Below are 72089 nucleotides of genomic sequence, written 5' to 3' on the forward strand. Positions count from 1 at the left end.
TCTGTATTGATCACCAAGTTCCTTCAACCAATCAATCAGCAATAATTTATTAAGTGCCTACTATGTGTCAGGCACTATGCTGAGTACAAAGAATGAAAAAAATCCCTACTGGTGAAGAGCTTCCATTCTAGAGGGGAGACAGGGACACACAAAACATAGGCAGCATAAATATAAGATGAATAAATATAAGGTGGGGTAGAGGGACGGCGCTAGCTGTGGGGCAGAAGGGGACCAGGAAAGGCTTCACGTGGAAGGTAGTGCCTGAGCAGCATCTGAAAGGAAAAGAGGAATTCTCATGAGACAAAGGTAAGGAGGGAGCGCATTCCAAGCATGTTGACAACCAGTGAAAAAGGGAGATGGAGTGGCAGGGGTGAGGAAGAGAGAGAAGGCCAGTGTGGCTAGATCAGAGAATAAGAAAGGCAACTAACATCCAATGTGGTCAAAAAGATAGGTTGGGGCCAGGCTGCAAATGCTTTAAAAGCTAAACAAAGAAATGCCAACGTTTTATTTCAGAGGCAATAGGGCAGCAGCAGAGTCGATGGAGTAGGTGAGTCACATGATCAGATCTACACTTAAGGAAAATTACTTTGGAAAGAGACCCATGAGAAGCTTTCCAATAACCTAGGAGAGAGGTGATGAGACCTTGAATTGAGGCGGTAGGTGCATGAGAAAAGACAAGGATGCCATTATTATCCATTCAAGAAATCTGAAGGCCGAAAGGCCAAGATTTCAAAATTGCTTGTCTGTGTGGTGTGAGAGAGAAACGAGCCAAGAAGAATTCTGAGTTTATGAACCTGGAAAATTAGAAGGCTGGTGCTGCCTTCAACAAAAATGAGTTCAGTTTTGGACATGTTGAATTTGAAATTTCTGTGTGGCAACCTGTTTAAAATGTCCCTTGGCAACTGGTGATGTAGGACTGAAGTTCTGGAGAGACACTGAGGATAGATGGATTTAAGATGGATAGTGGTAGGGACAGCTAGGTGGCACAGTGGATAGAGCACCGGCCCCGAAGTCAGGAGGACCTGAGCTCAAATCTGGCCTCAGACCAAACACTTGACACTTACTAGCTGTGTGACCCTGGGCAAGTCACTTAACCCCAATTGCCTAAAAGCAAAAAAAACCAAACAAAAACAAAAACAAAAAAATATGAATAGTGGTAGAAATAGAGATGCATAGCTACTATATAAGCATAAAGATAGATAGAAATGGATATTGGTATAAATGGATATGAATATAGAAAAAGTACAAATGTAGATACCTTTATAGATGTGGGTATATGTAAAGATATGGATATGAATATAGAAATAGATATAGATCTGTAAGTCATCTGCAAAGAGACTCAAATGGGAGTAAGAAGATGTGACCAAGAGAGCATGTAAAGAGGGACAACATAACCCAGTGGTGGGGAACCTGCGGCCTTGAGGCCACATGTGAACTTTTAGGTCCTCGGGTTCCGTCTTTTGACTGAATCCAAGTCCAAGTGCAAATCCTTTACAATTTCTGGTGGCAATGACTTCCTAAATTCCTGTCATTAACCTCTCTGTTTCCATGAATCAATTTGCTTGGTAGTTTTTTGGTAAACACTTCTCTATCAAGATATTCTTGTCTTGTGAGTGACATCAACCTCTACGGCTCCATGGAAAAGTCCATGAGCAATTCCTTCCTCTCTACTGAGTCTTTTCACAGTGATATCCAGATATCATTTCTACTTAATAAGTGTCAAATCCTCAATATCTGCCAAGGAATGGTAGAGACTGAAGGCTTAGACCTGGCGTTCAGAGGCCAAATTGAACCAATGGGTGAAAGTGAAAACCTTGATCTTATTCAGATGTAACATATTGGTCATGAGAGCTCACCCACATGGGGCCTTTTGATTCTGCTCTGGATCTCAGTCATCTTCTAGGCTTTAGGCGGCAGTAAAACACTTCAGTTATATTTAATAGATCCAATACCATGTGTCTGTTTTCAGCCTTTGCTATTGCCTGTTGAGGCAATGTCTTTTTGTTCCAAAAGTATTTTTGTATGTTTTGTACCTGCCCTGAGAATGTCAATCAATCTTTTTCCTTTTTAGTAGAGGAGTCTTAATCTTTCCATAGCCACATTGAGGGTGCTATAGGACTGTCTCATTAGTATTTAGGGATTTTCGTTAGAATGCTTTCCCAATCTGTTAGGGTCAATTGGATAGCTTTGAACGTATGTACCGTCAGGTATTTTGCCATTGCTGATTGCTGTAAACCTACTCTTCCCATTCATCTTTGATTTTAGGATATCAGTACCTCTCTTAATATACTCAACCATAGCCTTTTCCTTGACACCTTAATGCTCGATATGTCTGAATAAGATCAAGATTTTCACTTTCACCCATTGGTTCAATTTGGCTTCTGGATGCCAGGTCTAAGCCTTCAGTCTCTACAATTCCTTGGCACATATTGAGGATTTGACACTTATTAAGTAGAAATGATATCTTGATATCACCGTGAAAAGACTCAGTAGAGACGAAGGAATTGCTCATGGACTTTTCCATGGAGCCGTAGAGCTTGACGTCAGCCACACGCACCAAGTGACTTTGGTGCCACCAATGCTTGAATTTGGGAGCCCTTAGTTCTAAACAAGACAGCATATTAGATTTGAGGCAAGATAAAATCGTAAGCATTATCATCATTTCCATCATTATTAGAGTTGGGGGAATAATGGTGTTGTGGAAAGTAGAAAAAGCACTGGATTTTAAGAGGATCTGGGTTTGAATTCTGCTCCTTACTCTTTGTGTGGCCTTGGACAAGTTGCATCCCTTTTCTCTGCCTCACTTTCTTCATTTAAAATAAGGGGATTGGACTAGACGTGTGCAGTATTTGCCCGCTCTGGTCTCTATGATCCCAGGAAAGAAGCCCTAGAAGAAGAGAAGGCAATGGAAGGGAGATGGAGTGATGGGCCCCTAGAGAGAAAGAGTCATCGAAAGAGCTTCTTGGTGGAGAGCAGTGACTTCCCTGTAAGAAGCCCGCTGGGTGGGAGCTCTTCAGAATTCAGAGATAATAACAATAACAACAACAACAATAGCTAGCATTTATATGGGACCTACTATGTGCCAGGCACCGTGCTAAGTGCTTTACAGATTTATCTCATTCGATCCTTAAAATAACCCTGGGAGGTAGGTGCTATTATTATCCCCATTTTATGGTTGAAGAAACTGAGGCAACCAGAGGTTTAGTGACTTGTCCAAGGTCTTCTCTTCCTCACCCGTGTCATTCCATCTCCCATTTCTAAGCTTTTTGACTGATTGTTGACGTACTTGGAATGTGCTCCTTCCTTACCTTCGTCTCATGAGAGTTCCATGTGTGACTCTAGGCCTAGCACTCTATCGACTGTACCATGAAAAGAATGCTGATTATCCTCCAGGATTGTAGAGGCCCAGGTCACCATTATCTCAAGCAAAAGAGTAAAAGCTTATTATTACCAACTTCCTAGTCACAAGCCAATGCAATCTCATCTAGTAAGCTTCGATGAAGCACCTACTGTGTGCTTGGATGACAAGACAAAACAAAAATAAAGCTGAGATCCTTGGGATGGAGCCAGTGTTATGTGGCATTAGAGTGACTCATCACATCCTAGGCAATCTCTGCCCTTTGGTCCCTGAAATCCCACCATTCAAGCTCTATCCTGGGTTCTTAGATCCAGGGAAGAGACCTCAGAGATCATCTAGTCTCATTTTACAAGTGAGGAAACTGAGGCACAGAGCATGAAATGTCTTTCCCAAAATCTCCCAGGATCTCTCTCATTTCAGAATCTTCCTCTCCAGACTCTTCTTTTAAGTATAAAACCCTCCTGGAAGAAGGAAACAACATGAATCCTTCATACCTCTACGGGGAAGTGTAGCGGACATCTTCCCCCGGCACAGCGGAGACCAGCACAGCCAGACAGCAAAGGCTGGAAGGAAAGAGAGGTGTCCACCCACCCCACCGGAGAGCATTATTAAACATTTTTAAATGCACGGACTGAAACAAAAGGCATAAAAGTAGTATAAATAGGGCAATTTTATCATCTCATTAAATTTAGGCTGTTTATTTTTTAAACTATATGCAAAAGAAACTCAGTTTCTTGGTACTGTGATACAATGATTTTCTTTGTTTAAATGTCTGTTTATAAATTTGTCATTAAATAAGAATTTTTTAAAAGAAAAAGAAAGAAGAGAATGGGAGGAAGGAAAGGAGAGATAGAGGGAGAGAGAGAGGGAGGGAGGGAGAAAGAGAGAGAGAGAGAGAGAGAGAGAGAGAGAGAGAGAGAGAGAGAGAGAGAGAGAGAGAGAAGGAAGAAGGGGAGAGGATGCTGAGGGGAAAGGAAGGGCCCCAGGATAAATGATGTGACATCATAGTTTAGCTGGAGGGCTGGCCCTAACACCTCAACAAATTTGTAGTGGTCTTTAAATCCTCTCTTGGTATTTTTGGCTCTGGTTAAAGTGTGTGAGACTCCTGTGGGGATTATTCACTACAAGGCTTATTAAAATAAAACAAACTCTCCTTTGGGGCCGTGCACTGGAGGAGGGGTAGTGATGGAGGTGGTGCTCTCCCCCCCACTTCCAAAAGCTTTCAAGACTGTTCTAGGACTCCAGGCCAGGGGTCCAATAGCCCTACTCAGCCCCCTATTGCTCTCTCCTTCCTGAAAAGGTCCTGCAATGTATGCCTCTTGCCCTAGGGTGGCCCTAGACTCCTGCCCCATGACCATGCCTTGCTCCCCATGGCCCATGCCCCCTGCTCATGTCCCATCACACCTACTCTACATACTTCCTTGTGTTCCGTATTTTATGTACCAAGACCCCTATTCTAAGCCAGCAGCTAGACTTGGAGAGAAATCCCCTTTGGGGCTGGCTCTCTTTTCCAGCAGGTTGGGAGAAACCTTTCTGTCCTCCTGTTTCCAGTAGATGGTGCTGGGGAGCTGCTGGTGGTCCAGAGAGTGAGGCAGATGAAAAGCAAAGCACCTCTCAGGCTCCCAGAGCACTCACCCACTCACACCCACACACAGCCACCAACACACACACACTCTCTCATCCTTGCAGACAGACACATCCAGGCTTCATCTACACACACACACACACACACACTCACCTACACATACACACATCCTTTTCTGTGCACACATTCACTCCCACCCCTCTCTGAACTTATCACAGCCTGCTATACCCACAAATACCAACTCACCGAGATTAAAATATTTCACCAAATCTCATAGTAGGAAGGGGCCTCAGGAGGCCACTGGGCCAAGGTAGACCCATTCAAGTGATGCCTTTGTTACCTCCCTGACAAGTGGCCAATTACCTGCTTGGAGACCCCCAGCTATGGGGAGCTCAGTACCTGTGAAGGCAGTCCATTATACTTTGAATAGCTCTAATTATTAGGAAGATTTTTTTTTCCCTTTAGGTTGAGCTGAAATTTTGCTTTCAATAACTTCCACCCCCTGTTCCCTGTGTTGCCCTGTGGGGCTGAGCAGAACACATATAATCCCTATTCCACATGACAACCTTTCAGATACTTGAAGTCAGTTATCAAGTCAATTGAATTTGACAGGCTTGCATTAGGCAGCTGCTACCGAAAAAAGCACCTCGCTGAGTTCTGGGGAGACAGAGACAAAAACTTAGCGGTCTGTGCCCTCAGGGAGCTTACGTTCTCCTGCGGGAACAAATATGAGCCCAGATAGATAAATACAAGGTAATTTGAGGAAGGAGGAAGCATCAGAGAGAGGAAGGAAGCTCCTGAGCTGAGCCCAGAGGAAGCTCAGGATTCAAAGCATCATTGACCAGGAAGGAACACAGCATTGCAGAGGGAAATGGAATGTTTAATCTGGGGGCCGGCTAGTAATGTAGTTTGGCTAAAGCAGAAAGCGAAGGTAATCATGAAATAAAGAAGTCTGCAAAGGAAAGAAAGGACTAGATTGGGAGGGCCATAAATACCGGGCTCTATTTTATGCTAGAGGCAATAGGAAGGCAAGGAAGATTTTTGAGTAGGGGAGCCTGTGCCTTAGAAAGAATGATTTAGTATACCAGAAGTCTAAATTGTAAAGGGAAACAGAGAGAGAGAGAGAGAGAGAGAGAGAGAGAGAGAGAGAGAGAGAGAGAGAGAGAGAGAGAGAGAGAGGGAGAGAGAGAAGAACAAGAAGAGAGGAGGAGGAGAGAAGAGAAGACAGAAAGAGGAAAGAAGAAGAGAGAGGGGAGAAAGAGAAGAGAGAAAAGAGGAAAGGAAGAGGAGTGAGAAAAGAGGAGAGAAGAAGAGGATAGGAGAGAGACAGAGAGACAGAGAGAAGCATAGAGACCAATGCAATAGTTTAAGTGAGAGACTTCTGAGGACCTAAACGGGGGTGATGGTTTTGGGAGGGGGGAAAAGGAGATGAATGTTAGAAATAAGACGGAGGTACAATCAAGCAGACTTAGCAACTTATTGGATACCAAATGAGGGAGAAGAACAGTCTAGGATGACTTAAAAGTTAGAACTCAAGTGACTTGGAGGATGGCAAAGCCCACCCTGGAGATGAGGAATTTGGGGGGAGGGGCAGGCTTAATTGGAAGGGGGAGAAGGGGGGAGGGGGAAGGGGCGGGAGGAGAAGGGAGAGGAGGCTGACTTCCTTTAGGAGAGAACTCTCATACATATGTATGGATCCCCTAAGTCTTCTCTTCTCCAGGTGAAACATCCCAGGCTAAACATTTGCACACAGTGGAACGCTCATACATATTGATGCACACCCACACAAACCCTCCCACCCTTGCAGATTCACAAACTCTTCTTAAAAGTCATCTCCTTGACTTCAAGGAAGTGACTCTGGGGGAAGAAATAAAAGCCAAAAGACCTGCAATCACCTTGACTGCAGCTGTGCAGACAAAACAATTAGACCAGCCACCAATCCATGCCCGAGACCGGGAAGACAAAGTCCAAAAAGACCTGGAAAATGTGGCAAGTGAGCCGCAGTCTGTGGAAACCAGTGTTTACATCCCTAGAGATGAGGAGAACAAGCAGCAGGTCACACAGACAATCGCTGACAATCACGTGCATGTTTTTTGCTTCATTTTTGTGTTCTTCTTTTTCATCTTTCTTGTGCTCTTGCTTAGATAACTGTACCTGTCAAAGGAAATTAAACTGGAATTGAAAAAGGAAGGGTTTTGTTTTTCAGTCATGTCCAACTCTTCGTGACCCCTTTTGGGGTTTACTCAGCAAAGATACTGGAGTGGTTTGCCTTTTCCTTTCCCCAGCTTGTTTTACAGATGAGGAAACTGAGGCAAACAGGGTTCCGTGACTTGCTGAGGGTCACACAGCTACTTAGTGTCTGAGGCTGGATTTGAACTGACATCTTCCTTGACTCCAGACCCTGTGCTCTGCTGCCTGGAAAAGGGAAGGGCTTCAAGTTAAAAGACTTGAGTCTGAATCTTGCCTCTCTCATTACTACTACTTGTGGACAAATCTGGACCTCAATTTACCCATCTGTCATATGAGAGGGTTGGGCTAGCTGCCTTCTAAGATCCCTTCCAGTTACAAATCTATGATTTGGGTCAGCAGAGGGAATTTCTGATATGGAAATTCCCTCCACATTCAGTTCATAGCCTCTCTATCAATGAGGAGATGGGTTTTAGGAATTCCTTGAGGTTAAATGACTTGTCCAGGGTTTGATCGAATGGAAGGATCAGAGATAGGACTTGAACCAAGATCTTCCTGACTTTGAGTTTAGGGCCATGACCACTGCACCACACTGTCTCCATAGAGGAGATAGAATGGAAAAAGTAACCAATGTTATGTGCATATTTACATATAGATAGAAAGTTAAGGCAAGTTGACAAGCATTTATTAAGCACCTCCTGTGTGCAACACCCTGTGCTAAGAGCTGGGGATACAAAGAAAGACAAAAAACAGTCCCTGCTCCCAAGGAGCTCCGGTCTAATGGAGAAGAAAACATGCAAACAGCTATAGATGATCAAGCTGTATATAGACTGAATTAGAGAGAAGGCATTAAATAGATAGATAGATTAATAGATAAGATAGAGATGTTAAACCAACAGACAGATGGACAGGTCAACAGAGGGATGGATGGTTGGATAGATATAGATGATAGATATTAGATAGATATGATAGAGATAGAAATAGACGTTAGAGATAAAAGAAAGAAACAAAGAAAGGAAAAAAGAAAGGAAGGAAGGAAGGAAGGAAGGAAAAAAGAAAGAGAGAAAGAAAGAAAGAAAGAAAGAAAGAAAGAAAGAAAGAAAGAAAGAAAGAAAGAAAGAAAGAAAGAAAGAAAGAAAGAAAGAAAGAAAGAAAGAAAGAAAGAAAGATACAAACAGAAGACACAGAGAACAGAAAGAGGCAGAGATTCTGAAAATTGTAGATTGATCCTCCCAGGATGTTTCTGATCGCTTCTATAGTCACAGGAAAGAAGGTAACTTTTAAAAAAAAAGAAAGAAATCTAAATAAATTTAAGAGTCTGTCCAGTACACTGTGCCTGCTGTCACAAAAGTATAGTAAACTGTTCAGTAAGGAAAATGTATGTTGATTTCATATACCTCCTATTCACTCTACCCAAATCTCTCTCTCTCTCTCTCCCCTTCTCTCTCCCCCATCTTTCTCTCTCTCTCTCTCTCCTTGTCTCTCTGTCACTGTCTCTCTGTTTCTGTCTCTGTCTCTGTCTGTCTCTGTCTCACACACACACACACACACACACACACACACACACAAACAAACACACAGCCCTGTTATTGTACCTTTAATTCCACCAATAACTCTCAAAATAATGGAATCTCAAAATACTGGGAAGGACTACCTTCTAATGGAATCTCAAAATATTAGAGATGGGAGGGGACTTTAGAAATTATCTAGTCTAACCCCCACCTCCCCATGGGTTAACTAGGTGGCACACTGGTTAGAACACTGGACTTGGAGTAAGGAAGACTCCCTTTTGTGAGTTCTAATCTGGCCTCAGACATTTACTAGCTGTGCGACCCAGGGCAACTCACTTCAGCTCTTGCTTGCCTCAGTTTCTGAGAGAAAATGACTTGTCCTGGGTCACACAGCTAGCAAATGTCTGAGACAGAGTTTCAACTTGGGTCTTCCTGAGTCCCATGCTGTACCCACTGAGTAACCTAGCATATATGGTACAACTTCAAGGTCACTAGAAGGTAGAAGGATGCAGGAGATGTGTTTTGCCCAGTTGTCTGAAGGATGGCTCCCAATGGCAGAGCAAAGAGGAATCATATTAGGTCATCCACTAAAGCCATCTCCCTACAAAATCCCCAGTGGAGTCTAACTTTATAAAAATGAACATTTGGATTTAGCCATAGACTGAGCAGACAATGCCCACTAGGGATGATTTCAAAAATCTCAAAATGTTCCACTGTTTCTACCCTCACTTTCAGGCTAATGGACTGAAATCACCAAGAAAGCAGAAAAGCCCTTTACAACAGAGGTTCTTAACCTCTTCTGGGTCATAGACCTCCACAGCAATAGTCTGGTGAAGCCCATAGACCCCTTTTCAGAATCTTGTTTTTAAATTTATAAAACAAAACACAAAGGATTACAAAGGAAGTCAATTGTATTGAAATACAGGGATCAAAATAGAAAAAGAAAACACAAATCCATAGACCCCAGGCTAAGAATCCCTGGATTAACTGGACCCTATGGGACCTTCCAACTCTGAGATTGTGAGATTCTAAAAGGTCATTTAAACTCTTTGACCCTTAGTTTCTTCATCTTAAAAATGGGAATAATTCCTCCTTGCCTTCCTTGGTGAATGGCTATGAAAATCAAATGGCCTTGGGAACATAAAAGTGTTTTGTTACCTGAAAAAGACCATACAAATGTCTTCTGTTTAACAATTATAGTCAGTTCTCTATTTCTTTTTGTTTTCAATTGGGGATTTATCAATGGCTTCCTTCTTGTAGCAGAGTATGTATCCTTCAGTTTAAGTCATCAATGATGACTAAACCATTTTTTATAAAGAATCACAATAATTGATCAATGAGCAAGCATTTATTGAGTGAACAGTATGAGTGGCCCAGCCTTGGAGTATCTACAGGCAGTCCCTGCCTGGTTTTAATCCACCACATGGAAACTTGGAGGGAGCTTCTTACAGGTGAGATCAACCACAATGCAGTGCTCAGGAAGCACTAGTGCCCTTCCTTCCAGGGTCTTACAGTCTAGTTGGCCTTGTAGTAGATCTAGTTGCTGCACCACCCCCACAACACTCCATCTGTGGCTTTGTGCTGGCTGGCTCTTATTCCTGCCTCCTCTTAAAATCCCTTTTTTCCTTCCAACTCAAGCATCCTTTCTACATGGAGCTTTTCTTGATCCTCCAGGTACTAGTATCCTCCTTCCTAAAACCACCATTTGTATATATTGTATATATTTGTATATATACCATTTGTATATATTGTATATATCCTCTCTCTCAATCCCTCTCTCCGTGTATATGTGTGTGTGTGTATATATATACACACACACACATATACATACATACGTATATAATCTCCAACAGAGGACAAGGACTGCTTCATTTTTACCTTTGGATTATTGGCGCTTAAGTCAGTGCCTGGTATACAGTAGGGGTTTAATAAATGCTTGTTGACTTACTGATTGGTGAGATGAAACAAAAACACATAAGGTGTTACCCAGAAAAACAAGAAGGTTTAAACATTTTTTAAATTTAATTTTAATGAACAAGTATTTCTTTTCTCTCCCTCCTACCTCCTGCCTCCAATTGGGAAAAGAAAAGAAAAAAATAAATAACCTGTAACCTAAAACATAGTCAAGCAAAACAAAAGATCTTACAGTGAGGTCTTACTGGCCTTCTACATTGGCCATGTCCAAAAATGTATGTCTTATTCTATATCTTGGGTCTATTACCCTTCTGTCAGAAGGTGGATAGCATGCTTCATCATGCCTTCTCTGGAAGTGTGGTTAGCCATTGTACTGATCAGCATTCCTAAGTCTTTCAAAGTTACTTGTCTTTACAACATTGTTATCATATAAATTGTTCTCCTAGTTCTGATCACTTTACTCTGCATCAATTCATACGAGTCCTCCCAGGTTTCTCTGAAATCTTCCCTTTTGTCATTTTTAGGCCACAATAGTATTCCATTACGTTCATATGCCATGATTTGTTCAGCCATTCCCCAGTAGATCAGTTCTTTGCTACCACAAAAAGTCACTATAAACATTTATGTTTATTTATATGGGACACATAAGAATGAACAAAATAAGACAATAATACAAGAGACATGGGAAGGCAGTATATGCCAAGGCATCAGTAGTTCAGCTCATGTTTCTATAGTGCTTTGTTATTTGTAAAGCACTTTCCTCACAACCTGGTTGGCATATTATTGGCCTCATTTTATATATAACCACCAGGAGGCGCTGCTGACCACTTGCCTGAACCTGCCCAATATTCAGTCACTCATTCATTTCCAGCAGGTACGCACTCCTATCAGTGCCACAGGGAATTCTGTAATAATGCCATTATGGTTGCTTCTCTTCCATAGTTCTGTCCCTTTGTGGGTGGCAATATTGGTCTATGAGTCTAAGAGCTTAGTGTATGCGTGTGTGTGTGTGTGTGTGTGTGTGTGTGTGTCTGTGTGTGTGTCTGTGTATCCATCCTCGTCCCACTAGACAACTCTGCCCTTCTTCTCAGCCCAGCTTTTCAATGGTGTTTATTCACAAAAGCATGTCACCAGCTCTCCACCCATCCTCCTCATTCTCCTCCCACTAGAACCTTGAATTCTGCCTCAGGAAAAACACTGTGCCCAGACAGGTAAGCTTTCTTTCACCTTGTCTTGCCCAGAATCAGGCTTCCACGTTGCTTGATAGCCATTCACAGATCACACCAATACAAAATTCCCCCTCTTCCCAGTCCTCCTCATTATATGCTGTCTTCCTCCAAAAGAATGTAAGTTCCTAGAGAGAGGACACTGCCCTTCTTTCTGCTTATCTTATGTGCCTGTTGCCTGGCACCTAGTAAGTACTTAATAAATACTTGTTACCTTGATGGTTGCCATGTGCCATGGAAAAAAGGCTAACATGAGTGGAGGAAAATATAAAAATAAAGGTACCCTCAAGAAGGGCATTTTTAAAAATACATTTCTGTTGATGTCTTTTGTTTTAACAGTACCTACATTTCCCACTTCTCCCAAAGAGCAATCCCTTATATTTTTAAAAAGAGAAATGAGGAAAAAAAAATTCAGTAAAACCAAACAACACGTTAAAAGATTCTGCTAATTGTCTGCACCTGTGGACCCTCACTTCTGCAAACGAATGGAGATCTCCTCATCTCTCTTACTTGGAGGCAAGCCTCCTCTTTAAAATTTCACAACAATTCATTTCTACTGTTTTGTTGTTATTTTTCTTTCTACCTCTACTGTTGAAATCATCATGTATATTTGGAGGACTTCATTTTCTAGTGGACTCCAAGTCCCATGTTCTTTCCACAATATCGTGTTGCTTACTTGCTCACATAACCAAGATTTTTTTAAATTTGCTGATGAGACATTGGAACATTGGAGCACTATGTGTGGAGTCCAAAGACTTGAGTTTTGCCAATGACAACTTGTGTTGCCTTGGGAAAGCCATTTCCCTTTGCTGGAGCCTCAGTTTCCTCATTTGTAAGATCAATTAACAAGCATGTGATAGGGGTCCTCTACATGTCCTCTATGGTCCTTCCCATTCTGAATTCTAAAATCCTAAAGCTACCGTCAATCTCTTGGTTCACTGAGGACAGTTGTATCTGACAGGAAACACATAACCAAAGGAGGAAAACAGCCAGTAACTGGAGGAAGTGGACAACCAAGGTAGCTATTGTTGATTTCCTAGAAGATAAAAAGCTGGGCTGGAATTTGAGCACCCAGTCTTCCCCAAGGTTACAGCTGCCAGTTGCTTCAACCACAACAGAGACAAAGACCTCTAATAACACTGAGCACTTATAATCTCTAAGGCAATTTACCAACATTAAATAATTAATCTTCACAATGCACCTGGCAAATAGGTACATCTGTAGCCTAATCCCCACGGCCCAGCCAGGGAACCACAAAGAGAGCTGGGAGAGGCAAAGGTTTGAATGAGAACTCCGTGATGGAAAATTCAATCAGCCCACAGTTTGTCTTCAAGATACCGAATTGGTTTGAGTAATTTGAAGACTGAATTACTTGGCAGAAACATAATGCCATGTTTACTACCATGCCTGCTAATACTTGTCATGCCTTACATTTGCATGCCACTTTACAACGCAATGACCAGCTTCACGTAATTGTCTTATTTGGTCCTAACACCCCATGCCCCCACCCCCAGGCAGGTGGAACGGGGATTATTGTGCCCCATTTGCAGATGTGAAAGAAAGGTCGTGCAGCACACAAGTGACCCACCCAGTCAAGACTTCAGCTCAGACCTGTTAACACTAAGCCCTGCGTTCTTTCTATTAGGCCACACTGCTCATTCTGTTTATCGGTTCATTAATTCAACAAGCAAGATCTGGAGACTAGTAATACTCTTCAGGAGGGGGAAATTTTTATCTAATTCTCTTTGTCTCCTTGTCTAACTTACCAATGTAAGGGACCCTAGAAACCATCTAGTCCAAACCCCATATTTTAGAAATGAAGAAAAATGAAGGACCCAGGAGAGGTAAGTACTTAGGGTTATAGAATCATAGATCTAGATTTTTTAAGGCACCTCAGGGTGAATCTAGCTCATGCCCCTCATATTACAGATGAGGAAACTGAGGCCCAAGAAGATGAAGTGACTTTTTCCAAGGGCACACAGGAGGCTAGTACCAGAAGAGGGATCAATAAATGTGAAAGCATTTTGTATTTGTAGTGAAGAAAATGAGATAATTAATAGAGACAAATGAGCTTTGAAAGTTTTTTTAAAAAGGGCTATGTAAATGTCAGGGATTGCTGCTGATTTTGTATTGCTTGCTTTTACACGTCAATCTTTTCTATCCCATCCTTCAACATATGGTCTTACTGAGCAATGTGCAAGGGCCTTTCCTTCCTAATGTGGTCAGTGGGGCTCTGTGCTTGGAGTCAGGAAGGCCCAGGTTCAAATTCCACCTTAGGTGTTTTTTAACTGTATTACTTTGATCAAGGCAATTAGCTTCTATGAGTCTTGATTTTTTTTTATCTGTAAACTGGAGGTATCTATAGCACCCACCTCATAGGAGGGTGAAGTGCTTTGCAAACCTTCAAGTATTTTGTGCATGTAAACTATTCTTAAAACACTTCAGAGGAGAAGGAAGATAGAGCAAGAGAGAGAGAGAGAGAGAGAGAGAGAGAGACAGGAGACAAAGAGACAGAGAGAAAGGGGAGACAGAGACAGAGACAGAAAGAGCAGAGACAGAGACACAGAGAGACAAAAGAGAGAGAGAGAGAGAGAGAGAGAGAGAGAGAGAGAGAGAGAGAGAGAGAGAGAGATCATAAAAATATAGGCAATACCCTACCTAATACTGGCAAGTAGTTGTATAAAAACCTGATATTTGATGAAACTGCTAGAGATCGGATATTTGTATAGGAACATTACAATATCCTAAACAGAACCAGTCAGACAATGCTATAGTACAGTGACTTTTTGTGAAATTATGATGAGACTTGGTTATAATATCACCCCTTTACCCCAAATCATCTTGTTCATATTTGTATATCGTCATGAAAGATTTAGAACTAGGGGGAAATTGAAATTCCATCTAGTAAAGTCCATCATTTTCTAGCTAGGTGAACAAAGTGAGATGGAGAGAGAAATGAGTTGACTTGTCCAAAGGCGTCATCTAAAAATCCCGGGTTATAGAGAGAAATTGTGAAGTGAATGACACATTCTCGACATCTTGACCTTCACAACAGAGCTGTAGACTGGAAATCGAGAGGTGAGATTTGGGGCTCTACCTTTACTGCCTGTTTGACCTTAGTCAAGTCATTTCTCTCTAGGTCTCAGTTTCCTCATATGTAAAATGAGAAGGTTGGACTACTAAAGAATCTCTTGCAACCCTTTCGTCTTTAACATTCTGTGATCGATTCAAGGAGGTTGGACTATGGCATAGTAGAGGGAGTGAGTGCTGTTTTGGTTTCCGAAAGACCTGGATTCAGTTCCCACCTCTAATATTTAGTCACTATGTGACCTTGGGCAATTTATTTAACATCCCTGGGCTTCAGTTTCCTCATCTAGAAGATGAGGGGATTGGAGGTGATGGCCTCTTCCCACTTCCAAATCTGTGTTCCTGGGAGTCTTCTTCTGGCTCCTTTGATTGTCTCCTTTTGAAGAAGACATTTCCTAAGTTATTATTTCCAAACTTTGGCCTCACATTTTTGTTATTTACTAAATGTCAGGATGAAGGAAAGGAAACATTCCTTCTCTCCTCCATCAGGAGATGTTAGTAAATATTTCCATGTTCTGGAAGGCCTGACTTTAAAGCCTTGGTTGTGTTCAAATAATCGAAGCCAGACCAACTCACACCTTTGAGGCTAACCCTGCGAAGCTGGAATAAGTGAGGGCACAGTCTGCAGGGAAAAGAAAGACTTACCGGCACTGGCCCTGTAACTTCCTCGTCCCTCTTTTGCAAAAAACCGAAGATAATGGGAGACCTCTGAGGTTCCCAAGTCCAGAAAAGAAACCCAGCCCCACCTCTGTCCTCCCACTAACTAAACCAGCTGGCTTTCATTAACACCTTTCAAATAAAGGGCCTTGGAATAGCATTTTCCATTTGTGATGTCTTGGTTCTGAGTATTGGACAGTGAGGTACTCACATAAACTTAGTGGGAGTCACTGTTAAAAAGAAACTCCAAATTCCATCCACCAATGGAGCTAGTTAACTAGATGTGTAGATTCACCTTGGATTTGATTCAAGAATAGCAAAGTACTTTTTAAAGAATCCAATATTCCAACAAAGTCACGGCAAGTCAAGGAGCTGTCCACATAGAGGCAATGTGATGTGATGGACTTGGAGTCCTCAGACTGGGGGTTCAAGTTCCCATTTGGCACCTATTAATCAATCAGTCAACATTTATTAAGTGCCTACTATGTGCCAGGCACCCTGCTAAGCACTGGTTTATTAATCAAACAGCTATTAGCTAACTGTAGGCATGTTCTTTTATTTCCCTGAGCTATTTCTTCATCTGTAAATTTGGATTAATAATACTTGAACTACTTTCTCAGGGCTGTTGTGAGCAAAACCTCGAAACACTATGGAATGCAATTCAAGTCAACATATAATTATTAAGCACCTACTGTATGCCAGGCATTGTACTAAGTGGTGGGGATACAAAAGCAAAAATAAAATAATCCCTACCCTCAAGAAGCTTACATTCTTGGGCAAGATGATATGACATGTACAAAAAGAAGGATAATGTAAGGGATATTGAGAAGGAAAAGGAACATGAACAATGAGGGGGTAGTAAGAAAAGGTCTCAGAGATGAGGGGACCCCAGAGATGGGCCTGGAAGGAAGACAAAGGCTCTATCAGGAGAAGATGAGGAGGGGCATTACAGGACTGGAGCAAGGCAGGAAATGACTTGTGGGAATAGACAGAGGCACTAGATGGAGTTCTAAGTTCCAAGATCAGTTAGTCATCTAGCTGGCTGGAATGTGATCGAAAGAAAAGAAATAGTGTGAATAAGACTCAAGTGGTGTGTGGGAACAGATTGTGGAGGGCTTTAAAAACCAGGCGATGGAGTTTGTATTTTATTCACAGGTGAAGGGAAGCCAGGGACATCTTATGAGTTGGGGAGTCACGTAGTCAGGCATGCATTAAGGCACACAGTTCTTTGTTTTTATGAGTGAGATTCCCTTTTTGTCTTCAAATGCGTCCCATGGGCAGGCATGCTTAGGAAAAGGTCTCTGTTAAAGCAACAACAGTAAATGAAGTCCTAGATCTCAGGGCTAGAAGGCACTTTGTAGCTGAGATTCTGCCCCAGATAGAAAGATAGATCCATGGGAGACCCTTCAGACAAATGGTGCCTTTAGAAGACCTCTTTTGTTGTTGTTTTAAATAAAATTTTGACATCTTTTATTTTTATGTCATCTAAATTCTTGCTCATATCCCTCTTTTCCATCCCCTAGCAATCCTTTCTAACAAATTATTTTTAATAAAGAAAGAAAAATCAGCAAAATCAATCAGTACATCCCCAAATAGTCTGACAACATATGCAATTGTCCACATGTGTGAATCCTCCTACCGCTGCCAAGGGTTGGAGGGTGGGATCTTTTAGAAGAATTCCTATTGGATTTACAGTCAGGAAATAGCACAAGTCAACAGGTCATTGGGGACACTCTCCCTCACTCTCTTATTCTCTCTGTCTTTCTTGCTGGAGGAATCCCTGTAATTCTGAGTCACGGGCCACTTAAGCTAAAGCTGTTCTTTGGCCACGGGTCCTCATTCCTCCATGCCTATCCACATCAACTCCATCCATCCTATGTCTCCATCTCCTACTAACTGACCCCTCCATTGTGCCTCTGTAATCCTTGTCCTGTTGCTAACAAATTATCTCCTCCCCCATCCCCGAATTTACTTCAATTTTATCAAGGATTTAATTTTCTATCTGTGTTTTGATTCCCCTTTTAGTTGTAAGCCTCTTGACAACTGGGATTGTTTCATTTTTATCTTTTTCTATCCCCAATGCCTGGCTCAGCTCCTGATACATAGTAGGTGATTTTTAAATGCTCATTGGATTGAACTGAATCTTGGTTACCCTCTTCTGAACACTCTCTGCCCTTCCTAAAACAGTGACCAGAATTGGACATGTGCTATGGATGAGGCACAGCTAGGGCAGAGTACGGCAGACCCAGAACTCTTACCCCTAGAAGCTATCCCTCTCTTAATTCAGCCTAAGATTGTACAAACTGCATTTGAACTGTCACATAAAACCATTTCCTTATGTTAATATTCCGTCATGTTAAAACCCCCAAATCTTTTTCAGCTGAACTTCGACCAAGCCGCGTCCCTCTCACCTTGTACTTGTGAAGGTGATATTCCTAATCTAACAATAAGACTTCACATTTATTCCTATTCATTTTCATTTTATTAGAGCAAACCTGATCTTCTAGTTTGTGAAGATCTTTTTTGAATATTGACTCTGTCAACTAGTTTAACATCCCTCCCAGATTTGTGTTATCTGCAGGTTTGACAATCATGCCAGAGATGCTTTCATCAAAGTCACTGATAAAAATCTTCATAGGGCAGGACTGAGCACAGGTCCCTGGGTACTCTGCTAGAGACCCCCATTCAAGTTGACATCGAACTCTTTGGCTCTAGGCCTGACTCCACTGAATGGTATTGTGTTCTGGTCCATCTTTTGCATAAGAAAAGGGAAAGAAATTTTCCAAAATGCTTCACCAGCACAGAGAGAGGTCGTGTTCACAGTCCCACATCTGACATTTATCTCCCTGACCTTGGGCTTAAGTTGGTTCACAGCAATCCGCAGTTAGAAAATTGGATTACCTCTACCAATGCAGATTGACAATTGCCACATGCCTTACAGCCTTAGAAAATCAGTAGGAGAAAGAAGGTCAAGAGGCAAGGGAACGAGGCTCTGGACACTCAGGCCTGCGGCCAGGCCTCCTGTGGACAGGCCTGGGCAGTTCAGAGGGAGGGCCATCCCCCTCTGCATGGGATAAGCTCAGGTGTTATTCCAAGCAATTGACCCACTCCTGGGCAGACCTCCAGGAACTCCACCACTAAAGCTGGTAAACAGGTCACAGAAAAAGACAAAGAGCTGAGTGAGGAGCAAAAAATACATGTAATTCTTTATTTATAGCTGTGCAGTCATCCCAGATCATGCATACAGGACTGAGCACAGGTCCCTGGGTACTCTGCTAGAGACCCCCATTCAAGCTGACATCAAACTCTGGCTCTAGGACTGACTCCACTGAATGGTGGAGCCTTCTTTCCAGAGACCACTATGGGTGTAGTGGACAGAGACCTAGGCTCAGAGTTAGGATTCAGTTCCTGACTTGGACACAGACTAACCCTGACCCCAGGGAAGTGTAAAATGAGGAGGGGCACTTGAGGGTCCCCAGGGTCCTTTCCAGCTCTAAATCTGTGATCCAGACCATAGTGCTTTTGTACACAGGAAATACTTTTCAAAAAAATGCTTTTTCATTCATTCACATACTAGCATGCATCCCACCCACCCCCACCCCAACTCCATCCCATTCTGTCAAACTATAAGATTTCCCACTTAAAGCTGGAACAAAGATTTTTTAACCTGAAACAAATCCAATTTCTCAGATCTTTTCCTCATTCAACTCTACTGATGACAGGAGGCCTAGGGCGGCATGAAACACTGTGTGTGTGTGTGTGTGTGTGTTTGTGTGTGTGTGTTGGGAGGGAGGAAGAAACTGACAATGACTGTGCAGAGAACAGTCTAACTATGGGTCCTGAGAAGGGCAGTCAGTTCCCGGAGAAGGGAGTCCAGCCCTAGCCCCTGGAGGGTTGGGGGAAGGAGGAGAAAGCTGTTTGGAGGGAAGACTGTTTGGAAGAGGGATATAGCAAGAGACCCTGAGAGTGCTACCCTCGGGCTAGGAAGTTACACTATATAATGACAGTTGGCTAGTGAGATACCAAGAAGGGAGGCACAGTTCCAGCAGTTGCCATGGGAAGGAAGTCCTAAAAGTGCTCCCCCCACCCCACCCAAGCCCCATTTGTCCCATACAATTTGTGTCTCTGCTCACACTTCTCCATAGGATTGGCATTTCCCATCTGCTAAACTGCTGTGGGACTTGTCCATCTTCCCATAGTGGCCCAGGAACCTCGTTGCTATGAAATCTCATCAGCCTACAAGATGCAAGAGGCCCTCACCCTTGAGATGTCTGCCCCTCCAATTGGAGGGCAGAGTCATGAGCTCCAGAACCTCTGTATAAGGTGTCAGCTCCTCATTTTGCGCTACTTCTTCCACTCCCTTCCTTTTCAATTCCCTTCTGTGTGTTGTCTTCCTCCATTAGATGGTAAGCATCTTGAGGGCAGGTACTGTCTTTCTCTTTATTTCTATTTGTCTCCCTAACACTTAGCACAGCGCCTGGCACATGGAAAGCACTTAATAAATATTTATTGAATGACTGAGAAGACTACTTGTTCATTCTGATGGCAGATGCCCTGGGATGGCTCCTCTGCCCCCTGAATGTCACACATTTCCCTAGTTCCACTATTACAACTTCATTCCTTTGGAATCAGCTTTGCCCTCTCCAGCCCCCTTTTTTAAAAATGTAAATCCCCTGAAGGGATCATCTATTCTTTTCTTCTTCTCTGAAAAGAGAAGGGTGGAAACTTTTCAGCTTCATCTTATGTTTAATCTTCCCTTGTGAGAATATAAGGTCCTAGATGGGGCTGTCTTTCTTCCTGCTTATCTTTGTATACCCACAGCTTAGCTCAGTGACTGGGATATTGTATGCATTTAATAAATGCTAGTTGACTTGACTTTTGAGATCTGTGAGGCTGTGGGCACTGTTAGAGTACTGGGGTTCAAGTTGTGTCTCTGTGTGACCATTTTACCCCTCTGGGCCTCAGTTTCCACACTATAAAACAGGATGCTTGGACCAGATGACCTCAAAGATCCCTCCTTCCTTTAATTTGAGGATTCTGTGACCTAGAGAGAAGACTTTCAGACCCATTCTCCATTCCATTCCATTGGTGACAGGACACTTGGCGCCCCATAAGGCCTTGGGAGTCAGGGTCCAAAGGCAAATTCCACTGATCTGACAATTTTGCCCAGAACTGCATGTGTGTGTGTGTGTGTGTGTGTGTGTGTGTGTGTGTGTGTGTCCTTGTCTCATTAAAATACTGTTCTTCTTAGGGGTGCACTGCCAAAACATAGACCCCACTAGTATTTTTCCCAAGTCCCTTTCTTGAACTGACACTCTATCTCTCCTGGCACATCTCTGCCCTCCCTTTCATGTCTGCTTTTGGGATCTGAGGGTTCCTGAGTCTTGCCTTTGCTGGAGACAAGGCCATATCTGGTAACTGCAAACCTACAAGCCCAGAGATGCCAGGGTGGAATGTATGAACCCCAGCTTGGAGCCCTGCAGGCAAGCAACCTGGTATCCTAGACTAGGCAAGGCTTTGGTGTCTTGACTACAGGAAAGAAGGCTGGGCCCTGCTCGGGATCACTGGGCAGCAAACAGGCTGAGCAAGTTCTTAAAGATGGGGCTCCCAAGGTTTTGGCAGGGATTTCTGCGAAAGCTGAGCTCCTAGAGAGTACAAAAGAAGTCAGGATGTGGCAAAGACCCAAGCCAGGAGAAGGAAGGCCTGAACACCAAAGACCTTTCACACACACACACTGCTATCAAGCGCTAGGAAGGTTTTTCTACCCCTTCCTGGGTTTTTTTCCCCAATCATCATTATCCAACCTAGGATGGAATCATTTATTCATTTATTTATTCAATATATATTAATTGACAAGACCCCCCCCACTTAAAAAAAAAAAGGCAGCGGAGAAAGACTTAGTTTTAGAATTATAGAACCTGGGATCAAATCCTGTCTCTGTCAAAGACCTGTGTGACTTTGGACTAGTCACTTTTCCATCAGCCTCAGTTTCCCCCTCTGTAAGATGAAGAGATTGGACTACATCAGGGATTCTTAACGCTTTTTGTATCATGGATCCATTTGGCATTGTGGAGAAGCCTATGTATGTCTCCTCAGAATAACATTTTTAAGTGAATAAAACATAATACACCAGATTACAAAGGAAGTCAATTCCACTGAAATATGGTTATACGCATATGTCCAATTACCTGCCTTTTCAATGGGGAAATGGGGAAAGAGGGGAAAGAATTTGGAACTCAAAATTTGGGGGGAAAAGAATGTTTGAACTGTTTTGCATGTAATTGGGGAAAATATTAAATTAGATTTTTAAAAAATATAGTTATACAAATATGTAGGATTTTGTTTTTGTTGTTGTTGTTTTTCAGTGAGGCAATTGGGGTTAAGTGACTTGCCCAAAGTCACACAGCTAGGAAGCATTATGTGTCTGAGGCCAGATTTGAATTTAGGTCCTCTGACTCCAGGGGTGGTGCTGTATCCACTGCACCACCTAGCTGCCCCTATACAAATACGTTTTAAAGAAGCCCAAAGATCCTAGGTTCAGAATTTGGGAAAATACATGAGTAGGCATGTGTAAGTATCTACACGGATGCTCACAGACAAAGCTGGCCTCTTAGGCAAAAGGGACAGCTGTCTACGTAGTGTGATGTGAGTGGCCTGGGAAGATCCTTCTGTCCCCAAATATCTCCCCAGTGGATGTTTGCAATTCCGTAATTAATGATGTTGGGAGCTAGGTGATGCGCTGGATAGAGCACTGAGTTTGAAATCAGTAAGACTCATCTTCATGAGTTCAAATCCAGCCTTAGATACTTACTAGCTGTGTGACCCTGGGCAAGTAATTTCACCCTATTTGCCTCAGTTTCCTCATCTGTAAAATAAGCTGTAGAAGGAAATGGCCAACCACTCCAGTATCTCTGCCAGGAAAATCCCAAATGGGGTCACGGAGAGTCAGATATGACTAAATGTCAACTAATGACATCACTCCTTGGGTTCAGAATTGCTTTCTTCAGGATTCTCTCTTAAAATACAACCACCAGAGAGGTGAGGGAGTTGAGGTATCACTTGAAAAATATATCTTCCCACATGGTGAATGCATGGAATAGCTGTGCCCACTTATGCTTGTTTGTTACCAAGTTGTGGGAAGGTTGGAAAGGAGAAGAGAAATGGCAACAGTGATGTTCTCCTCCCCCATCTTAAAAAAAGTAAAAAAAGGATAAGAATTATTGAAGCCCTTTTTAAAAACATACAGAAACTATTGTGTTATAAGAAATGATGAACAGGCAGATTTCAGAAAAACCTGGAAAAACTTGTGCGATCTGATGCTGAGTGAAGTGAGCAGAACCAGGAGAATGTTGTACACAGTAACAGCCGCGTTGCACGATGACTAATATTGATAAACTTAACCCTTCCCAGCAATATAAGGATCTAAGACATCTCCAAAGGCCTCATGATGGAAAATGCCATCCACATCCCAAGAAAGAACTACGGAGTTTGAATGCAGATCGAAGCATCCCGTTTGCTATTTTTTTTTTCTTCTGTTGTGTTTTGTTTCCTCTTTCTGGTGGTTCCTCCTATTGGCTCTAATTCTTACAACATCACTAATGTGAAAATATGTTTAATAGAAATGTATATGTATAGCCTTTATCAGATTGTGCACCATTTTGGGGAGGGAAATGGAGAAAAATTTGAAGCTCAGAAGCTTATGGAAGTGATTGTTGATAATTCAAAATAAATTAATTTAAAAAAAATAAAAAAATAAAAACAAAGAAGAAAACAGAAGGGGGTTGAGCAGGAGACACAGACAAGCAGGACAGCTGTGAAACTTTGTTGGGCTTATTATAGAATTCTGAAAAGAGATCAAAGTGATACAAAGTGGAGATGTGTGGTTTCATATGTAATCTCCTTTTCCCTTTCTTTCGTATGGAAATGCTCAGCTTGTCAAGTCCAAAATAACCCCCCAGATGATCTTCATTTACTGTGTGTATGGAGGAGCGGGGAAGGGGAGCTAAGTCTGTGGGAGGGGCTCCAGGAGGGCTCGGCTAGATTTGGTCCGAGGTCTGTTCCACCTTTGCCAAGATTGGGGGGTTGGGGGCAGGGGGGAACATGTTCGCCAGCAACACCTGGGGGGAGGGTGAAAGGAGGGAGGCAGGAAGAAGTCTGTAATGTTTAGGCTGGGTGATATTTCCTACAGTCTCCCCACCCTGTGATTAGGGGACAGACACCTCAGTTAAAGTCAAGGGAGGAAGGGCATGATCTCACCATGATGTCCACTCTCAGCGGTCTCTAGATGTGCAGGCCCTGAGGTCAAGGAACACGACAGAACGCAGGCTTGTCGGTGCCTGGGGCTCCAGTCTGCCCTTCAAAATTTTGCAGCTCATCTCTCTATTTCTCTCTGTGTCTCTCGCTGTCTCTGTGTGTGTCTTTTTCTATCTCTCTGTCTCTCCTCTGTCTCTCTCTGTTTCTCTGTCAGTCTCTGTCTCTCCTCTCTGTCTCTCTGTTTCTCTGTCATTCTCTCTGTGTGTCTCTGTCTGTCTCTCCTCTCTGTCTCTCTGTCTCTCTGTCTCTCTCCTCTGCCTCTGTTTCTCTGTCAGTTTCTGTCTCTGTGTGTCTCTGTCTCTCTATCTCTCTGTCTCTGTTTCTCCCTCCCTCCCTCTCCTCCCTCCACCATGCCCCCAGGTCCTCCCTCAAAGTGTCCTTGCAGCCAGTCAGGGGTCTTATCTCCCTCCGGTACCTTGCACAGGGTTGTCCCCGCTTCTCACCTGAGTGGAAGTGGGAATTCAACTCACAGAAGTAACCACTTCTCTTGCCCCTATAGCCCCCACAGTCATCTATTCATATATGGCTCTTATCTGCGGGGACTGAGGTTAGGCATGGGATGGCCCTGGAGGACTGTCAGTGGAGAGCTGAAGTGAAAGCAAAGGCAGCTGGGAGAGGGGAGTCTAGGGGAAAGTGGGACAACAAGTCCCTTTCGGAGTTCTGCCTCGGGCTATGTATGGGCAAAGGTCAAGCCCAGCCTGGGGAAAATAAATTCCTTGTGTCACTGCTGCCCAGGGTCCACACAGAGGTGGGTCCACATCCTTCTCCAGCTTGTCATTCCATGGCTCCTTCTTGCTGTCAGGTACCTGGCTCCACAAGAAATACTAGCTCTGGGATCACAGGGCCTGGGTTCAAATGCTGACTGCCATTGAATACCTGCATGATTTGTGATAAGTCATTTTACTTTCTCAAGGTTCAGTTTTCTTATCTATAAAAGGGGAGAGAGTTTGGACCAGATAGCTTCTCAGGTCTAAGGGCAGAAAACTATTTCAAGGTGGCCCGGAATTGTTAAGAAGTTTTTCCTTAACATCGACCTCACTTCAACTTCCAATCTATGGTCCTTAGGGTGCAATGGTCAAGTCAATTGTAGTGAATCTTATTTAAAATCAGAGTGAGAGACTTTGCCTTCCGAAGGGATTGGCCGTAAGATTCTTAGGAACAGAAGCTTCCTCTGGGAACTTAGTGGCTATCCTTAAAGGTAAGGACTACAGTCTAACCACTTGGAGGGTGGAGGGGAGGGGGAGAGGCCAACAAATCCACCCATCAATCAATAAGCTTTTATTAAATGCCGCTGTGTACCAGGAGCCAAGCTAGGTGCTGAATAGGTTATCATAGGACTTTCTGAAAACATCTTTAGTGTCACTTTTTAAAATAAATCTGTGCAATAACCCCAAGATAAACCAACAGGCTCCCTTTGTTTCCAACCCAGAATTCGATTCCACTTAAATATCTAATGTAAAAGGCTGTGGAGTGGAAGAGAATTCTGGTTCCCAAAGACCCTTTATGATGCAACAGCTAGGAGCATGGAGTCTGGCCCAGGCAATGGGTGGTTGGGGGGGAGGGGCTGCCAAGATGTTTCCTCTATCCTATGGGCCATCTGGTGATCATTAAAACTGTCAATAAATTAAAAGCAACGACTCGTCAGGAAAATTCCAGCCGAAACCACCAAAAGTTTTTTTTTTCTCTTAAGTGTGGGAAAAACTAACAAAATTGGAATTTTCAGCTTTTATCCAGGCTAGAACATTAAATAGAATAACTTTAACCTCATTTCCATTTTTTAATTATTATTTTTGGTTCTTTTTGGATGAGCCACATGCCAGTGGGGAGACTCTTCTTCTCTCTATCTCCGGTAGAAGCTTCCTCATCCCTTTCACCTTTGCCACTAAGTGCTTCCAGAGAAGACACTGGGGGCTTTCTTCCTCCACCTAGTCTTTCTCATCACCATGGGTGATGACATAGCACAGGTTCTTGTAATCGAGATTGCCACGCACATCTGGAGGGAAAGCTGTAAACATCTGTTTGATCTGGAAAATAAATTCGAGAAACAGGCATCCACAGGGTGGAGAAGGGGGAGGAGAAGAACCCCAAATCCTGTCCAGCTGGCCTCCTGTCGGACAAAGACATGCCTTGTCCAGTCTCACTGGAGCAAGAGGTCTGCTCCGAACCCTTGTCCAAGTCCACTGAACCCTCCCAGCCTTTGCTGAGCTCAGGAAAGCCTCGAGCTCTCCTCCCCATATGGATCCTAACCAGGCCTTTCCTGGAGGGTCACAGACCATCCCAGCATCCAAGCACTGGTGGGAACCGCTGAGGTCACCGAGTCCAGCCTATCCCCAGACCTTCCTTGGACTCAGTCCCTTGCTCAGTTAATCAAGGAAAAATCGCCATTTCCCTTCCCAGCCCACAGTATGTGTGAGGAATGAATGTGCAGAATTCTTCGGAGAATCCATATTTGGGCATCTGAGACAGTGGCATTATTTTCCTCCAGAGTCACCCACCAGTAAGAGTCCCCCAAAGAAAAGTGAGGCTGAGTTCCTACCCTCAAGAAGCTTACAGTCTTGTTTTTCAGACCAAACCTGTGATTTCGTCAGTATAAGCAGCTAGGTGGGTAAATAGATAGAACTCTGGGCCTGGAATCAAGAAGACCTGAGTTCAAATCCAACCTCAGAGGCTTACCCAACTGTGTGACTCCAGGCAAGTAATTTAATCTCTGTTTGCCTCAGTTTCCTCAACTATAAAATGGGGATCATAACAGTACCCAACTCTCACTGGGTCGTTGTGAAGAGCAAATGAGTTAATATTTGTAAAAAGCACTTGGCACAATGCTTAGCACATCGTAGGTGCTGTAAAGATGCTTATTCACTTCCAATCCACCAGCATCTGTTCAGTAACTTAAGAGTCTTAGAGAGTGACCTAGGGTCCCTGAAAAGGAAAATGACTTGCCCAGGGTGACACCAGTAGTATGTATCAGAGACTGGACTTGAACCCAGATCTTCCTGACTCTTAGGTCAGCCCCCTGTCCACTATCTCATGGTTGTCTGTCTACAATCTAGCAGGGAAATGTAATAATAACAATTCATTTACTGAGCATTTTGCAAAGTGCCTGCTTTCCTCACAACCACCCTGCAGGAAAAGATAACAGCAGCATTGGCCTCACTCTACGTGGATACAGAGGGAATCTTTGTTTTTGTCAGTGTAGGGAATTCCTGGGATCAACCAATCAATCTTCAGCAAAACTTACTTTTCTAGGTGAAGGAAAACAGGTCCCCACCCTGAGAGGAAGGGACCTTGCAAGGTCATCACATCCATCCCCCTGCCTCTGGGGAGGATTGTACCTTGTGCATAGAACAATCAAATCCCGAGGACAGAAAAGATGACCTTACCTCCTCCTCGCTGAACCGGTCTGCCTGTGTCATGAGCCTTTCTTTGATGCTGTTAAAATGAAAACAAAGCAAATTACTCCATTTCATGGCAGGAAACCATCAGGCCTTGGAATCGTGGCCGTGATCCTGTCTCTAAGACTCAGTCTCTTCTTCTGCACAACATGGGGAATGAGCCGAATGCTCCCTAAGCTGCCTCCCAGGCCTCGTGCTGAGGGATTGTTCCAAACGTGGTTGCGTGAAGCCATGTTCTGGTCCAGCCGTGGCCAGAGACCCCCCACAGCTTCCTCCCCGGTGAGGACACCGGCCACATTTAGAAACAGCATCAGGGATTTATCTCCCTCCTTCCCATGTTATTTATTACTGAAGTTATTTGCCTTGAAACAGAATATTGTTTTCTCCAGCTAGCCGGCTTCTGCTTCTTATTCCTCTGGGTAATAAGCTACAGATGATCATTCTCCCAGTTGGTGATGGCTCCGTCTTCCCTTCCTGCCTCTCACTGTGCCTCTACTCCCTCACTCTGGAAAACCTGCAGCCGTCATGAATCATGGAGGGTTGGAACTGGTGGGACCTTCGCAGTACAAATGGGGAAACTGAAGTGGAGAGGGAGAAGTGTCTTTCTCCAAGTCACACAGCAAGTTAATATAAGAATCAGAATTAGATCCCACATCTCCATTCTCCTACTGGCTGCTCCTGGGCAGGTCCCTAAGAAACTTCCAAAGAATTCTTCCTCAATTCTCAGCCTTCAGAGATGACCCTGCTTGGAAATAAGACCACTAGGATGATACAGCAGCACCCCCCTTCAAAGCCAGATCTAAAAAGCGAGAAATGATGCCTCAGTGGCATTCCCTCCCCCAGCCCCCTTCAAGGCCCTGAGCTGTGATTAGAACCCAGCACCCAGGCACTATAATATTGGCTTATTTTTCCTCCACTTATTTGTTCTTTCTATCCCTCACAGCCATCAAAAGTCATCCCCCTTCCTCATACCAAAATCCTCTTCCAAAAAGAGCTCCCTGCCTCCCCCATCAGATCCAGCCCCCCAGCCCACCAAAGCTGGTCCATTTCTTGGTTCGTTTTCTCCTAAAGTTTTTAAGGCTCAGGATTAACTAACCTTCTACGGGGCTCCAGGGCAAATGATGCAGTTGTCCAAGCTGCAGGATGTGGGGAAGAATCAGGTAGATTAGTCCCTTCCTAATCCCTGAAATTCCCCTTGGGTTGGAGTCTTAATTCTTTGGGCTCAAGATTGCCCTCTCCAGGCACCTCGCTCAAAATGCAAGCACTACCACAAATCTCTAGCAGATTGGAGACAGAAAGATCATTAGGCTTCAAAGTATTTATTACAGACCTTTTTGAAATAGCAAAGAACTGGGGCAAAGGAGGAACTCATCAATCCGGGAATGGCTGAGCAAACAGGAATGTAATGGAATTTTACTTCACTATAAGAAATGGTGTATGTGACAAATTCAGAGAAGGATGAGAAGACATATGAAATGATGCAGAGGGAAGTGAGTAGAATCAGGAAAACAATATGCACAATGACCATGATAATGTAAATAGAAAGAACAAAAAAAGCACTGAAAGCTGTATAATTATAATGGTCAAGCTTGGGTGGTCCCTAAAAAGAGGGGAGAAAATGTGCCCTCATTTTACAGATGAGGAAACTGAGGCTTATCCACCTAATTATTTCAAAACTTCAAAATGAGATTAGTCACCAAATTTTAGGGTCATGGTTTTAGAACTGGAGGGGAAATTAAAGGCCATTCATTCCTGTCCTCTTATTTTACAGATGAGGAAACTGAGGCCCAACAGACAAATAACTGCACATCCTCCATGTAGAAAGACCTTAAAGGTCATCTAGTCCAAGTCTTCATTTTACAGATGAGGAAACTAAGCCCTAAAAAGGTAGTGAGAGAGAGAGGCAGGAGTGGAACTTAGCTCTTCCCACTGCATGGACAGCTGGTTTTATCAGCATTTTCCCCTGGGACTCCACCATGATTTCCCCTGACTTGCATGTCTCTGGAAAAATGGGCATAGGACTTTCTGCAGCATTTCCTGCCTTCCTCTCCCCTCCCCTCACCAAGGTCTGCCATCTCTTAAGTCCTCAGAGGTGCCTTCCATGCATTTTATGGGAGATGCCACCCCTTGTCCCATTGGGCAGTGAAAGCATCATGGGTTGTGAAGGTCAAGGTCATGGCGGTGCTGATGAGGGGATGATCATCCCCCAGCATATAGACATAAACTTGACAATCTTGGGCTTCATGGGCCTACATTTCTACTGGAAAATTTGAACTGAATGCTCTTACTGGAGGAAGTATGAGCATGGGGGAGGGGTATGGAGAATCCAGTGTCTAATTATAATCTTCTGATGCCCGGCTCACCCTCCCTCCCCTGGCAAGGGCACAAGGAAACCAAGTTAAAGACCTATGTGCATTTTCCATTATTTATTTTATAGGGGAAGGAGAAGTCACAGTTTCCAATGTTGAAAGTTCTGTCCTTTTCACATACTATTTATTTCTGGAAGAAAAACAAAAACTTCCCCCCAAACAAGACAACAACCAGAGCCTTCTGGTGCCTTTACAGAAATTCGTGCCTAGCGTCTTGATGTGGGTCTCTCACTGATGAACAGTCTGGCCAGTATCAACTGGTTCTAATATTGAAACTATTTTGCTGTTCCTTTGATTTGCATACAATCTTTTAAAAGATTATCATTGGAATCTTCGGGGCAAGTGACTTCCCCTGATCCAGCAGCACATGGAACGAGGGCAGAGGAAGAAGGAAGGGGGTGGGGAGATGGGGGCCTCATCATGGGGACCTCAGGAGAACCACATTATTGGGAACATACTAGGAGAGGCTGCTGTCAACTCCCTGAATTCTCTCTCCCTCCACTCCTGGGGGAGGAAGGATGTAGAAGGTACCAGGGGATCTGTTAGAAGTGAGAAAAGAGGGCCAGGGCTGTACATTGGTAAAATATACTGCCCCCTGCCCATCTGGAGACCCATTCCAACCTCCAGCAGATGGCCCACATGAGTCAGAACTTTCCAGACGAGAGGTGAAAATGCAAAAGGAGATGGGACACAAGCCATGCCCACCCCCACCCCCCCGCCGGTTCATATGGAGATGAACAAAATAAATGTTGATTAAAGGTCATCGAGGCTTTTTTTCCCCTCGAATTATTTAATTATTTTAATATGGAACACAATTATCGTTAAAACTTAAAGTTCTAAAATATGACATTAATTGGGCTTCGAAGATCCATCTTGAAGTGGGGAAGAAAAGCATCAGCCCAAGAATCTGTTACAAAACCTTCAAATCTCTAACCCAGGGGAGCCCATGAGTACAAAGGGAAACCTCAAAGACATTTCAGGAATTGATTAAATGGTTTGCTCAGTAATGATCAGCATTACCCTCAGGTCTAATAAGGAAACATCACGGTCTCCAGTGGGGACAGACTAAAGCAACTGTCTACTTTGAACAGAGCAGAGAGAAGGGAGCTCTGACCTTTCAAGAGAGGGGAGTTTGGCTGGGGGGAGGGAACTGTCTTCATTTTCACTGTGAAATACAAGTATCATCTATAGGAAATAGACCAAGAGAGTCTGGATTGAAAGGCGCATTGCTGCTGACTGCAATTCCCACTGGGATTCCCCTGCCTCATTTCTCGCCTTGTAACCTATGTCCATTTCAGAAACTCACTTTAGATCCCCTTCAGGTCATCTAACAGCATTTCTCGAAAATCATCTCTTAAATAATCTCCAGATTTATTCAAAAAGCTCCCAGCCTTGCTACTGTTTGTCAATGCCCTTTCAAGGACCCAGTCAACCACTGAAGAGGGAGGCATTGGACAAAACCCAACCCTGTGTGACCTTGGGCACATCATTTAACCTTGCTGTGGCTCAGTTTCAGCTTAGAGTCCATGAATCCCATGAGCCAAAGCTTCAGAGACCTATACCTTGAACTTCGATCATGTCACACTTTGGGCCCAGTAGCCATTATATAGAATCGGTGGATTTCAGAACTGAAAGGGACCTCAACTACCAATCAATCCATACCTTGGAGGGGAGGGGGCATGCTGGAGCCAGCTTATATCAGCTTATAAGAGCTGATTGTTAAATGTTCAGCGTGAGCATTAACATCTCAGAAATTGGCAAATACTACACACCAGAGATATTATGGAGGTAAAGTCAATTTGGCAACAGATTGAATATGGGGTGGGGGGCGAAGAGACAGTGAAGACTTGAGGGTGACACTTAGGTTGGGAGCCTGAGAGCCTGGGAGGATAATGTTGCCCTCTACAGTACTAGGGAAGGCAGGAAATGGGTAGGGTTTAGGGGGAAAGATAACAAGTTTGGTTTTGGACATAATGAGTTTAAGATGTCTCCTGGATGTCCAGTTTGAGGCATCACCATGGTCTTTCTGCTGTCTTTCTACACAGTGGAGAGAGAGGACACATTTGTCTTAGAGTGGATCCTTTAACAAAACTAAACAGTGAGTAGTTATAATGACCAAACCTGGTCCTAAAGAAGAGATGAGAAAATATCTTTCCCCTGTGTGTCCCAGGGATGATGCCATAATTGTCTACCTGTCTAGGAATAGAGACAAGATGAAGAAATGCTTTCCCTTGTGTCACTCCAAATGTGGGGAGCCATGCAAAATGCTGTTCACTTCATACTTCTTCTTTCCTTAGAGAAGAAGAGGACTACGGATGGAAAATTTTTCATATACTGTGCGGTGTCATCGCTATGGTAATTGGTATTGCTTGTTTGTTTTTCTTTGTTACAAAGGGAGACTTACTAGGTGGGCTGGAATAGGGGGATTATATCTGGAATGACTGTGATTTTTTAAAGTCATCAATAAAATGTTCATTTAGAAAAAAATGAAGGGGTCCTTTTGAAAGGTGAACTTACAAGTCTGCCTTAAGGAAACCTTTTCCTTCAACATCAAAAATCTTGAAAGCATGCAGGATGGTCTCTTCTGGATCTGTGCCTGGAAGGACAAAACAGACAAAGAATGTTTCATGTGGCCAGGAGTCCCTGCAGAGAAGCCAAGGCTAAGGAGAGGTAGGGTCTGCTTCAATAAAATCAGGATGGTCATGGTAAAGGACAGGCTTCTTCACCAAATCCCATAACTTTTCTCTTCCCTCCCTTGAAGTTTAGACTAATTTTTTTTGAAGTGGGTCCTTTATTTTTTTTTCTAAATTAAGGTTTTATTGATGCCTTTTAAAAAAAAAAATCAGTCATTCCCCTACTCCTGCCCACCCAGGAAGCCTTCCTTTTGTAACAAACTAGAACAGCTAATTAAAATCAGTTTTGGAAGGGACCCTAGAGGTTAGCTACCCCTCCCCCCCCCAACCCCTTGGTTTTACCAAGGAGGAAAGCAAAGCCCAGTATGGTTGAATGACCTATCCAAGGTCACACTCAAGCTAATGTCATAGCTGGGACTAGAATGGAAGTCCCCTGCCTTACTGGAGGCATGCATGGAAATAGCAGAAAGCTGGATGACATCAGTGACCAGTCAATAGTTCTTCTTGGCTCATCCTAGCATGAGTATGAAGAATAGTGAAATTCAGCTGCGGAGACAGGCTCCTATCAGGAGGTAAGGTACCTCAATAATTTTGTCCTCAAGATAATAGGGAGTCACTGAATATTTATAAGCAAGAGAGAGAGAGAGAGAGAGAGAGAGAGAGAGAGAGAGAGAGAGAGAGAGAGAGAGAGGGTTCATTAGAAAGATTAAAGCAGCCAGCATGGGGAGGATGGATTATGGTGGTTATCATCCTCCTTCACTTTAATTGCTGCTTATCATAAGCTGAGGGTCATTACAGGCAGCACTTGGGTTTGATAGAAGCCAGATTTGGGGAGGGGGTGGAGAGGGAGTTTGCAATGTGGTCAAATACAGCAAATGAGACTTATTAGTTTTATTATTATTTAAATGAATACACCTTGCTCAGGGCTATTCCTTCCGTTTTCAAAGGGTAATGGACTTGACCGATTATTGCTTAGTGAGGTTTTTGGTGGTTGATACTGTAGTTTTTAAATTTGGGGTTGGGGAGTTTTAAAGGTGCTATTTTCTTGATAGGTGGAGCAGTGGAGAGACCCTGGAGCCAGGAAGATTCATCTCTCTGAGTTCAAATCTGGCCTCAGGCATTTACTAGCTGTGTGACCCTGGGCAAGTCACTTCACCCTATTTGCCTCAGTTTCCTTATCTGTAAAAATGGGCTGGAGAAGGAAATGGCAAACCGCTCCTGTAGCTCTGCCAAGAAAACCCCAAATGGGGTCACGAATTGTCGGACACAACTGAAATGACAGAATGGAACAGCTGTGAGCTAAGTGCTAGGGATATAAAGAGGCAAAAACATCCATCCCTGGTACGAAGGTGCTCCCAGTCTAATAGGGAGACAACATGCAAAGAAATATGTATGCACAGGATAAATTAGAGAGATCAGCATAGGAGAAGGCATGATTCCAGGTCTCTGTCTATGGGCCTATGAATTTCAAGGCCAGGTGCAGGGAAGATTCCCATTCCCAGGGTGAGAATGGGGCCTGTTTGGAGCCAGACTCCACTGCGTGTGGGCAGGAGATGGTTTGTGGGGGTGTGGGGAGGCTTCCTTTCTTTCCTTCCTGCATGCAAACTGCCTCTTCTCCCCTGCACTAGACACGAGGCCCAGCACAGCCAGGCTGCACCAGGCAGCCTTTATTGATTAGCTGGTAAATAGAGCGGCCCTTTTGATGTGCCTGCATCCCTGCTTTCTGGACAAATTGCATTACTCTGTTTCCCTGTAGCTACAGTTCCATGTGGATGGCATTAACATAAATGGAGTTTTGTTAGCTGTTCATCTGGCACCGTAATATCAATGTACAAGGCTCGGTCTTGTCTCCAGAATCCCAGCTCACCCTTTATGACAGAAATCAATTACAGCGCCGCAGATTTCCCAAGGAAGGCACCTTTCAGCATCCTCTTGGAACCGTGGTTGCAAACGAAAATCCCAGTCCGATGGCCAGGTCTGGCTCCCTGCGTTCTGTTCCCTTCCTGACTCTCTGGTCCCACTACAAAGGCTCTTCATCCCAATTAGCTTTGATTGGCTCCGAGCAGCCTTTTGGCTCAGCATCGTTTGCATGACAAAAGCCCAGCCAGAGGGGCCTGACAGGCCCAGCTGTTTCCCCCTTGTCAAATGGAAAAAAGCTGGCCTCCTCCTGGCCAAGAGGAAGCCTGAGGATGGCGGACTGGGGACGTGGCACCCGCTTCCCGAGGCCTAGGGCTCTCGGTGACATGAAGGTGGGACCCGGAGGAGGGGGCTAAGGTCAGAGAATCAAGAGAGGGAAAGAGGAGCAGGGACCCCGGCCTGTGCATCTCCTCCAGCCCCATCATCTTTCAGAAGAGGAAACTGGGGCTCTGGGTGGAGAAGTGACCTAACCAGGGTCACACAGCTGGTAATCACAGCCTCACAGACCCAGAGTTGGAAGGCCTCCTCAGAGGCCATCCAGTCTAATCCCTTCATTTACTGATGGGGAAACTGAGGCCCACAGTGGTGAACGGTGTGTAGGATTGTACAATGATGAATGTAGGTCAAGAAGGGACTTCAGAAGCCACGAAGTCTGACCCTCTCATTTCACACATGAGGAAACTGAGGCCCAGAAACGTGTAAGTGACTTGCCCTAGGTCACACAGGTAATAAGCGTCAGAGGAGGATCTGAATCCAGATCCTTTGACTCCAGGGCCATTTTCCTTTTCACCAGACTGAGCTGCCAGGGTAGTCTTTCCCAGTTGTCTGTCTCAGCCAATTCCTAGGTTTCTTTCCCCTGCACAGTACAATACAGACCGGCCCTGAATTGGTGTCAGTTAAGGCAAACATAGCTCTTAATTCAAAGCTACTAGAGAGATCCCCTTTTATTCCTAAATCAAGCCATCAGATAATCCCAATTCAGTTCGTTCAAAGTCCATCCCCGAATCCCTTGTGTTTCACGTTAACAAGGTTCTGCTGTAACTTTTGGATAATAGTTTTCACTGGGAAACCTGAAAACAAGCACTATGGCTCTAAGCTTATTGGTAGGAGTATATCCCTCCTGGTCACTTCTGAGCTGACCCTTCCAAATGGAGCCAGACCAAGACATGTGCTCCTCCTGGAAGAATTATGAGGCCCATTGGGCCATGGGAAGAAGAGAAAAGTAACTAACTTTGAGGTTGGGAGAAAGGAAGGAGGGGGAGGAAAAGGACAGAGGAAGAAAGAAGAGGAAGGGAAGAGAAGAAAAAGAAAGGAGAAGGAAGGGGAGGAAGGAGGAAAGGGAAGAAGAAGAGAAAGGGAGAAGAGGAGAAAGGGAAGGGAAAGAAGGCAGATATGGGAGGCAGAAAAGAAAGGAATTAAGGTCACTCCTTCCCTTCTTCCCATCCCTCCCTTCTTTCCCCTCTTCTCTTCCCCTCTTCTTCCTTTTTTCCCTCCTATCCTCTTCTCTTCCCTGCTACTTCCCCTTTCCTCCCTACTCCCTTCCTTTTCTCCCAACCTCAAAGTCCTGCTTGTTTTCTCAGAATTCTTCAGATCAGAAGTGGAGGAAAGTGAAATTAGGACATGAGTAATGGTCTGAGAAAGTCCTGAGAGGTGGAGGGATTGTAGGTTTCTATGATGGCACAGAATCTACTTAAGAAAGGTGAGTCATAGGAAGAGGTAGAATGCCAGGCGGCAACTGAAATGCTAACCACCACCTCTCCTACTTTGGCTATGGATGAAGACACACTTTCCCTCAAAAAAAGAAAATCTCCCAGCCTAGTTTTTCATTCCCGCTAGGACATCCCTCAAGGCCAGCCAGCCCTCTTAAGCTCCTTCCTTCTCTTTTCCAAACCCTGAGACCACAAACACTTCCACCCTTGCATGGGAGTTCCGGAGGGCCAAAAGGATGGAGGGGAGGTATTGAGACAACTGAATATCATTAGAAGGCCTGACCATATGGAAAACCTGTGTGACCCTGTCATTGTCATTGATATTATCTGCCTTAGTTTCCTCATCTGTAAAATGGGGGTGATAATAGCCCCTACCTACCAGGATCGTTGTCAGGATAAAATGAGATAATATTTGTAAAGCACTTTGCAAACCTGAAAGTGCCAAATAATGCTAGTTATTATTATTATTCATTATCATTTTAATAAGGAAGGCAACATGTAGGTAGTTTGATAGATACAAGACATACAAGAGAGATGTGAAGTAGATGGAAGTTAGTTCCAGAGAAGAAGGAACTAGCAGCTGGGGAGACAGGGAAAAGCCTTCTGCCAAAGGCAGAGTCTTAAACATAGCCAGAGAAACCAAGAGGTAGAAATGAGGAAAGAGAACATTACAGGTATGGGGGTGGGCGGTGGGGGCAGAGCAGGCAATAGACAGGTTCAGGAAAAGTTGATGGCGGCTAATGTTAGAGGGACCACAAGCAGCCAGAGCTCGAACATGGCTGACTTAACTCCTAGACTCTTTCCAGAAAACCATCTTCCAGGCCACGCCCGGCCTTCTGCCCTGTCCCCCAGACATGCCCTTCCCTCTGCCTGTTTCTGCCTCTACTCAGAAGGATGCTCACCTTTCAGCTTCTCACCAAACATGGTCAAGAAGACGGTGAAGTTGATGGGACCAGGAGCCTCCTTCACCATGGCTTCCAGCTCTTCATTCTTGACATTGAGACGACCTGTGAGCAGAGGTTCAAAGGGAGTTAAGGGACACTCAGTGGGTGATGGGAAGTGAATTGGACATGTAATCAAAAGAGGAAGGCCTGATTTCTGACTGCCATTTGCTACCTGAGTGACCTTGGGTAAGTCATTTGACCTTTCTGAGCCTTAGATTCCCCATTTATAAAATAAGGCTAGTAATACCTATCCATAAGCTAGGCGGGCACCATAGTGCACAGAATGCTGGGCCTGGAGTCAGAAAGACTTACCTTCCCCAGCTCAAATCTGGACTCAGACACTTACTAGCTGGGTGACCCTGGGCAAGTCACTTAACTCTATTTGCCTCCATTTCCTCATCTGTAAAATGAGCTGGAGAAGGCAATGACAAACCGCTCCAGTATCTCTGCCAAGAAAACACCAAATGGGGTCACAGAGAGTCAAACGTGACTGAAAAAAACCAATTAAAATGAACACAAGGAACTTGGTGGCCTCCCTGTCCCTACAACTGAAGAAGCCGGGAAGCCGGATCCCATTAGTCAGCCCAGCTAGATAAGGTAAGGCCTTTGCTAATAGCCAAAAGCACTTCTTCTAATTGGCAGAGACTCTGAATATTAACTATTCACCGATTCCCCAGGGATCCTCCCCAGCTTGAAGCAGGGCCAGCCCCCAAACCAAAGCCCAGAAACCGGGTCAAGATTCCACCCTCCCTCTCTCTCCCTCCCCAGTGTTCAGTCCTTCTTGACCCAGATAGGAACACACCCACAACATACAACAACCTGGTACTCTACCTGAGATCTCAAACCTCACTCACAATTCCATTAAAACAGGCCCCTCGCTCCCAGCATCAAGCTCTGTATAGAGGAGGGGTTTGCTCAAAACTGAAGGAATGAATATTTTTACTACTTACCTCACAAGCTTATTGTGAGTATTAAATAACAACATGTGTGCAGATGTTTGTGACAGTAAACCATTCTATTAAGTGGAGCTATTGTGACCCTCATTCTAACTCTTTATCTCTGAGCATTACCCAGGGCAGCAAAGGTGTCTCTCAGGTCATTCTTATCAATGAAGCCATCCCGGTTCTGATCCATGATGGTGAAGGCCTAATAAAGAGCAAAAGGCCTGTTAGTACCTGGTTCCTTCTCAACCTCCTGCTCCCCTCCCTCCCTCCCAGCCACGAATATGATTTTATCATCACATGAGAACAAGGGCCCAGATTCTGTTCCACATTATTCATCTCTCTTCAGCCTATGGAACTCTTGGGCATTACATACTTTCAACACATCGATTCATGTTGGTGAGAAGCTTAATCAAATCCACTCAAACTTCCCTTTACCAAATTAACACTTGGTGAAACACGGAGCTGGGTCCCAGCCAATGCTGTTGGCTCCAGCCATTCATTTTAACCCATGAGGGATTTTATTTATGAGGCTCAAGGGATGGTATTTCAATGACCCCAGCCCTCTTCACACCCATTTCTATGGACAGACCAGCTAAATGCCCAATTCATTCTTCCCAGAAAGAAGGAAACTCAAGTTGGGAAAGATGTGGGCATAGTACAGCAAAGCACAGCTTGTCAAGACAATTAGTAGACAGAGCTCAGGAAGAACCATTTTGGATCATAGTTTTAGAGAAGATAGGACCCCCAGAGGCCATGTAGTCCAACCGCCTCATTATACAGATGGAGAAACTGAGGGTCAAAAATGAAGTGATTTACCCAAGGTCTTCTGTGGCAGCCCAGATGCAGTGGGATGAAGTAATGGGCCTAATATTCTCTGACTCACCCACTCCTTTTGGACATCAGTATCAAGTCCTTTTGAGAGGGGGAAAGCCCAGTTTTTAAATCATAGGATGATAGCTTTTAGAGATAGCTTTAGAGAAGGGGCTATAGGGACCAATTTCAACCCCCTCATTTTATGGTTGAGGCACAGAGAAGTGAAATGACTGTTCAAGGTCATGCAGGTATTAACTATCAAAAGACAGGACTCAAAGCCAAGTCCTCTGGCTGCTTAACTACATTGAATCCTCAAGTCTACCTCGCTTTAAGATCTCAATGCACTCTTCAAACACTGGGTGTAAATCCACATTTTATAACTTGAGTCCAATTTCATGTGTGCTCAGAAACTAAGGATGGGAGCTGACAATCTAAAGAAAGTTTTGGGGGTGTATTCCTAGAGCGTATTCAACACCCCAATCTACTCTCTTTTCTTCCTCTTCTCTTTTTTCTCCCCCTTGTTCTTCTCATCTTTTCGGGGTTTTTTTGGTTGTTGGGTTTTTTTGTTTTTTTGGCAATTGGGGTTAAGTGACTTGCCCAGGGTAACACAGCTAGTAAGTGTCAAGTGTTTGGTCTGAGCCGGATTTGAACTCATGTCCTACTGACTCCAGCACCAGTGTTCTATCCACTGCACCACCTAGCTGCTCCTCTTCTCATCTTTTCTTGTCCCTTCTCTTCTCCTCTCCTTTCTTCGTGTCTCTCATCTTTCTCTCTGTCTTCCTACATCTGGATTTTCACACATACAGTTTGCTTAGAGAAACCGGTTTCGACTCAAGTTTGGACAGGTGGGGGCCTTGACGCCATTTTGGAGGCACCAACCTCTTTGAACTCCTGGATCTGGGATTGGTCGAACATGGAGAACACGTTGGAGCCAGCTCCCCCTTCTGTCTTCTTCTTTGCCTTTTTGGGAGCCTGCAAAGAACCAATGTATAGGTGACATCAGTCATTACCACCTCAACATGCAGACACAAGCAGCAGCAGCCACCACGGCCCACGGCTTCCCAACACCGGGGCAGAAAGTCCCCGTGGAAACACCTTGGAGAAAAAGTTAAAAGCCCTATATTATTAAAAACCATATTATTACCATCCCTACCTGTGTTAATAGCCATACCAGCTCCCCACTCCCAAAACAGAGAAAGAGCAAAATCCTACTGAAGCCTTGTAAATAAGTATCACATCTTCCCAGTCCATTACTGTGTAACCAGCCCACCCACCCTTGGGGCATAAGGGAAGGGATCATTAAGCTATAGGGCAATGGTGTTCCAAAGGATGTAACAGTCTCCACCCTCAAGGACTCGAAGAATAGAATCATAGAATTTCCAAGCTTAGAGATCATCTAACCCAGTCCTTTCATTTTACAGACGAGAAGATTAAAGCTCATTCTAATTGCCATTTCCTACGCTTTAAATTTCCATCCACATCCCAACCCAAGCTCCCCCTGCTGAAATGTTCTCCATCCTTCAGATGCCACCCTGTCCATGAAGTTCATCAAAACAACTGCAAAAACATTTAAAAAAATTTAATTAAAAAATTTAAAAAATGTAAAAAAGACAACTGCCTCTCTTCCCATTTGAGGGGTGGGTGTGAGAAAGGGTTATGGATGTTTGTGTACTTCTTTTCTTTTCTACTAGATTACAAGGCCCTTAAAGACAAGGACCAGGTCTAACTCATGAGTTAGAGTAGGTGATTAATAAACGTCTCTTGGACAAATGAAGGTATGGCCCACCAACAAAGGTGGTTGACTATACACGGATTTCAGCAAGACATCTGACAAAGTTGCCACGTGAGCGTCTCCGGTGGAGTCTTGGGGACAAGCCGGACAGATCCAAGCATGATGATGGTGTGATTGAGTGGATTCAGAAATAGCTATATGACTAGTGTTTTCCAGCTGATTGGTCTCATGATCATTCCCACCTCTCTTTCTAATTCCCCATCTTTCCTCATATACTGGTTGCTTCCCAGAGGCCTACAAGCGTGCCTAGATCTCCTCCATCCTTGAAAAACCACCCTCACTAAACCCTACCAACCCCTCAAGCTAGCCTCCTATATCTCTCCTTTCTTTTTTTAAAGCCAAACCCCTCAAAAATACTATCTACGCTCACTGCCTTCATTCCCTCTGTTCTCAGTCTTCAGAACGCACTACAGTTGTCCTTCCACCATCATCCCTCAGCAGCAGCTGCCCTTTCCAGAGTCACTGATGATCTCTTCGTTGTTGAGGCTGGTGCTCCTTTCTTCATTCTTCTCGACTTCTCTGAAGTATTTGAACCCACGGATCACCCTCTCTTCTAGACAGTTTCACTTCTTTGGACATTCGGGACCTTCCTCTCTCCTGATTCTCTTCCTACTTATCTGACCATTCTTTCTCAGTTCCCTTTTAAGGGTCATCATCTACAGCACGCCCCCTAACTATAGTGGTACTCCAAGCCTGGTGCCTGAGCATCATCTCTCCCATTCTCTCTGTCTCTCTGCCTCTGTCTCTCTATTGCTGTCTCCCTCTGTCCCTGTCTCTGTCTCTCTGTCTCTGTCTCTGTCTCTCTGTCTCTGTCTCTTTCCTGAATCCCATACCATCTTTATAGTCTTTCAAGCCTTATTACACATTACTTCCCTCCGAATTATGGTTAAACACTGTGGTCCAGCCAAACTGCCTTCTTAACCCTTCTTTACACAGGATACTGACTGTATCCCCATATCTACAATGCCTTCCCTCCTTAGCTCTATCTCCCCAGAATCCCTAGTTTTTTAAAAGGCTCAACTCACATGCGACCTTCTATATGAGACGTTTCCTGATATCCTTGGTGGTTCATGATGAGAAATCCTGGTATTGGTTATGACCTCCACTGGCGTACAGGGCATTGACACAGATAAAATCACTGATTTATCAACATGTGAAATTCAATGTAAAATCTTGTACTTGGGTCTAAAAAATCAGGATGGACAGAATGAAAGAAGGGCGTGGCAGGGCTAATGCTCATATAAAAATGACCTTGACTTTTTAGTGGATCTCCAGGTCATCATGAGTCAACACTATTCCATGGCGACCAAAACAGTTAATGCAATCTTGGATTGCACTAAGAGAGGAAGACTGTCCAGAAGAAGAGAGGTCCCAATTCTGCTATCCTCTGCCCTGATCAGACCACATAGGAGTGTTAAGTTCGGTTCTGGGCATCCCATTTTTAGGAAAGATGTCAACAACCTCGAATTCATCCAGTGACAGGGAGGAAACTGGAGACCATGCTACATCAGGATCAGTTGAAGGAGGTAGAGAGATTTGGGGTGTAGAAAACTTGGGTGAGAGAGGAAAGCTGTCTTCAAGTGTTTGAAAGATTGGATTACACCTACTCTGCTTTCCCCCAAAGGGCATAAATAGGAACAATGTGTGGAAGTTACAAAGAGACAGATTTCAGTTGATGAAAGGAAAATTTCACGATAATTAGAACAATCCCCAAATGGAATGGCTGCCCCAGGAAGGAGTGAGTTCTATTTCACTGACTAGAGACCAAGATGAGCCTGGAAGACCACCCATCAATATTGCTGTAGAGGGGGGTTGGTTCATGTAACGCCAGCAGTAGAGGCAGAATTCCACAGTGCATAGAGAGCTGGCATTGGAGTCAGGAAGTGCTGGATTCGAGTTCTGACTTGGACACAAACTGACTGTGTTGCTTGAGCTAATTTACTTCACCAGTCAATGCCCCTAGGCAGCTCTCTCAAGGCTGAAGAGATGAAATGCTTTAGGAGAGTTCGTCCTCACTAGCCCCCTACACTGATGAAATCACAATTCTAAGATAAAAAGTAACAAGAATAAATTGAACTAAATTGATAGATTGTCAATGGGAAGGGTGGGCAGGAGGAGGTGTGGACCCAGCTGATCGGGGGACCCATTGATTATTTTAAGAGCCTCATGCTGGTGCTAGAGAAATCATGGCAGTAGAAGCTGGTCCCTGGATGTATGAAGGGGTGTGTGTGTGTGTGTGTGTGTGTGTGTGTGTGCGTGTGTGTGCGCGTGTGCACGCGCGCGAGTGTATACACAGCTGGGTAGTACAGTGCACAGAGGGCTGGGTCAGGACATCTTCCTGAGTTCAAATCCAGCCTCAGAAATTTACCGGCTGTGTGACCCTGGGCAAGTCACTTAGCCCTACTTACCCAGGTTTCTTCATCTATAAAATGAGCCAGAGAAAGAAATGGCAAACCACTCCCGTGTCTCTGCCAAGAAAACCCCAAATGGGGTCACAAAGAGTTGGACACAACTGAAAATAACTGAACAAGAGCAAAGCATGTGTATTTGTATGGGAGAGGAGGAAGGAGCAGTTCTTGGAGGGGTATGAAATCAGAAGGTGACAATTAGTTCATCATTCAGGAGAGATTGACCAGGAACTTGGGAGACAGGTGTGATTTGAAGTAGTGTGTATATAGCAGGAGTGCAAGGGGGGTTGCTGTCTGGCATGACTCATTTGGTGACTGCGAACTGAGGGTCCGCCTTCAGGAATCTGGATCCTAATGACTTCCCCTTTTTTGGTGTCATGGACCATTTGGCAGTCTGGTGAAACTTATAGAGCCCTTCTCAGAATAGTGACTGAATATTCTCCTTTACCAGTCCATAACTGGCCAGTCGGGGGCCTTAAAATTCCACCATTAGAGATTCATTCCTTTGGATCTTTAAGGTTATCTAGTCTTTCAGAATCCTCTGTTAAATATCCCTGATAGTGAGAAAACTACTACCTACCAGCATTTTTGTAGGACTCATAACTCCAGCCAGGTAGTGCAGTGGATAGAGCACCGGGTTTGGAATCAGGAAGACTTCTCTTTATCTTCAAATCTAGTCTCAGATAGTTACTAGCTACGTGACCCTAGGTAAATCAATTCACCCTTTTTGCCTCAGTTTCCTCATCTGTAAAATGAGCCGGAGAAGGAAATGGCAACCCACTTCAGTATCTCTGCCAAGAAAAACCTCACATGAGGTCACAAAGAGTCAGACATGATTGAAAACCCTTGGGACAGAGATATAGGATAGACTCCAGAGAAACAAGGGCTTAGCTCCAAGAAAGCCAAGAAGGATGTATAACTGCAAGAAGGGTGGGTGCCAAAGCCAGACTTCTGGCATCTGTCAGCTATTAATAGAAATTGCCCAGTCCCACCGAAGAAGCCACATGTCATCGTCCGCTCCCCACGGAATGACCGCTTGGGAATCTGGCTTTCCAAGGCTCCAGAGCCTATGAGACTCCCAAGTCTCCACTCCACTCATCAGGGCTCCTTGTGTTCAGACTGCTATTCAAAACCCAGCTCTTAACGCATCAGTCCTGGAAGTTGATACGATTTAGTCTGAGGGGCAGGAGGCTAGGACCGTGAAGGTAATGCAGGCTAGAGGATAAAGGGAGGACAGTGTGAGCTGGGGCCCTGCACACTTGGCCTCCTAGCTGGGGTCAGTAGAAAGAGTACTGAATTTAGAGTCAAAGGGCCTAGGTTTAAATACTGTCTCTTCCACTTACCTGGAGTCAATCGCTTAACCTCTTATTTATTAATCCGTAAAAGGGGGAGCTGGATTGGGTGATCTCACAGGTCCCTCTATACTCCTAGCCTGGCCTGTGGGTAAACGGGACCGCCCTAGAAGGGGAGGAGGTGCATTTCCCCGAAGGGAGGCTGCTTCTCCACAGATCTCTCTCCCTGCCTGACAGACAGCACCAGGTGGGATGGGCAAGCCTGGCACTGCTGAGAAACAGACCCATAAAGAGAAAGGTCCTTGTCAAGAGAATACTGGCTGAGCCAAAGGAGCATGTAATTCAAAGCAACTAGCTGCCTTTCCCCAGATTCCAAGATACACAGCTGTTCTTTAATTAAGCTATTGGGTCACCCAGACCAAGACTATGTGTGTTGTGCCTTCCTCAGGAGGTCACTCATGCAATAAAAAATCAGACCAGAGATGGGCTGGGCTGGAAGGGAACATGGGGGCCATCTGGCCCAATCATCTAGGAAAACGAATGCCAAGTTATCCAGAGGCAGGTAGGTGGTGCCCCAGTGGTTAGAGCACTGGGCCTAAAGTCAGGATGACCTGAGTTCAAATCCAGCCTCAGACACTCCCTAGCTATGGGACCCTGAGCAAATCGCTAAAGCCCTGCTGGCCTCAGTTTCCCTAAATGTAAAATTGGGAAAATAACAGTATCTAGCTCAGAAGGTTGTCATGAGGATCCAGTGAAATAATATCTGAAAGCAACCTTAAGGCACTATTATTATTAGCTAACTGTTATTACGGTAGCTTTTACCCATCGCTTTATGATTATATGATCCCAAGAGCTAAAGTGAAAAGGACCTTAAGGGCCTCCTCGTCCAAACCCCTTCATTGTACTCTTGAGGAAACTGAGGCCCAGAGAGGCACAGTTGTGACTTGCCCGTGATCACACAGATAGGCAGATTATAGGGTCCTTGATTTAGAACTGGGAAGAGCCTTGCAGACAAACCAGTCTAACCTGCTTATTTTACAGATAAGGAAACAGAGACCTGGAGCAGTAAAGGGACTTGTCCATGGTCACACAGAGAGTAGGCATAAAAGGTAAAATTTGAAGCCAGGTCCTTTGACTTCAGAGCTAGTTCTTTTTCCACTGTGCCATAGGATTTAACATTGGAAGGGAGCATGAGATCAATTCCAATCATCTCATTTTGCAGATGAAGAAACTGAGGTACAGAGAGGTTAAGTGATTTATTTATCCATAGGGAATAAATAGAAGATCCTAGATTTGAACCCAGACCCTTTGACTCTATCCACCAAACTACCCACCTTCAAATATTTGAAGACAAATATCCTAATTTCTTGGCCCGACCCTCCTATGGCATTGCAAGTCCTCCCACTATCCTAGTCTCTCTCCCAAGGACAAATTCTAGTTCATCAATGGTCCCTGTAATCTCAACAGTGTGGGGAACTTCCCTGACTCGTGATAAGCTAGTCTTCAGTTTACAGTCTTAGACGATTGCCTATGGCACTGGTTTAGGTGACTTGCCCAGGGTCATACAGCCTGCATGTCTCAGAAGTAAGATTTGAACCCAGGTCTTCCTGTCTCAGAGGCCTGCTTTCTCCTTATTACACCATGCTGCCTCTCACCAACATCCTGTCTGAAATGCCATCCCCAGAACTGAACACTGTTCCAGGTACGGCTTGACTGGGGCAGAACGTAGGGGAACTCTGCCCTCCCTCCCTCCCTCCCTCCACACTCTCCATCCATGCTACTCATTTTCCCCAGCTTTATGGAGGCTTCCCAGTGATGTCCAGTTGGCTCCCCCACATTGTCCTTCCTCACGCTGGGGAGAGGGCTCAGAGCCAGGTGCCTAGGCGGAGTCGGAGGGCTTGCAGAACCCTGGGGGTGAGGCAGCAGGAGGGCTGGGCCAGCCTGCAATGAGCTGGTTTATATTCCTCCTTGCATGCCTTAATCACCCCTCTGTGCTGAACAGCACAGTTCCCTTTGCTGAATAATTAAAAGGCCAGCTTCATAGCCGCCTCTAATCACTTTATTATATCACAAATGCTAATGTTCTTTCAACTGGGCTGTTTCCCAGAATCTTTTTTGTTATTTTTGGAATTTAAAAAAAAAAATAGTAATAACAATAATAAAAAATAATCAGCATCTCCTGACCCGGCCTGAGACTGGGTGCCTAGGCAACACACGGTACCAGCCAGTCTCCTTCCTCTTCTCTCAAAGCTTTAGTCTGAATTCTTAGATGTTAGGGACTTGGAGGTTTCGAGGGAAGAAATCTAAGGGCCCAGACGTGTCAAAGCAAAAGGCAGCACTGTGCTCTCCCCCATGCCAGGGCACTGTCTGGCATCTGAGAATCGCTGGATTTGAGAATAGGAGGAGGCCTCAGTGGTCCTCTAGAGCCTTACGTGCATGATGGCCAGGAAGTCAAGAGCTGAGGAGGGAAGGGTGGGGAAAGGTTGGGCAGGGTCATGATGAATTGGAAGGGCATTGTAGGCCCGACAATATGGGCCTGGTTCAGTGTCACAGGCTCTCAGGATTTAAGACTGCAAGGAATTTCCGAGATAACCTAGCTCAATCTTCTCATTAGGTGAAAAAGAAAATGGCAGCCCAAAGAGCTTCCCTGACTTGCCAAAGAGTCCTGTGGTACAATGGAAAGTCAAGCAGAGTCAAAGGGCCAGACTGGATTTTAGGGTGTCAGCACAGTGTAGGGGAAGGGCTCTGGGTTCAAATCCTGCCTCTGCTTCTCAATCCCTGTGTGACCTGTCACATCCATGGCCCTTCATTTCCTCATCTATAAAAGGAAAGGGATAAACTTGAATGGTCTCAAGAGTACCTTGCAGTTCCGGAGTTAGGATCCTATCCTCTGCCTCTTACTTTTCCTGCCTTCCTGTAAGACTCATTTCAAATCCCACCATGTGCAGGACCACCTTTCTGGTCCTCCCAACTGTTAATGCCTCCCCTCTAATATTACTTACATAAACCTTATGTTTATCTTGTACCTACTGATTTAGGTATGTCTCCCCTATATAGAATGTGAGCTCCTTTCTAAAAAAATTAATTTATTTTTCGTTTTCAACAATCACTTCCATAAGCTTTTGAGTTCTAGATTTTCTCCCTTTTCCCGCCTCCTTCCCCAAGACGGCGTGAAATATGATATAAGCTCTACGTATACATTCCTATTAAACATATTTTCACATTAGTCATGTTGTAAAGAAAAATGAGAACCAATAGGAGGAACCACAAGAAAGAGGAAACAAAACAAAACAAAACAGAAGAAAAAAACAGATAGTGTGCTTCCAAGTGCAGAATGTAAGTTCCTTGAGGGCAGGAATTGCATTTGCTTTTTCTTTGTAGACCCAGGATTTAGCACAGTGTCTGAAGCACAGTAAGCACGTACTACATGGTGGATAGTATGACTAGGAAGCCTCTAGGGGTCCTTGCTGAGTTCGTAATCACATAGATTCCAACCTAGTAACTATGAATTGGGGCAAGACAGCTAAGCTCTAAGGAGAACTCTGAGCTAGATCATCACTGAAGTTCCTTCCATTAACCTATCCTCTTGCATGTATCCTTCATGCTTGTGCCTGGAATAACCTCCCAACCCTAGCCAACATTCCCCACTATTCACTTCTTCTCTATTGACTTCCTGGACATCTGACAAATCCCAATCAAATGCCACCTCCTCCAGGAAGCCTTCCCTGCTCTCTTTCCACTAGGACCATAGAAGGCATTTTATTTCTACATTAGTACCTCAATCAGGCACTTAGCATGTATCCTTTTCTATTATAGTTACTTTTGTGTCCATCCTTTCCCCTCACCAGACTATAAGCTGGAGGGGTGGTGTGGGGGTAGGTAAATAGGAGTGTGTAACTTGTAAAAAAAATTTATGTGTGTATATATGTGTGTGTGTGTACATATATACACAAATATAGAAATTAATTATAATTACTATATTGTTGTTCAATTGCGTCCAACTCTCCATGACCCTGTGTGGGATTTTCTTGGCAAAGATACCAAAGTGGATTGCCATTTCCTTCTCCAGTGGCCAACAGAGGCTAAATGACTTGTCCAGGGTCACACAGCTAGAGTGTTTGAGGCTGAATTTGATTCGGGAGCTTCTTGACCCTATGCCCAGCTCTCTATCCATTGAACCACTTAGCTGCCACCAATTACTATCTTAGAGTATGTTTATATTTTAAAGATATTTTTGAGGAGAAAAAGAACATTAGCTTCAACTCTCGCCTAATCCCAACCATGGAACGTTGTAAGAAGGGGGTAGTGATGGAAAAAGGAAAGAAAAGAGAAAAGAAGCATCAATACAATATTTTTTAAATGCACCAAAGTGAGCAGAAGGAACTTTAGAAGGGACACAGACAAGCATTGCTGGTGCAATTGCATTAAATTTAATAAACACCTTTCAGAAAAAAAAAACAAGTTGAATGTAATAGATTCAGGGTTTCCTCTGCAATCCTCTTTTTTCCGCTGTTTGTACAGTGAAATGTTCATGTTCAAGTTTGTAAGAAATAATTGACAATTTAACCAAAAAGTAGAAAAGAAAGAAGAGCCAAGAAGGGAGAAGGGAGATAGAGGAAGGAAGCAGAGGAAGCTTGCCTCAAATAGTCCTGATAATATGTTTCATTTATTGAGAAAATAAGAGATAAATAATAATTCATATTAGTCTTAAAGCATTCTTCTACTAAAGTGAGGCAGCTAGGTGGCACCACAGTGCGCGTAGAGCGCCAGGCCGGAGTCAGGATGATCTGAGTTCAAATCCAATCTCAGACACTTGCTGTCTGGGTGACCCTGGGCAAGTCACTCAACACTGTTTGCCTCAGTTTCCTCATCTGTAAAATGAGCTGGAGAAGGAAATGGCGAATCACTTCAGGATCTCTGCCAAGAAAACCCCGAAAGGGGGCAGGAAGAGTCAGACACAACTGAAGTGGCCGAACCAATTAATCTAATTCCATAACTACTTTAGCTGCTTTGGTTACTGGATCTCACTATTACTCATATAGATCTTGCACCCCACAAAAGTCTGAATTGTTGGCCAGTCGTGCCTAGGAGTGAGCAGTCAGGGCAGTGATGCCATGACACACAAGTGAATTGGATTTCAGGGAGGCAGAGCTGTGCAAAGGTACCAGCGTCCCTTTCTCCTCCGCCACCATCTGGGCCCAGTGGCCAGATACAGACCAGGACAACTGGAGTGAGCAGTCCCCGAGGGAAAGAATGCCCTTAGGCTGCTTACCAGAGAAGGTAGGCTGGGACATGGGCCTTGAAGGGTGGGTCAAATTCAGAGTAGATATGGAGTCAAGAAGACCTGGTTCAGATCCTGGCTCTGCCACTTAACAGTTGTGTGACCTTGGGCAACTCATTTGCCTTTCCATGCCTTGATTTCTTCATCTGGAAAATGGGGATAACCCTACCAGTACTACCTATCCTTTGTGGCTGATGTGAGGATTAAATGAGTCAAACTGTGCACAAAGCAGGTAGGAAAGAGGGCATTCCAGATGGAGGGAACGTCAAGGACAAAGATAAGGTGATGGGGAATTCACAGGGAGTTTACTGGCCTGGCCGAGCAGAGGTTTTTTGTAGATGAACAATGACAAATGCAGTTTGGCAGGGTAAGGTAGGGCCACAATCTAGTGGGCCTCAAGTTCAAACCGAAGCCTTCTGCTTTTCCCGTAGTCTTGCCGGGTGAAAGATCGCCTAGAAAGACCTGAGGGCAGGCAGACCCTCCGTGAGGCTGGGGAGGGGCCGGGCCTTCATCTCGGTTGGCCTCATTCATTATGAAGCGGGTGAGAAGCCCCAGTCAGGGGCAAGGGGCCTGCTGCTTATTGCTGCCGGCCCCTTTCGGGGGCAGGTGAAGGCCAGATGCACCATCAAAGGCCAGCCCTGGTCGGGGAGGACCCAGGAGGAGATGGCCTGGGAGACCTCCCGAAGGACGCAATTTGCATTTCAAACAGGGGTTGCCTTCGATTTAAATACAATTAGCATTTCCAGTAATAGGATTCTCCCGCTTTCTCATCAGCCCCTCCAAAATCGGTTCTCATTCCCTCCTTGGTCGGACGCCCAGAATTACTCATACGACCGATTTACTTGGGCTCCCGTGAGAACAGCAGCACCCTCTTCTCCAGTGCTCAGGCTGGCTTCCTGCCTTCCTCCCTCTCCGCTCGCTCTCTCTCTCCTCTCTCTCTCTCTCTCTCTCTCTCTCTCTCTCTCTCTCTCTCTCTCTCTCTCTCTCTCTCCCTCTCTCTCGCTCTCTCTCTCTCTCTCTCTCTCTCTCTCCTCTCTCTCTCGCTCTCTCTCTCTCTGTCTCTGTCTCTGTCTCTGTCTCTGTCTCTCTCCTTCTCTCTCTCTCTCTCTCTCTCTCTCGTTCTGTCTCCGCCTTTTTTCCTCCCCCTTGTGATTTCTCTGTGTCTGCTTTTCTTTGTTTTTCCAAGCTGAATTTCCCTGTTTGTTTCTCTCCTCCCTGTGTTTCTCCTGTCTTTCCATCTCTGTCTGTAACACACACACACACACATGCACACACACACGTGCGCACACACATGCACACATACACACACACGCACACATACACACACACACACACACACACACACACCAACACACACACACCCTTCTTCACTCCTGACATAAATTTCTCTTTTATACACAGCCCCCCCCACACACACACATACCCAGTCCTGCCTCTTCCTCCTGGGATCACTCAACCACAGCCACTCCCACATACATGTTGGATTTTCTCTCCCCACCTCCCCACAATGCCTACATCACCCCAAGTGTTTATAACAGCCCTATGCATACAGTAGGTGTTCAGTAAATTCAAACTGGCTTGTATTTGGCTTGCATTTTTTTAAATACACAATCTACCCTCAACCCCCCCCATACACACACACACACACACATACAAGCTCGCATTTCTCACAAAACACATATCGAGCCCATTTCCCTGAAAAGTGCGCCCAGCCCCAAAATACACTGTCCTCCTTTCAGCCATAGCCTGAGTCGAAGCACATCCCCCTAGAGGTCCTTAGTCCCTTCCCTGTGAGGCAGGTTGGAATGGTAAAAAGAACACGGAAGCCAGAGAACATTGGCTTCAGATCCCATTTCTGAAGCTTAGCATCTGTGTGGCCATGTATGTCACTGAGCCCACCTGGGCCAGACTGTCCTCATCTGTACAAGAGGTTGGCCTCTCCTCTAGAGTGAGGCCCCTGTCCATCCCCTTCCTCTGGAGAGTCAGGGTCTGCTTGGAAGTTTGCCAGTCTTCCCTTACATCACCTGGTATAGTCCAGAAAACTTCAGAAGCACTTTACAGAATCTGAATTTCGAGCCCCTTCCCCTCCCCGGGCCTCAGTTTCCCCATCTGTAAAATGAGAGGGCTGGAGTAAATGCCTCTGAGGTCTCTTCCAAATCGAGAGCTGTGATCTCTTAGTCTATTTTGGGGGAGGTGAGATAAATTGCATTGAGTTTTTCTCTTCTCACAAACAAGGTATGAGGGAATGAGCCAGACTCCAGACCAGAGCTCAAAAGAGACCCACCCCTCCTTGAGCCCAGACGGCAGACACCCTAGTTCTGGCCGGCTCTTCTGTCTTGGGGACACTCCCTCTTCCCAGCCCTCCTCTTCTCCCCAAAGGCAGAGACCCCAAATGCAGACACCCGAGGCAAATGGGAGGCCGTGTGCACAGTGGAATTTGCTCACTGGGTCCTCTGGCCCTCCGAATTCCATTCCAGAGGCTCTGTGTGGTCTCCCCCTTGCTCCCCCAATGATCTCCCTGAACCCGTCCATCTCACCCTCTCTTCCAAGACTGTTTGTCAGAGCCTAGAAGCACTCTGCTGACTTGTAATTATTTTTACTATGGTTCTTTGTCTCCACTAATCCTTTGAAAGAAGCTTTACTGAACAGCTGAAATATTATGATGCTATAAAATCTCTGTAATATTTATAAATCCCTTAAGACATCATAACGAAAAAAAAACCTCCCCACAGAGTTCATCTAACATAATTACATATACATTTCCCTCTGATTAATAAAAAATGATCACTTCCTTATGGAAAGATAGACTGAGCTCTCTCCTCCAGCCCCCCTCTTCCCTTGCCCCTGAACCCCCTCCTTCCCTTTTAAGCTCAGATCTTTCCCCTTTCTCCTCTGCAGAGAAAGGTGTCAGAAAGGCCTGGCCCACCACAATAGGACCTCTCTCCCCTGAGCTTCTGCTGCCTGAACAAGAAACAGGGACCAAGTTCCAGGAGCAAAAAGCCTTTGTTCTCCCAAGACCATAGATCCCACTTACTGGGTAGGGGGATTGGGGGTCTCATCAGTGAGACAGAGGAGCCAGCCACCTACACAGCAAGCTGTCTGTACAAGCCTTTCAGGAGCCTGGAATTCCTAGGCTCTGGAGACAGAAATAATTTTAGTATATGAGGCAGGCACTGAGTATGGAAGGCAGTGTTGTACAGTGGGCAGAGCACCGAGGCTGGAAGCAGAGGATCTGCTTTCAGATCCTGCCTCCCAGGCAGGTGGTGCTGGACGGGGAGCCAGGGAGTCCTGCCTTAGACATGCACCAGCTATATAATCCTGGCCAAGTCACTTGAGCTTCTTCAGCCTCAGTTTCCTCCTCTGTAATACAGGGATGATGATAGCACCCACCTCCCAGAGCTTTTGTAAGTCTCAAATGAGATGACCTCCATAAAGCACTTTAAAAGGTATTAGATAAACATTAGCCATCGTGATTCCTAGCCACGTCACCTTGGCCACTTCCTCATCCCTTTGGGTCCAGCCCTGCCTTTCCAGGTGCTTTGAAATCAAGGCTCCCGAACCCTCCCTAAGAGTCATTGGCAAGCTCCTCTCTGTGAATGAGGGCATCAGACCCTTCACTCCCTGCTAGCAAGGATTCAGGGCAGCTGAAGGCCTGGAGATTATTCAGGAAAAAGAAGACTGGAGACAGCTTGGCTCTGCTCCGGCCCCAGGCTAGCCTCCATACCTGGAAGAATTTCAGTGTCATGATAATGTATGGGGGCAGTGGGACCCCAGGAGGGAACTGAGAGGAATCATACATTTCAAGCTGGAAGGGACTTCCAGGGCCATCCAGCCCAATCTCTTCATTTTGCAGATGAGAAAATTGAGGCCCATGAGAATGAAGTGACTTGGCCAAGGTCACTCAAGTAGAAAGAAGCAAAGACGGGCCCTGTGACCCCCAAATCCTCTCTTCTTTCCCACTGTGCCCCATGGCCTTTAGAGAAAAGCAAAAAGAGGGTAAAGACCAATCCTGAGCTGTGGCTTCCAAGTTTTTCATTCCACTCCCCAGTTCTGAGTCCTCCTGTCTCCCCGCTCTTCTTCTCTCTCTTTTCTTCTTTGTTGAGGCTTCACCCTCCCCTTCTTTTCCCAACCACCAGCCCTCTCATCTCCCCATAAACCTAGAAAAAATGTAATGGTTAAACAAATCAAAGTCAGCAAATTGTTTTTGCCAACTGATGACCAAGTGGGTGACAAGCTTCAGATAGATGGGGTGTGGGCATAACGAGGGTGAGGACAGGGCTGGGGGATGAGGCCACAGCTGGAATGAGGTGTTAAGATCAGGGGTGGAGGGGAGGCCGTGTCAAGGATGGGGTTGAAGTTTGGAGGACTCCATGAGATGATGATTAAGGATGAGATTAAGGATGAGGTGGAAGGTCAGGGCTGGGAGAATGAGGTCTGGTTTGGGGGGAGGTCAGAACTGAAAGAGTAAGGTCAGATTTGTGGGTGGGGTTCAGGTTTGGGCGGGGGAGGATGGGTTAAGGACTGGTAGGATGGGGTCTGTGTTGTTGGGTTGAGGTCCAGGTTGGAACCAAGGTCAGATTCGAAGGTTTAGGGGGCCTTCAGTGAAGTTGGGGCTGAGGGAGGACATGTATGGTCAAGGTTGGGAAGATAAGGCCAAGGTAGGGGCATGGCAGAGGGAAACCACCATGAGAAGCACAGAGAGGGAGGCACTCTGGATCCCTTGTGGCCTATGGGGAGACCCTCGGCTCCCTCAGGTTAGAATTGAAGCCACCTGGGCTCAGCAGAGAAGGTCTCTGGCTGAACTCCTGCTGCTTCAAGCTTCCTCCCATCAGGATCAGATGGACAGAGGAGATGGAAGAGAGAGACTGGGGGAGCAAAGGCAGAAGACACAAGAAAGGGGGCTAAAGGGAAAGAAAAAAAAGGAGTGTAAGAGAAGAGAAAAATAATCACATCCTACCTACCATAAAGCTGTTCTTTCTGTCGCCTCTGTTGTGCCAACCTGCAAGATAGCACATCGAGTGGCAATTTTATAGTGTTGCTGACAATGAGGGTAAATATGCCCGTTCCAAGTTTAGACAATAGATGTAAGGTGGCAAAAGTGCGGTAACCAGAGCTCAGGAGAATCTCTGGCATCTCATCTGTGCAGGACTTGGGATTTGCCCAACAACAAAGCTGGAGATGAATGTTGGTCTAGGGCTGCCCTTGAGAAATGCCCCCTCCCAGAGAGTACCAACTGGGCACTCAGAAAGGCATGGTGGACAAGTGTGGTTCATGGTGGAAACACTGTGCCTTTATCCTAAAATTGAAAGGAACTCTAAAGATGAACTCTGCCGGGCGGGACGATCTCCCAAAGATGAGCTCTACTAGACCGCAAAGTCTCTGACTTCATCGAGGTTACATCTGAGATTTCTTTGGGATCCCCCACTGCCACTAGCCTAGGATTTGCCAGTATTCAGTAAATACTGGTCAACTGGATAAAAGGGGGGAAAGAAGGCAGTTCCAGCTGCCCTTTCTGCTCTTCTTCATATTTGCTGCTCCATTTCCAGTGTCTACAATTTTGGAATGGCAGTGCTCCACGCCTTCCTCACTGCCATCTTTTAAAAACCCTTGTTTTCCTCAAAAGTTTGCCCAAGCACTACCTTGTACACTTTCGCTTTTTTGTATGTTATGGCCCCCTTTGGCAATCCAATGAAGACTTGTGGACCCCTTCTTAGAATGATGTCATCGGGTGCATAAAATAAAATACATCTTATTACAAAGGACACCAAATACTGTAATCAAAATACCAAAAGTCCCAAGTTCATGGCTCCCAGGTTAAGAACCCTCCTTCTACAGGAAACCTTTCCTGATCCCCTCCCCCAGCTTCTAGTACTCCTTCCAAATTCACCTTGTATTTATTTTATGTATATTAATTTATATGGGTAGCTAGGTGGTACAGTGGATACAGCACCAAGCCTGGAGTCAGGAAGACTCATCTTCCTGAGTTCAAATCCAGCCTCAGACTCTAACTAGCTACGTGACCCTAAGCAAGTCACTTAACCCTATTTGCCTCAGTTTCCTCATCTGTGAAACGAGCTGGAGAAGGAAATGGTGAATCATTCCAGTATCTCTAGCAAGAAAACCCTAAATGGGGTCACAAAGAGCTAGACAAGCAAGACTGATGAACGACTGAACAACAAAAATATTAACTTATTTATATCTTGTTACTCTCAAATAGAACGGGAATTCTTTGAGGGCAGGGATCCCAGTGCCCATCACCATGCCTGGCACAGAGTGGCTGCCTGTTGATTGAATGATTGCTTCAGACAGCGAAAAATCCAGACACCCTCCCTTCTGGCAGGTACTGCCCATGCCAAGCTAAGAAAGGGCGCCCACAGAAATGCTAAGCTGAATTGGCATGATTTCCTTGAGTTCTTCAAATGCTTTCTCAGAACCACCATGGGCTTGAGCTCTATGCTCTAGAAAGGAAAAATCACTGCCTCTGGAGTCAGAGGACTTGGGTTAAAATGACCGTGGATGAGTCATTTTATTTCCCCAGGTCTCTGTTTCCTCATCTACAAAATGGGCAAGTTGGAATAAAAAACCTCGGACTGTGGCTTTTTGCCTTTCTTTGTATCCCCAGCATTGAGCACAGTTGACAGCACACAGTGAGCACTCAATCAGTGCTTGTTGACGGACTGACTGACTGACTGTGAAGTCTCTTCTAGCCCTAGATCTATGAGACTGTGAGCCTAGCCTGCGTGCTAAGCACTGGGGATCTGAAGGAAAGGGAGACATGGTCCCTGCCCTCAGAGGGCTTAGATTCTGATGAAGGTTCCTCTGTTTCCTGAAGAATCGGGAGAGAGACCCAAGGGACAGGCAGCTGCAGGGACCTGTGTGCCCTTCTAGAGAGACAGAACCCTTCACATGCATTAGATACCAGCTGACCCTCTCCAGAATCCTGTGAGGAAGTAGAAAGAGCACCGAATTGAAGGCAGAGGTCCTGGGTTCAAATCCTGACTAGCTTGGACAAGTCCCAGCTTGTGCACCTGAAAAATCAGCCTGGGGGAGTGCAGTTTGGTGCAGAGGAAGGTGTGCCATAAGTTAAAGGACCTGGGTTCGAATCCCAGTTCTACCACCTCCTGCCTGTGTGACCTTGAGCCAGTTAGCTGACCACCTGGGCCTCGGTTTCCTCGTTTGTAAAATGAGGGGGCTGGCTTCACTGACCTCCAAAGCTCCTTTGAGCTCCTGCTCTCTGATCCCTGACTGTCTCTGGCCATGAAGCCTGTTCGGGGGCCGCCCGGTCAGATCCTTTGCCAGGGAAAACATAACCCAGATCAGGGTCTGACCACGTCCCCGGGAATGTAAGGGCTTAGCTGTCCCGTGGGGGAGCATCAAGACCCATGAAGCTTGGGGAAGAGCAGCGAGCACTGTGGTCCAGAGTTTCCCTTTGATGCTGCCTTACAGAAGATTCGATGCAATTGGGATTCAGGCTGGAAGACAAGCCTGAGCCTCAGCCCTGGCAGCCTCTGGCTCAAGGGTGAGAATGGAGGCTTGAAGGGGATCTTTCTGGTAGTCATGGTAACTTTCTGCCCATCCCAGGGGAGAAGTGTGACTGGCTGTGACTACGTCAGCCCCGGCCGTCCTTCAAGGCCCATCTTAACACCACCTCCTCCAGGAAGCCTTTCTGATTCCTCTTCCAAGCTCATCCTAAATACCAGGGAGCTTTTCCCGACCCCACCCCCAGGGACTGGTACCTCCCCTCCCCCACAAATAACCTGTTACTTATTTTATATCTACATGTATGCAGTCTCCCTTATGGAATGTGAATTCATTGGAGGCAAGGACTATTTCATAGATCATACATCAGAATCCGGGAGGGACTCCAGAAAACACACTTTTACAGATGAGAAAACTGAGGTCTGGGGAAGTTAAGTGACTTTTCCAAGGTAGCAACGGCAGTATGGCTGGTAAAAAATGAACCCAGGGTCTTCTGACTTCCAAATCAGAGCAATCTCCACTTTCTTGTGCTGCCTTTCTTTCTGGACTATTTTCCCCTTATCTCCCCACCTAGCACAGTGCTTGGCACATAGTAGGATCTTTTAAAAATGCTTCTTGATTTATAGGCAAAAATGATACAATCCCTGCCCTCATTGAGTGATAAGAAGCAACCCTCCCGTAGCAAAGATGTGTTGAATGGAGACTAAAACCAAGTCCAGATGAAACCTGGGATAACAGCAAGTATGTCAAGGCAACAAGCACCTACTATGTGCCAAGCACTTGGTGTACAAAGCAAGGCAAAAATGAGTCCCTGTTCTCACGGAGCTCACAGTCCGGGGTGGGGTGGGGAACAATGCGCAAGCAGCTATGTACAAACAGGAGAAATACAGGGTAAATCGGAGATGATCCCGCAGGGAAGTCCAAGGTTAAGGGGGACTGGGAGGAGCAGAGAGGATTGTCACAGGATCAATCAGCAAACACTTATTAAATATCAATTAGGTCGAGGGCACCGTGCTAGGCACTGTGGGGAGAGAAACGCTAGCTATTACTAGGGTTGGGAATGAAACAATCCCAACCCACAAAGAGCTTACATTCCAATGTGAAAGAAAACACGTTCAGTAATAGTGCTAGTAATAGTAACACCAGCTTGCATTCTACAGCAATGTAAGGTTTGCAAAGTGCTTTGCATATGTTGACTTAGTCGGTCCTCACAAGAAGCCCAGGAGTTATTAAGTATTAATAATTGTTAATGCTAATGATATTCATTATTGGTATTGATTATTTTTAGCCAACAATTATTGGTTATTAATAATCGGTGTTGTTAGTATTCCTACTGTACAGATGGGAAAACTGAGGCTAACGCAGTGCCTTGTCCAGGGTTGCACAGACAGTGAATAGCTGAGATAGGGTGATCACTTGATATTATTTGGTTCCAAGCAATCTAACCTAACTGCCCCCTAAGACACACACAGCACGACTACAAGGCGAAAGCAGAAACGGTAATGAAATACCAAGCACTTTGGGATGGTGGGATGGCATGTAGCAGTTGAGGGGAACAGGAAAGGCGCCATGGAACCTGAGAGCTGAAGGGGCCTCACTGGCTGGCAGGCTGTCTGGTGTCCACGTCCACCACCCCACAAGGCAGCACCATTTCACCCTTGCGTAGATGTCGTTTGGGGGAAGTTTTCCCTTATGTTGAGCTCAGATCTGCCTTCCCATAACTTCCAATCATAGATAGCCCTTTGTTCTGCCTTCTGGCTCCAAGTGGAACACGTTATCATTATGAATGCCAAAATTAGTGCAGATGCCCAATTGGCTTAGCCCATTGCAGCTCAGGGGGAACTGAGGCACTGAGAAACTAATGACTTTACTGACGGTCACGCGTGGGGCAGCTAGGTGGCTCAGTGGATGGAGCGCCGGTCCTGGAGTCAGGAAGACTTGAATTCAAGTCTTGCCTCAGACATGTCTTAACTGTGAGACCCTAAGCAAGTCCCTTCACCCTGTTTGCCTCAGTTTCCTCATCTGTACAATGAGCTGGAATGGCAAACTACTCCAGTATCTCTGCCAAGGAAACCCCAAATAGGTTCATTAAGAGTCAAACACAACTGAAAACACAACCGAAAGTCACATAGGGTAATGACCCCTCATCCTGATTTCAGAGCCAGAGCTCTGGTCACTTACCTGTACTGCCTCTTTCTTCCCTTTCCCCCAGGCTCAAGAGATCCAGCAGCCTGCAGTGCACACCCCTACACCGGGCATAGGTGGAGTGGCCTCGGGAAGGTGGTCAATTCATGGCAAGTTTTGCCCTGGCAGTGAGTTAGCCCCTCTCCTGTGTTCATTAAGCATTTAGTAAAAGCTTAAAATGTGCCTGGCACTGTGCTAGGCTTTGGAAGTACAGAGACAAAAATGAAAGTGTCTTCCCTCGCTGGGGCTTACAGTCTATTGGAGAAAACAGGAAGTACAAAACTAGATGGAAATTAAAGATATAATTTGCTTGGTTTTTGTAGGAGGTGGGGAAGATGCTTAGCAGTGGAGGGCAATCAGGTTTCTTGCAATTTCATGTGTGTGGGGAACTCCCAGGTGAGAAAACTCCCTCCACCATGGCAGATTGCTAACTTACAGTCTTAGAACCCTGAGAATTTCAGTGACTTGCCCAGGATCACACAGCCAGTATATGTCAGAGGCTAGACTTAACCTAGGACCTCCTGGCTGCAAGGCTGGCTTTCTCTCAGGGACGCCACACCACCTCCCATGTCAAGAGTGGCACACAATCTCTCACAACCCACTGCAATAAGAGATCTGGAAGCGTGACTACCATCCACCTTCCCAAACCTCCCCAACATCCCCAAAGTGTGTAAGCAGCAGCAAAGAAACTCCAAATGACCAAGTCTGGGGGAAAGGAGCTCGAGACTGCAGAGCACACACTGAGTGTCTTCATTCTCTGCCTGCTTTAACTGTTGTTTGGGCAGAGAGCGTGTCTGACTTAACTGGCTTCCCCAGGATGGGAGAGGACCAGAACTGACATTCCCTCCAGCCACCGAACGGTAATGTGTGTGAGAGCACTAAAGACTACCAGAGCCAAAGACAAGCACGAGATGGAATCGTGGGAGTGCTGAGACTTTGAGAGAAACAACACAGACATGGCAGGCTCTCAGTCAATCATTCCTGTCCAGTTCCTCCACCCTCCCTGCCCCAACCCCTTTTTAATCAGTGGCTGAAAGTATAAAAAGCTACCATCAGAAGCAAACTAAAACCACAGAATACTTAATGTGACACTGACCAGGGTGTTTGGGACGTTCCCAAAGCTTAGAGAAGATATAGCCCGTGTCTCAAGGAAGACCCTGTGCAGGGTCACAGTTATTCCTGGACAGGTGGCAACTTACAGGGGCGGGGTCTAGAGGAGCATCCTATGTATGGATCCATGCAATGGGTGAATAAAGAGGCACTTCCCTGGTAGGAAGGACAGGTGGGAAGAGACAATTAGAGAATATCAATCTTTTCTGGTCTAGCCCCAGAAGAAAACTCTTATGGAGCCGCCATTGTCAAGGAGAATTAGGTAGAGAAGTGTCATTTGATATTTTTTTAGCAATGATTTAGATGAAGGCAGAGATTTATAGATGCTAGGGGTAAGAGCTAAAATATTAGCTGTCAGAGTCAAGACTCTGAGGTCTCAACAAGCCAAATGGACCAAATCTAAGAAGATGAAATATAATAAGGATAAATGCAAAGTCCGACACTTGGGACCAAGAAATCAATTTCACAAGTCCAAGGTGGAGAAGATATGGCTAAACAAACAATGTGTGAAAACAGTCTTAGAGATCTGGTGGATTGTGAGCTCAAGACATATGAACAGTATGAATAAAGCAACCAAATAAAAAGGTAACACTGTCTTGGGTGGCTTTTACTTGGGCTAGAGTGTCCATGGCTAGGGAGACAAGAGTCCTCCTGTACGAGGCCTTGGTCAGAATAAAGTAAGTTGGAGGTGGGGAAAAGGGCACATTTTAGGTAAGAACAACTGGAGTAGGCTGGACGAGGGTGATTAGAATTGTAAGGGTGGCAATGCCATTTAAAGGTTGACATCTATCTTCCAATATTTAAAGGGCCCCAGAGAACAGATCCAAGAGTACAGGTCAGAAGCCTTCTCAGTGCAATGAGACAGATTTCAACTGAATGCAAGGAAAAACTCCCTAGAAATTAGAACTACTCGAAAGGTCAATGAGCTTCTCGGAGAGATAGTGAGCTCCCCCTCACTAGAGGCCTTGAGGCAAAGGCTAGGTGATCACTAGTCAGGGACGTGGCGGACACTCCATCCTCATCCTCGGACCTTTGCCCTTCTTTTCCTCTTCTTCCGAAGCTCAGAATCTCTGCTCAAGTATCACCTTGGATCTAGAGTTGGAGGACTCTAGGTGTGCCTTTGCTGTGACCTTTGGTAAGTCAACCCCAACTCCTAGTGCTTCCTCCTTCCCCACCCCCTCTTGACCTTATATTGCTTTTATACACCTTTTACTTATAAAAGGTATTCCAAAGGCTCCAACCTGCACTAAGATTTTTGGGACACCCTGCCTATGTGCACAGAACATAAGTTAATGGAATGCAGGGCCAGGGACTGTTTGCTTTTTGTATCCCCCGTGCTTAGCGCAGTTCCTGGACAAATAAGCTCTTGTTGACTGACCAACCTGTGGGTGGCATTTCCCCAGGCTGGTTCAGCCTGGCACACAGACTCAACTTTGAGGCAAGTTCTGTTGATTTTTGGTTCAGCCTCAATCTTCAGCACCCCCTTCGCTATCCCCCTAAGATTTCTAATAAATGCAGGCTGGCACAGTGGAGGAAACTCAAGAACTTCTTCCCGGTGCCTTGGCTTCAAGGGTACAGCCACCATTTCCCATCTGAAACCTTTTCCTTGAAGACTAACCCGGAAAACTATGTGCCTGGGCTGGTGGAAGGAAGGAATGGGGTGATCCCCTGAAGTCCCATCCTATTCTAGGATTCTCTCTCTGGCTCCTCAGAAGCCTCTCAGCCCCAGGGCTGGACAAGTTGCTTGTTGTCTAGAGGAAGGGGAAGCTCCGTGCTCCCCGCAGCTAATAAATCTCTGGAGCCAGCGGCCACCAAGGCATGCACTGCTGGGCTTCCTACTTTCTAATTTCTGGCATCTTAAGCCCTTGTTTGGGAATAGTGCATGTCTAACTGAACTGGATTCCCCGGGATGAGAGACGACAAGAAATCTCGTCGCCTCCAGTCATGGAGCGGTAATGAGTGTGAGAGCGGCTAAGACTGCCAGCGTCATAGATAAATCCTAGATGGAATATTTGTGGGTTCTGAGACTTTTAGTGAATCAAAACAGAAATTACGAGCTCTTAGCCAATTATTCCTGTCTAGCTTTCCCCTTCCCCCCACCACTACCCTCCTTCTTTTTCATCTTATAAAGACAGAAACAACCACAATCAGAATCGAGCTGAAACCATGGAAAACTTAGCAAAATGAGACCGTTGTGAAACAAATTGGCAGCAGGGAGGGAGAGACAAGCTTCAGATGCCCATAAGGGGGGAGCTATGAGTTCTGACCCTGCTTGGTGCTCTGGGAATGCAGTGTGACATTGAATAAACGAGTTCACCTCTGTTTCCTTATCTGTAAAAATGGCCTAGCAATATATCCGTTATGGGGTTATTCTGAGCTCAGTCTTTTTTTCCCTTCTTTTTCTAAAACTAAGTGATCATGTGGCACTTTGAAAATACATTCATAGATGGTCTGTGGAACCACCATGGCACACTAGAAAGAGCAGTGGATTCAGAGACTGAGGAGCTGAGTTCAAATCCTACTCCAACTTAGAGGGACTAAGTGACTTTGGGTAAGCCACATCTCTAGGCTTGGTTTCCTCAACTGTAAAATTAAGGAGTTGGAGTAGACGGCCCCTAAGGTTGCTTTAAATCCTAAACGTAAGGTCCTATGACTCAGTTTCTCTTGGAGGTTTGGTCTCCAGCATCCGGCCCTGTCCCACTCAGTCCCAAGCATCCTCAGAGAACTCTGCTAATAGAGCTCCTCAGGCACAGAGGGCAGTTTCCAAATGGGCTAGAGCCAAGGACAAAGAGAGCTCTTTACCAACAACATCAGTTTCCATTGGATAAACTGAGATTTTCACAAATCCAGTGTCTGGAAAGAAAGTTCCTCTGGGGGATGTGCCTAACTTTGGAAAAATGTCACCAGACTTTCATGGGCCTAGATCTAGGGCTAAGAGGGCCCTGAGAGGCATCATGTCCAACCACCTCATTTTACAGATGAGTAAACTGAGGCCCAGCTGAGGAAAGTGACATAGGCTCATAGCCTCATAGATTTAAAGATGGAAGGGAAGCATCTCTGCCGCTAGATCCCTAAAAGGGCACCGACTCCCTCTCCCATCCATTTAACACATGGAGAAACTGAGTCCCAGGGAGACTAAGTTGAGTCACAGTGATGCAAGTAGTAAGCCTCAGAGAAAGGATTTGAACCCAGATCCTCTAAATCCAGAGCCAGATTTGGAGCTGGAAGTAACCTCAGCAGCCCCCTGATCCTGCCCCTTCAAGCTACAGTTCAGAAAAGTGGAGACCCAGAAAGCCTAGGTAATTCACCCCAGGTCACACTGGTAGAACTATAGGATCGCAGATTTAAGACTGGAAGAGCCTTTATAAGCCAGGTAGTCCAAACCCTCTTTTATACCTGAAGAGCTGAGGACTAGAGATGGAAAATGACTTGACTAAGGAAATACATCTCAGATTCAAATCTATGTCTTGACTCTTTTCACTGTATCATCTTCAGTTATAAAAAAGCATCATAAGAAGATTTTTATAGTGTAATTTATTGTTGTTGTTGAACTGTTTCAGTCAGGCCCAACTCTTCGTGACCCCATTTGGGGTCTTCTTGGCAAAGACACTGGAGTGATCTGCCATTTCCTTCTCCAGCTCATTTTACAGATGAGGTAACTGAGATAAACAGGGTGAAGTGACTTGCCCAAGGTCACACAGTTAGTACGTATCTAATTGTACTCTACTTTAAAACCACTACATGGAAATCTATTTTTTACACAAAAGGCCAACCTATGAATAAATCTGTAAACCAAGTGTCTGTTACATAGCCCAAGTAACCGAGAGAATGATTTTTCACTTGACAAAGGGCTTTTTCGATTTCCAAAAGGGGTCACCCTTAATTCTGCTCATTCATCTAGTACTGTATTTAAAATTGGTCTGGTTTCTTTTTAGGAACATGCCCTTCAAAAAACAAAGTCTTCTTGCAGGATTACCGTATGCTGCCCCCAAAAACAATTAAATTAATGCTTTATTTAATTAATGTGATTAATTAAAGCTTAAATTAATGGCAACATGCTTCCTGTTATAGATCTATTGATAGATAGATAGATAGACAGATAGATGATAGATAGATGATGGATGGATGGATAGATAGATAGATGGATAGATAGATAGATAGATAGATGACGGGTAGATAGATGGATGGATAGATAGAAAAATGGATGGATGGATGGATAGATAGATAGATGATGGATAGATAGATGGATGGATAGATGGATAGATAGAAAAATGGGTGGATGGATAGATAGATAGATAGATAGATAGATAGATAGATAGATAGATAGATAGATAGATGGAACATGAAATGCTTACTATGTGCCAGGGACTAGATTATGCACCAGGGATAAAAGTGCAAGGAATCAGAACAGTGCCTTCCTTCTGTGAACTTACATTCTCATGGGGAAAGAGAACATACTAAGCAAAGCTGAAAAGGAGAGGAAAGGACTCTCAAGGCATCACGAAGAAGTGAAAGAGATTGACTGTTGACTTTCTGTATACCTACACAGGTATGGGTTGTAGTCCTCACTAGACTGTAATCTCCTTGAAGGCAGGAATTGTTCCACTCTTCTCTTACTATCCCCAATGCCTAAAACACTGTTCACTCAATTGTTGTTTAGTCATTTTTTTAGTCATTTCCAACTCTTCATGTCCCCATTTGGGGTTTTCTTAGCAAAGATACTAGAGTAGTTTACCATTCTTCTGCTCATTTTACAGATGAAGAAACTGAGGCAAACAGGGTGAAGTGACTTGCCCAAGGTCACCCAGCTAGTAAGTGTCTGAGACCAGATTTGAACTCAGGAAGATGAGTCTTTCTTGACTTAATGGTCATGGATGCAGACCATAATGGTGGAAGGCTAGATAAAAAGCTTCTGTGCTTGGTCCTGGAGCCCTCGCCATCTCTCAGCATCTCCCTCCCTGAGGATTCCTGTGCTCTCATTACCTTCAACCAGGGCCATCAAGAAGGCAGTTATCTTTACAGCAAGATGGATTAGGATGTGACCCCCTTGAACTGTATTTCTCACTTGCTTGTGCAGAAAGAACAGATTCACAGAGCAGCTCCCTTTCTGCTCAGACTATAAAACATCCACAGAGGAATTCCGGGAGACATACTTCTTGGTTTTAAAGGTCTGCTTGTCTTTCTGTAACTGCCTCCAAATTAGAGAAAGGCTCCAGACAAGAGAAGGAAGGGAGGGGACGGGGGACACCACGGGCTCTAAAACACAAATGTTTCCTTTTAATTGCCCTAAAAATTTCAATCGTTCAATCTGGTAATTAGAGAGTTGGAAGATTCAGGAGGCAATTCCTTTGGAGGAGGGGGGGAAAAAGGGTAAAAAGGAGGATAATTGAATCTAAGTAAGTGTTTTACCTGAAATATTAAATACCAGATCTCAGGCTGCCTCCGGGGCCCCCTCTGCTTTCCCTTCGGGGTGTCTGACGCTCTGTCTCTTCGGTGGGGGCTTCTGCAGGCTGGGCGCTCCAGGCTGGCCAGGCTAGACCTCTAGCAGGAGTCTGAATTGGGGGCTGTGGGGTTGGGGGGAGGTGGAGAAGAAAGAGAAAGAAATAGCTTCAGAACAGACTGATGGGGGGAAAGAAAATGTCGGAACAATAAGCAGAAACTTTCTCTGTGAACTAGGGGGTTTTTCCACTGACTGGCCAGCCATCCTCAGAAATGCTTTGATGAGCCACCCAAAGTTAAGGTCATTCTCTTCAAACTTGGACAGGCCTGATTTTTTTAATGGACTACAGTAGGAAGTCTTACATGAACTAACACGGAAGTGAGTGCCCCGAACCTAGAGAGCAGCAGACCCAGAGAAAGTGGGAAGAAAGTAATAACCAAGAGGCCACACCTGAGGTCTAGCTGGGCGCCAAAGAAGAGAAATGAGAATGTGCTTCCCTCCTTTCCTTGCAGACGGGAGGGACTACGGGTGTGGAACGCTGCATAGACTGTCAGACTGAGCTGCTTCTCCTCCCTTTCCCTTTCCTCTTTCTTCTCCAGTCTCAGATACTTTGTAGCTGTGTGAACCTGGGCAAGTCACTTCAGCTCTCTGCCTCAGTTTCCTCAGCTTTAAAATGGGGATAACCATAGCACTCACCTCACAGGATTGGTGCAAGTATCATCTGAGATAACAGACCAGTTGACCATCTGGTCACACGATAAGTGAGGCAAGAGTTGAACTCAGATCTTCCTGCCTCGGAGGCCGGTGCTCTATTCACAAAGCCACCTAGCTGCCTCAGGTACCAGGGTGCTGGCTCTGCAGTCAGCAGCTGAGTTTGAATTATTCTTCTGACACTTACCACCTGGGTGATCTTGGCCAAGTAACTAGGAACTCCATTTTCTTCAGAACTGCCAGCTTCTGAGGCCCCTTCAGACTCTAGATTCTAACAGCCTCCTCAGGATAATAATAATTATTAATAATTGTAGCTAATATTTATGTAGTACTTTTGCAAAGGGATTATATGTGCATATATGTGTGTATGTGTGTGTATATCATACATGTGTATATACATGCATATGCCTATATATTATATTTTTATATGTATGTGTGTGTATATTATATTTGTGTATATATGTATATATAGGTATAAATGTATATGTTATGTATGTATATATGTGTGTATATATTATATGTGTATGTATGTGTGTATATATGATATGTATATACTGTATGTGTATATGTGCATATATATTATATGTGTGCTATGCCTGCATACACATGTGCACTATATGTGCATGCACATGCATGTCTATATATCATATGTACATGTGCTTTGTGCATGTATACATTGTGTGTACATTGTGTGTATATATATATTATATGTGTATGTATACATATGTGTATATACATTATATGTATGCATATATGCACATTTATATACATTTCTACATGCGCACATGTACATCTAGATATATACACTTACATATACAATGTACATATACACACATGTATTCATATATGTGTATGTGTGCATGTGTATATATATATAAAATATACACATATATATTTTATATACACATATAAAATCCTATTTGAGTCTCACAACAATCTTGAGAGTAAGTGCTACCATTTTCCCATTTTTTAGATGGGAAAACCAAGGGCAAAAGTTATTTGCTTGGGGTCATAAGGCTAATAAATTTCTGGGGCAGGCTTCAAACTCAGGTCTTCTTGAAATTCAGTGACATATCCACTATGCCAACTAGCTCCCTACCATACTGAACTTATCTGTGCTTATAAAGTGTTCACGACTAGAAGGTCCCATTTTTAAGAGGAAACAACACCATCACACCCAACAGCCAGTTCTCAATGCCAAGATGTCATTGCCTTTGGCTTCAAGGAGAGATTTATGAGGACGGAGCTCCAGGGAGTTAAAGACGCCTCCAGGAGGGCTCCCTTTCTTACCCAGGGGGCTCTGGCAACACTAAAAAGCTGAGAGCTCTTAGAAATTGCCTTGACTCCTCCTCCTGGGCCCCAAGCCCTCCACTGATGCTGACATAAGTCCCATCAGATTCTAGCCCAGGCTCTCTGAAACCATGTGCATGATCCCTCAGTGTGTGGGCTGCTAGCCAGCAGGCTAGACCCCTGGGGTAGATGCCGGAAGCCATCAGGACAGAATTGCGAACAGGTTATCACATGGGAGTCTTCCCTGGAGAGAGATGCAGCTGAGCTGAGCGTGAGTGTTCTGAAACCAGCCCAGGATTCTACTGGGAGGAGACACTGACTCTCTAGGATTTCCCTGAAGCACCGGGGAGCTCTGGATTCTGGCCATCAAGCCAATCTGTTTTCCAAGGGACAGCCCTGTATAGGGAGGGAACTCGGGACTCTGGCCTTTCTGGCCTCAGCAGGTAGAGGCCAGAGGCAACCCTAGCATAGGGAGAAGGAGGAGAAGGGGGCTGAGTTTCCATCACTAACCTGTCTTAGAGTGCCCTGGGGGCAGATTGGTTCTGAACGGGAGACTCATAATCATAGTCCATGAGTGAGATGGAAGGCACATTCATAGATGGAGGCAAAGTTCTCAGATCACAGGGTTAGAGATGGAAAGACTCTCAAAGACCGGGGAGTACAACATCTCCATTTTACAGATGAGAAAACTGAGACCCAGAGAAATGAAATAACTTAGGATACTAGTTCTAGAGCTGAAAAGTACATCAGATGCCATCAAGTCTAACCCTCTCATTTTACAGATGAGGAAACTGAGGCTTAGAGAGAGACCTGGAGTTAGAAGTGACCTCGGAGACCATCTAGTCCAAACCCTTCATTCGACCAATAAGGAAACTGAGACCTAGTGAGGTTAAGTGACTTTCCCAAGATTATACAATTTTCAAAGGTTGGATTCAAACTCAGGTCCTACGACTGCAGCTCTACACTGTGTTGAAACGCAGTGATTTCTAAGGGCACAGTTTGAGCCTGGCCCACCTATGGGGTCCCATAAGTTGCAGCTGCTGGGTGGTTGGCATTTCCTAGCCTCAGGTAATAAGGGAGCCCCAGCCCCCCTCCTCCTTCTTCCTTGACTTCAGGTGGGGTGCCAGAAGCTAGGCTCTCCTGACAATGGAAGGGCTTTTGAAGTGGGCACTTTGGAGCCAATAAAGCAGGAAGCGTTTTGCAAACACAAGAGTAGAAGGATTTATGAAACGGAAGGTGAAAGACAGCACATTAGTAACCCAGGCTTGGCGTTCAAAATCCTTCCCGAGACTGAGGTTGAGCTGGAGACAGACATGTCCAGCCCACCCCCAACCCCTCCCTTTGCAGGTGGGAAGACAAACCTCGCCCAGCAGAACGGCCCGAGCTCCTGCTTTCAGAGGGCTCATGCCATGCCAAGGCTCAGACAGGCACAGCCAAGACGACCAAGGGTAGAAAGTGCCAGAGAGAGCCTCAGCTGAGGGAGGGGACATAGCCGGGAAAGCATCTGGCCCCACAGCTCAGCACAAAGTCAGCATCTGGGGGACAGTGGCCTGGGGGGAGAGGGACAGTGGAGAACAGAGAGGCAAGAGTAGGCATGACAGACCCCTGGTCCAGCTTCCTAGCTGTGTACTCATGGTGGAGACCTGATAAGTCTATGACGGATGGATGAATCGATGAATGAATCAATGAATAAATGAAAGAATCAGTGAATGAACAAATATATCAATGAATCCTTGAGGAGGTTGGGGGCAAATTTCAGGAGGCTGGACCCAAATTGGAAGACACCACAGGGCTAGGCTGCTAAAGCTCCCTGTAGTTTCGCCTCTTTAAATGCCCCAGAAGGCAACAGTTTTCCTTGGTGGAAAGGCAGTTTTAATGGAGAGAGAGTTCTCCATCTACCCAGCAAGGAGTTCAAGGAGAGGAGGAAGGATATTCTTGCCTTGCGAGTCCTGAAATACCTCTATTGGGAGAAAAGTCTTCTTATTCCCGGCTGGGAATTAAATCTGCCTTTTTTTTTTTTGCAAGGTTTGGGAGTGAGCTTGAAGGCTTAGTAGGACCATGTTGTATGGTCAGATTTAACTTGTAAAATCATTCACCCGCAAATACAAGAAAGAACTGTGAGGTCTTCAGGTGGGGACATCTCAAGATGGAAACACCCTTCACCATTGCATATCAAAACTCATCCATGAGTAATAAACAAGACCTAGGGACCTGGTTAAAACACAAGAAAATTTTAAGTGACAGGCCCAAGGTCACACAGTTAGTAAGTGCCACGGGAAATATTTGAATCCATATTCCTGACTCCAAGAGGGGTAGAGTAGAAATGGCGCTAGAAACAATGTAAGAAGATCTGAGTTCTAAATACTGCCTCCGATGCTCTGTCCCTGTTACCCTACCCAAATGACTCGACCTCCCTGGTCCTCGTTTCTTTACATATAAAATGAAGTGGTTGAATTTTATGGACCTTCCAGTTCTGGATCTTTGTGGTTCAATGGAAAGACAAGTGGCTTGGGAGTCAGAGGTCTTGGGTTCAAATCCTACCACTATATTTATGTTACATACATGACCACGGTCAAATGCTTAAACGTCCCTGGAGTTCACATTTCTCACCTGTAAAATGTAAGGATCAGACTAGATGGCTCGCATGTTTCCTTCCACGTTGAGTCGCATGATCCCATGATTTCTGCCTACTCTACATACTGCCTTGGCTCAGCACTTCACTTGGAGGCATGCACAAGAGGGATAACTCACATTTATACAGCACTCTGAGGGGCAGGTCCTATTATTATCCCCATTTTACACACAAGGCAACCGAGGCAAACAGGGTAAAGTGACTTGTCCAGGGTCACACAACTAGTAAGTGTCTGAGGTCAGATTTGAACTCTGGTCTTCCTCAGGTTCACTGCTGTATCCACTGAGCCACCAGGATAGGGACTGAACCTGTTATTTCATTGGGATAAGGAAATCCCAGGTGAGGAAATCCCCTCTACCAGCCCAGGTCAGCGACAACTTCTCTGCAATTTAAGAGTTTTCTAGAAAACTGGGAGGCTAAATGATGTACCGTATAACCAGGATGCATCCAAGGTAGGATCTGAACCACGGTTTTCTGTCTCCAACTCCAGAGCTCTTCATGTTGCCTGTCACCTTCTTTCCTAAAAACTGGATCTGTGTCAAGGATTGGGGTGGAGGAGGGGGAGGGAGATGGTTATTGAATACAGAGATCTGATGCTGCATAAAGAAGGATGTCTTTTTTTTTTTGGCTAGGCAATGGGGTTAAGTGACTTGCCCAGGGTCACAGAGCTAGTAAGTGTCAAGTGTCTGAGGCCAGATTTGAACTCAGGTCTTCCTGCCTTCAGGGCCAGTGCTCTATCCACTGTGCCACCTGGCTGCCCCAAGGATGTCATTTCTAATACTTTCTGAGGGTAAGGATGTGATGGCTCCTCTGTCTCCTGCCCTTGTCAGACCACATCTAACACAGAACTAACTGGGTTCAGCTCTGGGCACCACAGTTTAAGAAGACCATTGATAAGTTGTAAAATGTCCAAAGAAGGCCAACCCAGGGAGCTGAAGGGCCTGGATTCCGTATCATGTGAGGTTTAATTGAAGGAAGTAGGAAAGAGAGGAGAAAGAGGAGAGAGATGGAAGGGATGGGAGGAGGGAGAGAGAGGGAGAGAGAGAGAGAGAGAGAGAGAGAGAGAGAGAGAGAGAGAGAGAGAGAGAGAGAGAGAGAGAGAGAGAGAGAGAAGCTACCTTGAGGAGATACGCAAACTTTACAAAAAGGCTCCAAAGTATGACATTCCTCCCTTCACATGAGTGCCCTGGCTTCCTTTAGGACTCAATTCAAATCCCACCAGGAGGCCCTCTTCTTTGTTTTTGGTGGGGAAGGGGTGCCCTTCTTTGCATGCCCAGCACTTATCACAAAACTTGGCACAGAGTAAACACTCCAGAAATGCTTGTTAGCTCAATGACTAACTGGTTGACCATCCCAGTAGGTCCATCTTCATAATCCCTTGCTCCATAATTTCCATGAGTCCCATCAGAACACAGCACAATGAAACAAAAAGAGTACTGACAGGTTTTGCCACTTACTACTGGTGTGGCTTCAAGTAGGTCACTTCATCTGATGGACTCAGTTTCCTCAGCTGTAAAATTGAGGCGTTGGACCCAATGACCTCTAAGATCTCTCCTGGCTCTCAATCTGAGGTGTGATGGTGATAGGCATTGACCCAGACAGAGTGATGCTGAGATTCCTCCAGAGGACCATGGCACACGAGTCATAAACCACAGCACATCAGAGCTGGAAGAGGCCTTAGGCATCATCAAGTCCAACCCTCTTATTTTTACAGACAACGAGACTAAAGGACCTGCCCGTATTCACACAGCCAGGAAGGAATGGAGCCAGGACTGGGCTCCAGCTCCAGGTTCTTTGACTCTGACTCCAAAGCCAATGTTGTTCTCACTCCCTGACCCTGTCCTCCAGTGACTGGATCCAAAGAGCTAGTCAGTGTAGACCTAGAAGGTCCCATCTTCCGTGGGGTGGAGG

General features: G+C 45.1%; 1 protein-coding gene across 1 annotated transcript; it reads right to left on the minus strand.

Annotated features, from left to right (window-relative positions):
• Positions 1-25595: 25595 nt before the first annotated feature.
• Positions 25596-54320, minus strand: MYL10 (myosin light chain 10). The gene is made up of 7 exons (XM_021005801.2): positions 54294-54320; positions 39439-39531; positions 37873-37948; positions 36761-36865; positions 32117-32195; positions 27219-27267; positions 25596-25862 (listed from the first exon to the last, which is right to left on the minus strand). Exons 1-7 carry the CDS (start codon positions 54294-54296, stop codon positions 25764-25766), a joined length of 504 nt encoding a protein of 167 aa, XP_020861460.2. The 5' UTR covers positions 54297-54320; the 3' UTR covers positions 25596-25763.
• Positions 54321-72089: the final 17769 nt, after the last annotated feature.

Source organism: Phascolarctos cinereus, unplaced genomic scaffold (genome assembly GCF_003287225.1).
Source record: "Phascolarctos cinereus isolate Bilbo 61053 unplaced genomic scaffold, phaCin_HiC Scaffold_5;HRSCAF=322, whole genome shotgun sequence".
Classification (NCBI taxonomy): Eukaryota; Metazoa; Chordata; class Mammalia; order Diprotodontia; family Phascolarctidae; genus Phascolarctos; species Phascolarctos cinereus.

Coding starts and splice junctions, on each gene's coding strand:
- MYL10 (XM_021005801.2), bottom strand. Junction 37,949..39,438: donor AGATCCAGGAGTTCAAAGAG/GTTGGTGCCTCC, acceptor GCTCTTTATTAG/GCCTTCACCATCATGGATCA. Junction 25,863..27,218: donor ACCGGTTCAGCGAGGAGGAG/GTAAGGTCATCT, acceptor TTTATTTTCCAG/ATCAAACAGATGTTTACAGC.